This window comes from Papaver somniferum, unplaced genomic scaffold (genome assembly GCF_003573695.1).
Source record: "Papaver somniferum cultivar HN1 unplaced genomic scaffold, ASM357369v1 unplaced-scaffold_135, whole genome shotgun sequence".
Taxonomy (NCBI): Eukaryota; Viridiplantae; Streptophyta; class Magnoliopsida; order Ranunculales; family Papaveraceae; genus Papaver; species Papaver somniferum.
This window is the reverse complement of record NW_020622713.1, coordinates 302,864-374,952: the sequence shown is the minus strand read 5'-3', so window position 1 is coordinate 374,952 and position 72,089 is coordinate 302,864. Positions and strand designations below refer to the sequence as shown.

General features: G+C 37.7%; 1 protein-coding gene and 2 long non-coding RNA genes across 5 annotated transcripts; 2 read left to right on the top strand and 1 right to left on the bottom strand.

Moving 5' to 3' along the window:
* Positions 1-46,930: 46,930 nt before the first annotated feature.
* LOC113333966 lies at positions 46,931-48,530 on the top strand. The gene is made up of 2 exons (XR_003352472.1): positions 46,931-47,420; positions 48,099-48,530. It is a non-coding gene; the product is annotated as an uncharacterized LOC113333966 (long non-coding RNA).
* A 1,334-nt stretch (positions 48,531-49,864) lies between these two features.
* Positions 49,865-53,767, bottom strand: LOC113333908. 3 transcript variants are annotated; one of them, XR_003352422.1, is made up of 5 exons: positions 52,912-53,767; positions 52,448-52,819; positions 51,574-51,706; positions 50,327-50,659; positions 49,865-50,207 (listed from the first exon to the last, which is right to left on the bottom strand). It is a non-coding gene; the product is annotated as an uncharacterized LOC113333908 (long non-coding RNA). The 3 variants fall into 3 exon arrangements; XR_003352421.1 differs by having other exon boundaries at positions 51,574-52,819; XR_003352423.1 differs by having other exon boundaries at positions 51,574-52,819; positions 53,438-53,767.
* Positions 53,768-58,871: 5,104 nt separating this feature from the next.
* LOC113334253 (probable pectinesterase/pectinesterase inhibitor 39) lies at positions 58,872-61,115 on the top strand. Its single transcript, XM_026580593.1, has 2 exons — positions 58,872-59,190; positions 60,571-61,115. The coding sequence occupies exons 1-2, from the start codon at positions 58,872-58,874 to the stop codon at positions 61,113-61,115; spliced, it is 864 nt and encodes a 287-aa protein (XP_026436378.1).
* Positions 61,116-72,089: the final 10,974 nt, after the last annotated feature.

Sequence of the window (72,089 nt, the reverse complement as noted above, 5' to 3'; positions counted from 1 at the left end):
ATCATCCGAGTGAGTAATTCAGTGTTTTATAAATTTAACCTCCCTGGTTAGGAACAGTACCAATTGGAAATTAAAGTTAGGTTATGTTCCAAATGCTTTCGTATTGATTTATATTGATTATTCTTTTTATATAGTGGAGGCTGCAGATGATATCTTGGAATTATTTGACAGGTGGATATGTAAAATGGGGTGCAACTGAACTTGCTCAGATGTTGTTAGATGAATGCATAAGAGGGGTTCTTTTATTTATTTTTTATAATTGATGGGTACTCAAAATGTGGTAAAGGTTTATGTTTCTCTTGAAGATAGCTGAATGGGCAGAGCAAGACGTTTTTGCCAAATGCATGAAATATGATGTTTCAGGAACAAGGTTCTCCAAGATGTTAAGCATTGTGAAAAAGCGGGGGTCTAACAACCACACACAATATTTCTCTTAGCAATCTGTATGGACTAACTCCAATATACTTTCAAGAGAATCAACTAGACAGTCCGATTCAATCTTAAGAAAAGTATATCAAAGAGTTATATCTCTATTTCTCAATTCAATCTGCAATCAAACAAATAGGAATTTGCGATCCCGATTGAATATAAGAAATAACTTGGACAATATCAAAAACCAATATCCAAGTATATATCAATCAATTTAATCAACAACCGAAGGTTGGATTCACAATTGATTGAACTTACACACAACCTGTGATATTTCAATCATATAGAAAATATAATGCGGAAAAGAAATAACACAAACACCAGAAAGTTTATTTATTAACGAGGAAACTGCAAATGCAGAAAAACCTCGGGAACTAGTCCATATTTGAACACCACATTGAATTAAGCCGCTACAGACACTAGCCTACTCCAAGTTAACTTCGGACTGGAATGTAGTTGAGCCCTAACCAATCTCACACTGATCAAAGTACATTCGCGTTCCTTACGCCTCTAAAGCCACGCCGGACAATACACACTTGATTCCCTTATATGATCTCACCCACAACTAAGAGTTGTTACTACCCAAAGTCGAAGACTTGATAAACAAATTTGTCTCCCAAAGAAAAGTCTATTCTGATAGATAAATCTATCTCCCACAGAAATACCTACGAAGTTTTTGTTCCGTCTTTTGATAAATTAAGGTGAACAGAAACCAATTGATAATCCGGTCTTATATTCCCGAAGAACAGCCTAGAGATATCAAACACCTCACAATAACTTAACTATATGGTAGTAGAACAAGTTATTGTGGAATTACAAAGAATGAGACAAAGAGCTTTGTGATTACTTTTTATATCTCACATATCGGAGATAAATCTCGAGCAAATATTAGAGAAGATAGTACCCAATACGATAGAACAAGTAAGATCAGAACAAGCAACTACAGAGAAAATAGTTGGGTCTGGCTTTAGAATCCCAATGAAGTCTTTAAGTCGTTAACCTATAATGGTTTTAGGAAAAACCTAGGTTAAAGGAGAATCGACTCTACTCGCAACTAATATCACACAAGAGCTGTGGGGATTAGGTTTCCCAGTTGCTAGAGTTCTCCCTTACATAGTCTTCAAATCAAGGTTTGATAACTTTGTAAAAAGCAATCAATATTCACCATTGGATGAAACCAGATTTAAGATTCAAGCTAATATCTTTCCACCGTTAGATGGCCTTAGCTTGTTACAAACAAATGAAATATACTTTCATTTAGATATGGGTAACCGTACCTAAACGTGTATATTAAGTTGGCTCAGTACCATTTAACCGAAATTAGACACATGAATACTTTTGTGTTAACCATGTTCATCTTAACACTTCTAGATCAAATGATAATCAAACGAATCTAATTGTGTTACTCATAGAGTGTTTCAATTGTCTATTTTCTCATAGAAGTATACAAGACACAATTGAAGCAAAATCGAATTGATTCAAAAGAATCAGTTCATGAACATTTTAGCCACGGTTTACAAAGATTGCATTCCTTAATTTATAAATGTATTTGTTCATAAGTATGAGAACATACTTAGCCGATTTTATAACTTAACCACATAAGTTTACAAACGGGTACGCAAACTTAAGTTCCGGACTTGATCCTTTCCGACAGTTCGCAAACGGGGATGCATACTGTCGTTCCGGACCGAACTCAGGTGAATAAGTTTGCAAACGGGTACGCAAACTTAGTTCCCGGACTTTGATAGTTAAGACCGTTCGCATACCGGTATGCATACTTGGTTCCCGGACCTGAATAACTTTACAACAATTTTCATACGGGTATGCATACTGTGCTATATCCAGATAATGATTAATTGTTCTAAACTCCATTTCAATCATTGAAATATTCTTAGAAGACGAAAATAGATGTCTCACACAAACTATTAGCTTATAAGTAATTTTCAAATGATCGAATGATCAATACGAAACATTCTGAATCTACATCAAATGACTGTCTCTCACAAATCATGTAAGATGTTACCAGGCGATTTTCACATGATCATCTTTTGACTTTCGTGAAGAATAATGATGAACGTAGTTAAAGCAAAAAGCTTTCCAACACATATTTCGAGAAAGATATATGCGAGTTAAACTCAGCTCGAAATATCAAATGTGTATAATGTAAAGTCTATATAGCTATACGACTTTGTCTCAATAGGATATATATTAGAATAGACTTCTGAGTGATAGATGAGTTCAAGTCTCCACATACCTTTTGTTCATGAAGTTCCACAAGCTCCCCTTAGTAGTTCTTCGTCTTCAATCGATGAATGCCGTGAAGTCTAAAGCTCAACTACACATTCTATCCTAATCCGAGACATAGCTATGAGTAGACTAGAAATCAAGACTTATAGTTTTGACAACTAAACTTGACAAACAAGCTTGAGATAACAACGCTTGCGAGTTCGACCGAGTAGTACTCTAACAATCTTCCCCTTTGTCAATTTTAGTGACAAAACTATTAATACATATGGATTACAAAATAAATAAACTTTGTAGCTTCTCATCCAAATGCTTGATTTCCTTGGTTCTTCAACATTCCTTGAATTCTTCGTCACTCCAAGTACTCCAGTGATTCTGAACGTGTTAACTCAACATCATAGTTGTTGAAGATCTGTAGCCATAACAATAAGAAAACAAATGTTTTCAATTATTGATATACAGTGTCATAGTATTATTACACAACATCAAAGTTCCATTGTATCACAACTTTGACAATAATAATACGGTGATATGTATTACTCCCCCTTAGTCAATGCTTCATCTCACAATGAAAACCACCCTTACATAATGATACGTATACCATATGTGTGTAGTATGAATTACCAAATAATTCTCCCCCTTTTTGTCAATATAAATTGGCAAAGGTACGAAAACTAGCGGGATCATAACGAAATTCTCAAAGAGATTATTCATGACTAAAATATAACATATCAACTTTGTTGCGATGATTTCACATTGTCGAAGCTTAGTGTATTCATTGATACAGGAGTATCGCAGCAGCAGTAGATCCATATTATGGCTACGGAGTGTCTTGAAGATACTAGAATATTTGTTATTGGTCGACAAGCTTTGTTTGATCAACAAGTTTGAGGTTTCCTAACTTAGATAGGATTCCTAGTTTAGATGAGTCCTACAAACTCATAGTTTTATTTTGTTTTAAGAAGATAAAAAACTCATATAAAAGGAGGAGATTTCTAGAATAAAGGGCAGAGAGAAAACGAGAGAAAGAGCAACCATGTTAATGGAATTGTAATAGAGTTTTCTTTCAAAGTAATAGAAGAAGAAGAAGAAGTTAGTAGAATCGATTGTATTCTCTGTGTTCCTTCAAACTTCCCTCAAATCAATACTGACTCTAGGTACCACTGATCGATTACGTATCAAGTGGTATCAGAGCCACGTTCTGACTCTTATGGTTAGTTGTAGTGCATGGTATCAACATGAAAACAATATACGCTACTAGGAGAAGATACTGTCGTTCTATCAGACACAAGGAAACCTAGAGGAAGTACTAAAACTAAGATGGGAAGCGAAGATGACAAGAGTTCTAAACTAACAAATGAATACAAGTTTGTAAAACTTGAACTTCAGATGCAAAACTTAGCGGATACCTTCGCTGAGTTCGTGAAAACAAGTACCATTAACCCACAGCTTCTCAAAAACAAGCATGAGAAAAAGGGTACAAAGGGAGAAAGAGAAGAATTAAAAGAATATGGAGAAGAAAGCTCATCATCATCAGAAGAAGAAGACGAAATATTAAACAGAAATCCATATGGAGGTCTGAAAATTGAATTCAAGCTTGATATCTCTGATTACGATGGAGTCATGGAAGCTGAAAAACTTGATGGTTGGTTAGACAAGTTGGAAACATACTTCACAGTACACCAACTTGTTGAGTCACAAAAGATCAGTTTTGCAAGTCTGAAGTTGTCAAACCATGCTTCAACATGGTGGAAAGCTTACAAAAAGAGGTATGATACAGAACACATGACTTGGCAACAATTTAAAGATCTCATGAAAAAACACTTTTATCCTGTGGGTTATTTGGATGAAAGATGGTATAAGTGGCAGCACCTCCAACAACGATACCAACAAAGTGTCCAAGATTACATTACAGAATTCTACAATCAAGCTTTGGCTTTAGATGTGGATATTACCAGTGATGAGACTTTTCGGAAATACAATGGTGGACTTGCAGATTATATACGAAGGGAGTTGAAACTTTTCATTGTACAAGACATTGAAGATGCTATAAACAAAGTTGTGGCCATCGAACAGAAGTCTAAAGGTATTGCAGGATCAGACAACAAGAGAGTTGTTACGAGAGGAGAAGATAGGACTCAAAGAAGGGTTGAGACGAGTAAGAACAAATCTCTACCATCTGAACGAGAAGAAAAGGTGTGTGAGAATTGCAAGGAGAAAGGTCACATAAAAGACACTTGCTGGACTCTTTACCCCCATCTTAAACCTAAGAAACTGCGTGAGTCTGAAGGTCAAAGAAGTTTTAAGAAAAACACCATGATAGCAGAGGCTGTTAATACCGAAACAATCTTCGAAATAGATCAACCAGATCCAAAACTCATGTTGATGACCAAGCTGACAGACACGGAACATGAGAATCTCCATGAAGAATTATTCCATGTCAAGATTCAAGTAAAGCAAAGCATCGTCGAGGCCATCATTGATTCTGGTAGTCAAAAGAACTTAATTTCAGAAAAATTGGTGAAGCAAATGGGGTTATCAACAAATCCACATCCAAAACCCTACCCGTTGGGATGAGATTGTTTGTGATGTTTCGCCATTGGCTGTAGCACATGTTATTTTTGGAAATCCATATTTGTGGGAACGAGACGTTATTCTTTATCATAGAGAGCGTGTTTATCTATTCAAGAAAGATGGAAGAGAATTTCGAATTCTGGCTAGCAAAACCCATTTACCCATGAAACTGGTTACCACAAACCAAGTCAAGAGAATGATCAATGATTGTGATAAGTTCACCTTACTATTAATCAGACCCGTGACTACAAGGGAAAGGAGAGTAGTATTGCATATGACCCTTTCCAACAAGCAAGAAAGTGAAATAAGTTCACTAAAGAAGAAGTTTGTGGGTTTATTCCAAGAGGAAGTTACCATACCACCTAAAATAAGTGTTGAGCATGAGATTACACTCATTGGAGACGCTTCCTTACCAAAATTAGGTTTATACAGAACTTCTATAATTGAGTCTGAGGAAATTAAGAACAAGTACAAGAATTACTTGGACAAAGAGTAATAGTTCCTAGTTGCTCTCCCTGTGGCTCTCCAGTTCTACTTGTACCAAAAAAAGATGGAGGATGGAGAATGTGTGTGGATTACCGGGCTCTAAATAAGATCACAATCAAGAATAGATACCTGTTACCAAGGATTGATGATCTTCTTGATCGACTAGGGGATGCAATATTTTTCACTAAACTTGATCTCAAATCTGGATATCATCAAGTGCGGATTAAAGAAGAAGACACATGGAAAATTGCATTTAAGACTCGACAAAGACTGTTTGAGTGGCTCGTTATTCCTTTTGGGTTATGCAATGCACATGCTACTTTCATGCGGCTCATGAATGAGGTATTACGAACTTTCATTGACGATTTTGTCATCGTATACCTAGATGATATCTTGATTTTTAGCAAGACATGGGAGGAGCATCTAGTACATGTATCCAAGGTACTGTCCGTATTAAGAGAAAATTCCTTAAACTTAAATGAGAATAAATGTGAGTTTGGTAGGCAAGAATTAGTTTTTCTTGGATTTGTGATTGGAAAAAGGAAGATTAAAGTCGATCTGGGAAAGGTTGTTGTTATCTCTGCATGGACGGCACCTAGAAATATTACTGAAGTTCAGAGTTTTCTGGGAGCTTGTCAGTATTTACGTAAGTTCATACGACATTTTTCTCAAATTGCAACTCCCTTACATGGATTAACTAAGGTCAATACAATGTTTAAATGGGAGCCTAAACATGAAACTACTTTTCAATTACTGAAGAAGAAGATTTCAGAGGCACCCGTTTTGACATTGCCTAATTTACAAAGGCCTTTTGAAGTGGAGACTGATGCGTCTAATTATGCTTTAGGGGCCGTATTATTACAAGATGGAAAACCAGTCGCATACCACTCAGAGATGTTCACATGACCAGTTCAAAATTATCCTACGTATGACAAGGATTTGTATGCCATGTATCAGGATATGAAGCATTGGAGACCATACCTGCTGGGAAAACAAGTTGTAGTTCATACTGATCATAAATCATTGCAGTATCTCCAGACTCAATCTAAGTTACAGCAGGCTCGACACATGAAATGGGCATCTTACTTGGAACAGTTTGGTACTCACATCAAATACAAACAGGGAGTTACAAATAAGTTGGCTGACATGTTATCCAGGCCACCTCCTAGTATGGCTTTGTTAGTGGAAATGCAGTCACAACCATTATTACCAAGTGATTATGCTCAAAAATATGAGGGAGATGAAGATTTTGAAGATGAATACAATAAGATAAATCAAGGGAACTCAAGTGAGTGTCGTTTAGTGGATGGATTAATGTACAAAGGCACTGCTTTATCTATACCACACGGTGAAGACAAAATTCACTGGATAAGAGAAGCACATACTTCTCGTACAGCTGGTCATTTTGGTATGGAGAAGACATTATTCAATTTGAAGCGGTATATGTGTTGGACAAAGATGCATCTCGATGTCTCCAAGTATATTTGAGGGTGCGTTTTGTGCAATACCTCAAAACCATCTAATATGAAGAGAGGCTTTTATCTGCCATTACCAGTTCCTACCAGACCATGGGAAATCATTTCAACGGATTTTCTACGAGGTTTACCAATGACTAAAGCAGGGAATGATTACATATTTGTTGTAGTTGATAGGTTCAGCAAGATTATCAACTTGATTCCTTGTAAGAAGACAGTGACAGGGGAGGGCGCGGTTAAGTTATTTTTTCACCATGTTCGGAAGCATTTTGGTTTATCGACATCCATCATCTCTGATAGAGATAGTCGTTTCCTATGTCAATTTTGGACAAACTATGGAATCTTATGGATAAAAGACTCAAACATAGCACTGCTTTTCATCCTCAAACCGATGGACAAATAGAAGTGGTAAATAGGACTTTAGTTCATCTTTTACGGGGATATCACTCTAAACATCCAAAGACTTGGGATGACAGTTTACCTTTTATACAATTCTCTTTTAATCGAGCTTTTCACGGAACTACCCTGAAGTCTCCTTTTGAAGTTTGTTTAGGTTATTTACCTTATAGTCCATTTGATATGGGATTTTCCATCTCACAAGGTATCGTATCAACAGAGGAAGAATACACTAGAGCTCAAAAGTTTATTGAGAAAATAACCAAGATACATACTTTAGTAGAAACCCAACTACAAAAGTCACAGGCTAAGTACAAGGATAAACATGATAAACATCGTGTTCCTTGTAATTTTCCTAAAGGGGATTTAGTATGGTTACGTATAGGGAAAGAGCGACTTAAGGGAGAAGGGAAGAAGCTCAAACCTATACATTATGGACCATTCAGAATACTGAAGCCATTTGGAGATAATGCTTTTCAGCTGGATTTACCACCCTACATGCAGATGTACTCTGTCATTAATGCAGAATATCTGAAGTTATTTGAACCTCCATTGCTTAATGAAGAAGATGATCAAGAATTGAAACTACCACCTGTAGAAGAATTGTTGATAGAACGAGAAGAAGTTCTCAAAAAAGATTGCATTGTCGAGACAAAAGTGACGCCTACCAGAAGAGGAGACTGTGTAATGTTTCGTCTGGGACGTGCAGGTCAAATACCAAGTAACGCAAAATGGTTTAACAAGGAACAGGGGGGATTGAGTTTCCTCACCTTTAGTTCTGAGCTTACACAGGAGTTTCAGCTTTCCAAAAATGGGGAGCCATGATACAGGAGTATCATAGCAGCAGTAGAGCCATATTACGGCTAGGGAGTGTCTAGAAGATAGTAGAAGATTTGTTATTGGTCGACAAGCTTTGTTTGATCAGCAAGTTTGAGGTTTCAGAACTTAGATAGGATTCCTAGTTTAGGTGAGTTCTAAAAACTCATAGTTTTATTTTGTTCTAAGAAGATAAAAAAACTCCTATAAAAGGAGGAGATTTATAGAATAGAGGGCAGAGAGAAAATGAGAGAAAGAGCAGCCATATTAATGGAATTGTAATAGAGTTTTCTTTCAAAGTAATAGAAGAAGAAGAAGTTAGTAGAATTTATTGTATTCTTTGTGTTTTTTCAAACTTCCCTCAAATCAGTACTGACGCTAGGTACCACTGATCGATTACGTATCATTCATCAAGGAGTTTATAAAGATACAAGATAACTCCTACAATATTCCACAGCCGCACTCCCCACAAAGATTTGGCAATTAAGCACAAGTTCAATTAAGACTTTCCCCCATAAAATGTCATTCCCGAAAGAACAACAAGAGCGACCTTACTTTCACAAGAAAAAAAGGATCTCTTTAGACATTAACAAATCACGTGAAACATGAATTTATATCCAGTAAACTCGATTTAATTAACCACAAAGGAACCTTAATGATTAATTTAATCGGAAATGTTCAACATAAGATAACTTACGGAGCCATACAGTACTTTCACATAGAAGTGGATCAGGGAAAGATCAATACTGCGGAATATTCAAAAGTTCATTCTATCTTTTTATCAGTATTTGCATAAAGACATAATAGACTTAAGTTTTGACATATATGGAACAATCTTAGTTCAAGGACGTAAACACACATATCCCATAACATTATTTGTAATATATAAAACCAATAAAGATTAAGGCTATTTTGTGTTTCCTCCCCTCCCAAAATCCCTAATTAGCGTTTCCTCCCCAAATAGATTGAAATTAATGTTTCCTCCCTCGTTAGCTTTTCCATCCATTACTCGGTTAGCCGAGTCATCACATGTGTACGCGTGGCATAGATTGTACACGTGTTTCATGAACTGCCTAAATTGCCCTCTCGTGGTAACACAGGTTAAATTCCTGTGTCATCTTCTTCCCTTTTAAAACATACAAAAAATTATGTAAACCTACTGTAATCGATCAATTATCACCTCCCAATGAATCCAAACCGTTCTATTCACAGATGAATCTAGTTGAACCAATCTTCAAATATTATCATGAGCCATACAAGAAAACAGAGCGCAGAGGAATAAGTTTTCTAGTTTTTTAAGGAAATTTGGGTCTGCAATGGAGTTGAATAGAAGACATGGGTTGTTTCTGCACAAACAACGATAAGAAAATGATTTGCTGATACGAATTCTTGTGATTGTTTTCAAAGTATCAGGACATGATTGAGAAGATGAAGAACACGACAGAATTGCAGATGGGATCTGTGGCTAAGTATTAATCGGTTGGTGAAAGTTTAAAGAGAAAAATCAATCGTTGATTATACATGGGTTAGGATCTGTTTTAGTTTTAATTGAGCCTGTGGTGCAATATTTTGGTGAGTTATGACTGAAACTTTTTACCATAAATTTCAGTAAAAGGAGCGATTTTGTACGTAGCAAATCTTGTTGTTATGTATCTATCTATGGCTACGGTGGGAATTTAGAAATGGTTAGGAAACGTGGATTTTTTTTTGAATTAGAGTTTACAATTTTACATAGAAGATCTGCAGGGAACGAGCCATAAAGGGGACTAAACAACACCAACAAACCCGTTTCTTAGAGTACCTGTTTGACACCTGCAATGTGTTCGACGAAATTCCAACAGGTAGAGAGTTGGGTAGTGTTGTTTTGATGATAATTTGGTGCTTTACTGATAGATCATAGTTTGGGAACAATGAAAATTCATTAATCATCACCATCCACTGTTTCAACTGCTGCAACATCCACTTTTTCAACAACTACAACTCTATTTTAATGGGAAAAACACCATATTCTTCACTGATTTCGCTGTACTCTTAACTTTGTTCATCTTCCATTCCAACGCAAACCCAACATTCCTAATCACTTTAGGACTCTCAAACCTCCAAAAACATGCAACAATTGTCGAAATTTACTACCAACATCAACAACAACAGTTCAAATTCAGCTTTATTCAAATTGGGAAATCAAAAGTGAAACCGGCGATGAGATCAGAACTACTATTATGGTGTAACGTGCAAAACATTGTGTCATGAACTATTTATACAATGGATTTGATCAGGATTGGAGAGAATTTCTTATTAGGAATTTTTATGTACTTTGAACGAAGGGAAGAAGATGAAGGAGCGAGAAAGAATATGATACAAATTAAAGAAAAGAGAGGATATTTTGGGTATTTTGAGTAACACGTGGTTGGTTTTGTCACGTGTACATTTCTGCTGACTCAGCTAATCGAGTAATGGATGGAAAAGCTAACGAGGGGAGGAAACACTAATTTCAATCTATTTGGGGAGGAAACGCTAATTAGCGATCTTGGGAGGGGAGGAAACAAAAAATAGCCCTAAAGATTAATACTGCAAGATGAAAATCGTTGGCAATAGCTATGTGTAATCACAATATATGCTATTCCAAACCCTAGTTATCATTCTTAAAACACAAAAATGAATTCTCATAACAAAACAAGAAATGATTTGAGAAATCAATAATCATCCTCATCATCGGACTCCATCCAAGCGGTTTGAACTTTTTCCATTTATTCCTTGATTTTGGGAAACTTTGTAGCAATCACACATAATTGTTCTTGCACACATTTTACATTGGAATTGATCTAACGAACACCCTTATGAATTTGATGAAGAATACTCAAGGTGGTAGGATCACAAGAACTGTCAAGGGAATCACATCTTTGTCTTTTGCAAGCATTCTCCTTCATACGTTTGAAAGTACAAGGACGAACAAGTTTGGGAGTTCCAATATAATTGCCAATGGGAGCAATGGAATGTGCACGATATATTTTCTCTATTAAACATGGAAATCCTAACTTCTTATTGGATGACGTTATCGAAACCGTTTGAAGAATGATGAATCCACAAATATCAATACCTTGAGCACCCAATTCAAGGAAATAGACTAACTCCACAAAATCACGACTCCACCGAGAGTTCTCAACCGTGGAGGGACAAATATTAGAAATGCCAAGTTTTCCGAAAATCATCAAAGCAATACTAAGATCATGGGTAGGAAGTTTCCCTTCAAACCAATCAACATTCTTACCACAAAGACCATTAGAGATGATTTCATATGATGGTCTTTCTCCTCTTGGTCTAGGAAGGCGAAAATTACCCAATGGAATTTGAGTAATCCTTGAAATCAACTCTCTATCAACAAGAATCCTTTTTCTATTTATCATAGTCTTGAATTCTAAGTTATCAAGATTAACATCATGGATGTCATCATAAAAGATTCTTGTGAGAGTGTCAAAACCTTCACCAAGACCATTCATTAAAGATGATACCAAGGTTATATTTCTCAAAGCAAATCAAATCTTCTTTATTACCAATTTCCAATTTCTTTTCTAGAATGAAACCACTTGAAGAAATATTTTCAAAGATCTTACTACTAGATCATTGATAAATCTAATTCTAACAGAATCTTGGTCACTTGGTATGTTCATACATGTGACTACTCGTTTTCCCGTAGTCTACGTAATGTATACAGCTCTGAGGATCTGATACTAAGCAGTATTGATACCTCTGTTGAACTGATAATGCTAAGTAATAAATGATATCCAAGATCGCAATAATAACGAAGAACACAAATATAATGTAAAAGCTTCTAAGTTATCATGAGACACAAGAGATTACGTGGTTCGACATTTGTCTACGTCCATGGGGTAATGAGTGATTGTTTTGTATTAAATTTGAGATGGTTACAAAGATCTTAAATACTTCCCAAAGTAATAGAGAGAACTCAAGTGGAAGTAAATACTTAAGTTCTAAACATTAAAGAGGTATAAGCTTAAGACTAGATCTTCTCTCCTATATATTGAATCCCCCAGTTTGTTGGTGAGGCTTGGTATTTATAGCCCCTCTTGCTCCAGGTATATATTTGCTGCCTCTGGGTCCATTGTCTGCTGATATACCTTTCGTACCAATGGTACCTTCGTCCACCGCGTACCTTCTCCAGTTGTATTTCGCCACCTCAGCTGGCCCACGTTCCTTCGGGAACTACCCAACCTTAGTACAGGTTGTACTTTCGTTCACCGCCAGCTTTCGCCAATTGGGTTCTGCCACGCCTTCTCTCTCCACGTGCCTTGATTCATGCGTGTAGATAAGAGATTTGAGCATTTAATGCTATTAGATGCATCATCTACCTCTGTCCCCTCGCCAGCTGCCTCTTTGTAGACTAGGCTTTTACCATTCTTATCTTGACCATTTAGGCCTTCTTTCTTGGGATGAGATAAAGTAGATATGCGGAGGTATCCTTTGCTACTTAGGCTTCTCAGTTCAGCGAAGGCTACACAGTTGAATATATGTGCGGCCACTAAGATCGTGAGACGTGCTCCACAAAATATTGGTATTCACAGTTTGCGCTTTTTTTTTTTCATATTCTACCGTTTGGTAGAAGTGGAAGAAAACTTTCTTTACGCCGCCATTTTTGCACGTACCGATTCGGTGGTCCCCACACGTCCTTTCATGCAATAACTTCCCCTTGAATTTCGGGAAATCCAAATTTTTGGATTCTCCAGCCGCCTATAAGGAGGGAACAAAGAGAAGGAGTTTTTATTAATTCCCTTTCTCCTTTTTCTTCGAATTGTCGCCCTCCATTTCTTTCATTGAGATTCTTCCGCTGCCAACTGCTCTTTCTCTCCTTCGATCTTTCGAGTGCTTTGGCTTCACAGTTGATCGTGCAAGTAAGTGATGCTCGTCTCTTTAGTGTTGATTATTTTCGTATCGTGGCCTGTGTCTTCTTCTTTGAGTAGGGTATTACTGATATTGCGATTATTATCTGCATGTGAGAGTTTTTGATCTCTTTTAATTGCTTGCGCTGTAATGGAACTTGGGTTTCACTCCATTTTGATTTTTGAAGATAATTCTGCCATGATCGTTCCTTGCCTGCAATTTTGCTTTTCGTGATGTATGATATTCATTTTTTGCCCTATGGTGTGTTCAAACCGTTCATTTGGTTGGTTAGTGAAACCCATGCCCAAAGTATGTCAGTTTTTGCCCCTTTCTGCTTTTGGAATGAACTGTGATTTTCATCCGCCATTGTTGATGTAGATGTTCTTCCTGATGGTGTTAGGTATCATGAGTCTTCCAAAGAAACCTACGCGTAAGGGTCCGAAGATATCTTCGTCGACTGATCCCCCTCCGAGAATGGATCATCCTGATGGTACGCCATCTCCTCCTCCTGAGGACTCTGAGGTGCCTGCTGGTACTGAGGTGGCTACGGTTGCTGAGGGGGTTGCGGACCATGATGTTGAAGAAGTTTCTGTTGAAGTCCTTCCGCTTCCTCCTCCTCACTATGAGCTTCAGAGGCTCCAACTGCGTGACAAGGACAACTTTGCTCATCTATCTATTGCTGAGATTACCAAGTCTTTTCGCCTCCATAAAATCGAGATTTCCTTCGTCAATGGCCCTGATGTTCTCACTGAGTCTCTCATCTGGGATTTTCCTTATGATGAGAATAACCTCCTCATTAGCGTTGGCCAATTGGCCGCAGGTATGCTCCTCCCTTTGTTTAATAGAAAGGATCCCTTATACTATGATGTTTTGTCTTCGAGGGATCACCCGGCAAACAAGACTCAGGTTAGAGGAGTTATGCAATATAGTGGTAATTACTGGCGTGCCCTTTGAGAAAGCTGGTACCGTAGCAAGGGAAAAACAACCCTGGAGTCTTATGACCCCTTTGCTGAGGGGAGATCTAAGCGGGAGGATTATACCCATGCCAACTTTAATGCTACGTATGTTGATGCTATTCAGAAGAGTAATCTTCTTCCTTGGAGTGTTGGTACTCATCGTATCCATGTTACTTCTAGGAAGATTAGGGAAGGTAATAGCCTTCGCTTGCTGGAGGAGATTGATAAGACTGGTTTTACTACCATCCCCTATTATGCTAGGATGCCTTTGCCAAAGTCTGATCGCATTCGTCTTGATCACGATGATCGTTGGGCTCGTACTCCTCTTCGTGTGGTTGGTCCTTGGGATTATGGTTTTACCACCGCGGATCCCTCAGTTTCTCGTTCAGCTCGCTCTTTGCCCGAGAAGTATGATGGGTATCGGCCTTGGATTTTTAATCCTGCCCCTTCCCATGAGGTATATTTGTTTTTGATATCTTCGTTCGCTTTGATATCTTTGTCTGCTTTGATACATTTGTTCTGATGGTTTTCTTTTGCAGTCTGCCCCTGCTTCTTCTGCTGGGACTGCTCCAGGTTCTGCTGGTAATTCTGTGACCACAAGGACTAGGAAGAGAAAAGCTTTGGTTGAAACGCCTGCGGAGGTAAGGATCATTATCATACCTTTGTGCTTGTAAGTTCCTTAGTACCTTGCCCCTGATTCTTAGATGATGCATGTGTTTTTTTATAGTCTTCCCAGAGGAAGGGTAAGATGAAGACCATCATTGATCTTGATGCTTTGGATGATGATCCTAAGGCTGTCGGTGAGGTACCAGGTGACGAAGACATGGAGAATATCGAGGATACTGGCCTCAGCCCTCATTTGGATGATATCGAGGAGAATTTTGCCAAAGATAACCCTAGTCCCGTCCGAGCTGCCTCAGTTGAGGGTGAGAACCTTCTTGTTGGTGCTGGTGCTCATTTGGTAGAGCTTGTTAGTGTTCAAGCCCTTGCACCTACGCCGTCCTTGAATATGCCTTCGTTTTCTGCTCCTAGCAAGGCTTTGCCCGTTACTTCCGTCGCTGCTGGAGCTGCTGTTGTGGTTTCTAAAAGTCTGCCTTCGTCTCCTGCTATCTTCCTTCAATCAAGTGGTTCGTTTTCTAAGGTTGTTACCCCCACGGTGAGGGTTGGTAGCTCAGATTCGCAGCAGAAGAAGGTTGTGATTTTACTAGCCAGCTTCTCCTTCAATGCTGCTCCTGCTTCACTAGGGAGTGCTCAGCCTGTCTCTACTGCCCCCGTTAGCAAAGCTGTTGGACCCCCACCTTCGTCACCAGATTGGACCGTACTGGGTAATCTTCCTTCTGGGGGTGACATGGATTTGGGAGGCTCTCAAGCTCCTCTTTCTGTTCCTAGCTCATCCACCATGCCATCTCTTCGTCGTGGTGAGGGTTCAGCAGTTGTGCCCCTTGCTCGTTCAAACAAACGAGGGAGCTGTCGCTGAATCTAGCCAAGGTAGGTTGCCGGAGAACTTGAGCTTAGGTAGTTCTGATGATGCTATTCTTGAGGCCATCCTGTGGGATTCCATGGGTCCCTTTTCTGTTGGAGTTTATCATCATCATCTTGGTAGTTCTTTCGATATAGCTTCGCAGCTGGACGTGTTATCTGCCCAGTATCGTGCTGCCAAAGACTTTTTCTTTGACCCTGATTGTCTCCGCTCCAGTCAGATCTTTGGTGAGATCCATAGGGGTAGCATCCAAGAGATGGAGGCTTTCATGGATACCTACGCCAAATTCCTACCTCGTCTTTCAGCGTTCACAGCAAATGATTCTTACCTTATCGTTTTTCTTCTTAATTTGATCCTTTGTCCGTCCTTATACTCCTTTGTTTGCATCTTTGCAAGAAGATCGATGTTGGTTATACCGTATTCAAGGTTTATAGGGCTAAGTGTACTCATTTGAGTGCCCTGTTGGAACGTGCTCGTCAAGAGTATGCTTTTGCTGTTGCTCAGCAGCCTTCTTCGGGTGATGCTACTTCTGCTGCTAAGATATCTTCGTTGGAGGATGATCTGAGGAAAACTCAGAGCTATATGGAAGCTTGTTTATTGGCTCTTGAGAGAGCTAATAATGCTGCTAAGGTTGCCGAGGATGGTCGCAAAGCTGCTGATACTGCCTTAGCTGCTGAGTCCTCTAAAGCCATAGGTTCGTTTCTTCTTCTCCTTAGCTTTTTTCTTTACTTTGTGGTTGCATAGTCCTAAGACAACCTTCGTCTGCCAGCCGGAATCTCTAGTGAACTTAGATGTCTCCAAGATCAAGTGGCCAAGTTAACCTCCGACGTTTGATATTATCAAAAGAAGTCTGATAGGATGATGAACGTAACTGTTCATAATGAGGCCCAACTTTCCCTTGAGTCCGCCCATAATGCAGACTTAGTGAAGCAGATGGCTTCGCTTCGTAAGGAGTGTGACGAAGCTCTTAGTTGGAAGGAGAGTCTTATTTTAAATCAAAAGGAAGATATTACCTTAGTCGAGAAACGTCTCCCAACCCAAGAAATTATTCGTAAGAAATATCACGCCGATTTTGAAGATACTTGTGCTTCCTTAGCTAAGGTTACTGCGGAGCGTAATGTATTAACTTCTGAGGTATGTTCTCTTAAGAACAAACTTGTTGATGCCAGCTTCATTCCTTCTTCCATGTCTCATGCATCCTTAGTAAAAAGGTTTGAAGAGTTAGAGAATGTGTACCAAGCTTTATCCTCTGAGAATGCTTCGCTCCGGATAGATGTTGATGATCTTCGTACGGAAAGGGATACCCTCGTGGAAGACCTTGATGCGGCTGAGGTGGATCCTGCTGAGGCTCAACATAGTTTAGAAGTGCCCCTTAGCCATGCCGGAGGTAGCTTAGGATAATTATTTTTTTCCGTAGCATTGTTTGCATCTTTAGCTGTTTTTTCTCGTTGTTGATACCCTTCGTATCCGCAGGTCTCCAAGAGCAATTGGTGGGTGCAAACGCCAAGATTAGACGCCTTGAGGGTCAGATATCTCAGTTGGAAATATCTCGCCAGGTTGATGCTGCTGCTAAGTTTAAAACTGAGGCACTTCAGCAAGCTAATGATCAGATTAGCGCTCAGATCAGGGAGCTCCATCAGAAATCGACTCCAGACCTAGAGGCGCAAGCTTCTCAAATGAAGGTGCAACTCGAGCGTTCTGCCATTGATTACATTAATGATGCTTTTGCGGAAGCTGAGCTCCAAGCTGAGGGTGTTGTCTTCCCTCGTCTTCCTTACCCATGATTATGTTATGCTGACTTTGTTTTCAACTGAACTCCTTTGTTGTATTATGGCCCCAGCTGACGGGCCTTTGTTGTCTCCTTTCCTTGAAACAATGCTTCGTTACTTTCTGAACCTTTGTCATCTGCAACTTTTGAGATGTGTTAGTTTTATTTTGGTAGTACTATTATGGTACCTTTGTTATTATATATAGACGTATTGTGTCTAATTATTTGCACATTCGAGTCATCACAAGGTGCTAAGGTGTTTTTAACCTTTGGTGGAACATTCATCATCCTACCCAAGTATCCTTTGGCCAGAAGGTACCGTAGTGGCGAGGGTTCCTATGTGGGTAATAATTTTCCTGTAACCCTACGCGTTCAGCGCGATGACTGCTTTACTTCGACAAGGTATATCTCTTTGTGGGATATATTGCTTATTATTTTCCTTTTAGTGGGATTCATTTGCCCTTAGGATCCGAGATTGACATATGCGCAGTTATGCCGTGCCTTGCCTCATCGTCAATTCTGACGGAGGGTGTCTATTCTAACCTAATTTGTATTTAATCAACATGCACTTTTTCTTAGCAAAAAGTTTCTTTCATTGATCAATTAGGTTTATAATACCTTTGATCAGGGATAGAACATGGTGGGCCATTGCCCCTTCCCTTCTTCTCCTGAGTAATAACCATTCTCTTACGGGTAATACTTCTTTAGGTACATTGCATTCCAAGGGTGTTGAAATACTTCTCCTTTGATATTCCTTAGGTAGTATGAACCCTTTCCAGCAATATCGTGTATAATGTAGGGTCCGTCCCATGTCGGAGCTAGCTTTCCCCACTCTTTCTTCCTTTGATATGGTGGTATTTGACGTAGTACGTATTCTTCAACCACAAATTTTCTAGGAATTACCCGTTTGTTGTATTCACGAGCCAGCCTTCGTTGGTAGTTCACCATTCTTCGTAAAGCTACTTCCCGCCTTTCTTCAAGGTCATCAAGCTTTTCCAGCATAAGATCTGTATTCAGATTCTTTTCCCATGCCTCTGTCTTTGTCGTTGGCAGTATTATCTCCGTTCGGATGACTGCTTCGGCTCCGTAGGTTAGCAAGAATAAAGTTTCTCCCGTGGATGCCCTTCTTGTATTGCGGTAGGCCCACAGGATATTGTGCAGCTCCTCGCACCATCTTTTCTTGTATGCCCCCAGCTTCTTTTTTAAGTTCATTGCTATCGTCTTATTAGTGGCCTCCGCCTGTCCATTGCTCTTAGGATATATTGGAGTAGACTTGTTTTTCTGAATGTTGAAGGCGTTAAAGAGCATGTCTATGTTCTTTCCTTCCAACTGTTTTCCATTGTCAGAGACTATGGCGGCTGGTATCCCGAACCTGCAGATGATTTGCTCGAACAAAAATTTAAAGACATCTGTGTCCCTAATTCTTGTCAAAGCCCTTGCTTCCACCCATTTGGTGAAATAATCCGTAGCTACGATAAGGTATCTTCTTTTTGATGTACCCTCTATCAAGGGTCCAACAATGTCAACTCCCCATTTGGCGAATGACCATGGGCTTGTGACCGAGTTAACCTCCGTTGCTGGTGCTTTAATCTTCCCGGCATAGCGTTGGCATCTTTCGCAACGCCTTGCTACGTTCTTTGCATCTTCGTCCATGCTTAGCCAATAATATCCTTGCATTTTGTCTGTGATTGCCAAAGACCTTCTTCCGCCATGATTGCCAGCTTCTCCGCTGTATATATCATGCAGTATTCTTCTACCTTCGGTTTGTGAGAGGCACCACATCAAAGGTCCAAGAAATGACCTTCTATAAAGTATTCCGTCTCGTAGGCTGTACATTGCTACCTTTGACTCGAGTTTTCGAGCTTCTTTGACATATGCGGGTAAGGTACCTTTGTCAAGATACTGGTGAATTGGAATTCTCCAATCGTCCCCAGCTTCGTCCTCGTTGCTTCCGTCTGACATGGGTTGATCTTTGTCAGACTCGTCGGCTTCGTTATCCGATTCTTCCATTCCTTCATCTTATTTTTGTTTTTCTGCTTCCCTCATGGCCCTGGTCTGAGCGGCTAAGGTTTCCTCGGTGGCGGAGGTTAGTCCTTCTATCGAAGGTTCATAAATTCTCCCAATTTGGACCGAGGTAGTGTTTCTGTCCCTCAGCATTGATGATATAAATGCTAAGGCATCTGCGTGTGTGTTGTCTTTTCGGCAGACATGTCTGAATGTGACCTTGTTTATCTTTGACGCATGCTCCTGTGCTATATTTAGGTACGGGGATAGTATTGGATACAAAGTTTGGTATTTAAGCTCTATTTGTCTAATGACCAATTGCGAGTCACTAGTTAAACGAACATCTGATAAGCCCAGCTCATGTGCTAGGCGTAGGCCGTGTATGACTGCCTCATATTCGGTGATGTTGTTAGTGTATTGTTCGACTTTTAACCTGAATGCATAGATGAGTCGGTCTCCGGTAGGGGTTGTTATTACGATCCCTATACCTGCACCTTCTCCGTTGGAGGAGCCATCTACGAATATCTCCCACCTTCGTGAGTTTTGTGGTTCCAAGAGGTCATCTGGTTCCGGATTTTCTTCCTCCATTCCTGGGATGTCGTCTATCTCTGCTTCGTCATTCAGAGGTAGGTCCGCCAAGAAGTCTGCTAAGATTTGTGATTTCTCCGCTTTCCTGGTTTCGAAGATTATGTGAAACTGTTTGATCATGGCATTCCATTTTGCCACTCTTCCAATGTTCTCCGTGCTATCGAGGATTTGACTTATTTGAGCCTTTGTGAAAACTCGGATGGTGTGTGCATCGAAATATATCCTTAGATTTTGTGTTTCCACTACTAAGGCATATATGAGTTGTTCCACCTTGGTGTAGTTATGCTCCGCTGAACTGAGTGTATTGCTGATGTAGTATATGGGCTTTTCTCCTTTTCCTTGGTCTCGTACCAATAGTGCGCTCACAGCGTAGCTTGTTGCTGCTAGGTATAGGGTGAGTATTTCACCTGGCTCCGATTTTTGCAGGATGGGTACTGATACTAAGTATTCTTTGATCTTGTGAAAAGCTTGTTCGCACTCTTCGGTCCATGTAAACCTGCTTCCTTTCCTTAGTGTGTCAAAAAATGCTTTGCATTTATCTGACGACCTTGATATGAATCTTCCCATGGAAGCTAAAATTCCATTTAGCTTTTGTACTCCTTTTAGAGTTTGTGGAGATGGCATCTCTATTATTGCTCCCACCCTTTCAGGGTCTACTTCGATTCCTCGTTTGGTGACCAAGTAACCCAAGAATTTTCCTAAGGTAACTCCGAACGTGCATTTGTCCGGGTTCACCTTCATGTGGAAGTTCCTCATGGCTTCAAATATTTCCATTAGGTCTGAGAGATGGTTTTTTGCTTCTTTGCTCTTGACGAGCATGTCGTCCACGTAGACCTCCAGTATTTTGCCTATCCATGGATTGAAGATTTTGTATACTAATTGTTGGTATGTTGCCCCCGCGTTCTTTAGTCCAAAAGGCATCCTTGTATAGCAATACATGCCTCGTGGTGTAAAGAACGCAGTATGCTCCCGATCTTCTTCCGCAAGGGCTATTTGGTTATAGCCTATCCATCCATGAAAGATAGCCTTTGGTGGCCATCAGTTGCATTGACCAGCTGGTCAATATTTGGCAGTGGGTAGCTATCCTTGGGGCATGCTTTGTTGATATTGCTAAAGTCGATGCAAATGCGCACGCCTCCGTTCTTCTTAGGAACAATGACCATGTTGATATTCACGTGGGATATTTGACTTCTCGTATGAATCCATCTGCAAGTAACTTTTGCAACTCTTTTTCTACCCCTTCGTGGTAGATGTCCGCCACCTTACGTATGCGTTGCTTAAATGGTGGTATTTCCGGTCTGAGCCGAAGGTGGTGTGAGACCAAATTCGGATCAATTCCTGGAATGTCTTCCATTGACCTTGTAAAGACGTCTACGTACTCTTTTAGTAACCTTTGTAGTTGCACCTCCTCTTCCTCTTCAAGTAGAGTTCCGATATTGAGCATCTTTGGTTCTGCCTCCGTCCCGATGTTGATTTTCTTTGTTGGTTCCACTGGTGAGCAGATTTGTTTCTGAGGTCGTTGAGGGGTGCTTTTCTATAATTCTCATTTGGCGGAGACATCTGCGCCTGGAGTGGCGGAGGTGCTTGTCTCCGGGGCTGAGACGGCTTTGGGTACTAAGGAGGATGCGTCCTACACTTCCTTGATATTTTCCTTGCGTCTCTTTCTTTCATGCTGTTGAGCAGCAGTTCTTTCTTCGTTGAGTCTGATTTCCGCTAGATTGCATAGCCTTGTGTCTTTCTGGTCGCCTTTGATTTCCATTTCACCCATAGGTGTAGGAAAGCGTAGGTATTTGTGATACGTCGAAGCTGTTCCTCGCAATCTATGGACCCATAGCCTGCCCATGATTACATTGTAGGGCGAAGGTGCTTCTACCACACAGAAGCGTGTATTGGTTACTAAGGGTCCTGCATGTACCTTCAAGACAATTTCTCCCTTTGGTCTAGAAACTGCTCCGTTAAAACCATATATTGTGTAAGTGGAAGAATCCATTTGCTCTGCTGTAAAACCCATGCGTAGGTAGGGTTCGTAAAATAACACATTTAACGAACTGCCCCCATCCACAAGGACCTTCGTAACATTCCATCCGTGTATTGGAAGAGTGATCACTAGTGGATCGTTATGCATTTCAACCTCCTGGTTGACTTCCTTTGTTGAAAAGGTTAATGGCGTGGCCATCCATTCCTCCAAAGTGCTAGTGGGTGGTCCACTTAGCTTGAACACTTCATGGGATTCAATCTTCTTTCTGTTTCGATCTAACTCGAGTATGTATTCGAGCATTTCTTCTTAGCTTCCACTGGAGAAGGTGATCATGTTGATGTATTTTCCATCCTGAGGCAGTTCTACCCTTTTCTTTGGGATCTCCTCAGTCTCCGCTGGCTGTTGCTGTACGTACTCCATGAATTTGCCTTCGTCGATGAATCTTTGGATCACGTTGCGCATGTGGTAGCATGTATCAGTAGTATGTCCGTAGTATTGGTGGTATGCACAGTACTCCTTAGCTTCCTTCGTCTTTTCTGGCTGCTTTCCCTTAGTATTAGGGTAAGGAAAGCCCGGCTTTGCTCCCTCCTTGCTTAGGATGTGAGAGAAAGTTGTATTCAACTTCGTGTAGATTTTATCCATAAATTATTCTCCTCCTTTGCCTCTTTTTCCATCTCCGTGTTTGGATCACTTGTCTCGAGAGCTAGTCAGGCCCCCGACTTCGTTTTGTCGCTTAGGTACCTCCGGAATTGGTTCCAGAGAGTTAGTTCACTGTGGAGATGTTGTTGTCTTTGCTTGTGCCCTGGGGTTGTCCTTCTGGATTTCTTCGAGTCTGATGTAACGGTCTTGGACAACCCTGAGATCGCCTTCGGAATCGAGAGCTCTGTTGTGAAGCTCCACGAAGATACTTATAGCAGTTTATGCTAATTTCTGGATTGACTTTCCCAATTGCTTGGCGTGTCTTTTGCCACCTGTCTGTGTACTGCATCAGTGTTTCCCAGGATCCGTTAGCTAAAGAAAATAACCTATCTAACCCTGCCTTTGTTGATTTGTTGTACATGTTCTCCAAAAACACTGTAGATAATTGCTCGAAGGAGTCAATTGAGTTCGCTGGTAAGTTGTCATACCAGGCTAGTGTTGATCCCGTTAAGCTTGCTGGGAAGTACCTACAAAGTACCACCTCGTTTATTTCCCAATGGGAAAGGACACGAGTGTAATACCGTAGGTGGGCTGCAGGATCTGAGGTACCGTTGTATGCTTGGAACGTAGGTACCGTGCATTTCGGAGGGATAGATTCTCTCAAAATGCAAAAAGATAGTGGGGACGTGGTTGCCTATTGTAGAACTTCTTCTAGTCTTGCACCTGCGTGGCCAGTTTTTAGGCCTTGGATCTCATTCCGCATTTTCTCCATTTGCTCCATGACCATGTTCACATTGTGAGCATCTTTGGAAAATTCTTCGTCGTAGTAGGTCTGAGAGGGTTTGTATGTTGAATCCGTTTCGTCTGGATCATGGTGCGCTCTCCTTGCTCCCTTAGGTTGATTTGTCTTTGGTGGGTTCAGATCCACCCTTCGTCTTCCTGAGATAGCTCCGTTTTCACGCCTCTGTTGCGGAGGGTGAGTTTGGGAACCTTCGATTTGTATGTCTAGCATACCTTTGAGGTTCTGGTTCTCCTGGGCCATCTCGTGCATTGCATCTTCGTTTTCCTTGTTACGGAGTAACAAAGCTGCTATTTGAGCCGCCATTTGGTCTTTGTTGTGGCTCCACCTCCCTGAGGAGTGCTGTCGGCTGGATCTTCAGAGTTTTCCACTCCTTCGTCTACAATTGGCGCGTCTGGATCTATTTGAATTGGGGTTAGGTTTCCCAACCCTCGTCCCGTAGGAGCTAAGGTTCTGGGTAACCCTGTGTTGGCCGCAGGTGGCTTTGAAGTTTTAGCGTGCTCCGGTAATGGCATGCCGTAGATTGGTTGGGCTCCCGATGTCTGCCCCATCCTTCAGCAGGAATAGGTGATTTGTTAGCAATTGTTCTTCTTTCTCTTTCGCTTTGTCTGTCCTCCGCTTCATTCCTTTGGTTTGCTTGAGACGGCTTTTGGGATCTCCCTCTTGTGATATCTGGTCGTGAGCTTGTTGGTACATCAGTTGGTTTCTGCATGCTTTCGGCTTTTGTTATCCCGCGGTCACAGAAAAGAAGAAAAAGTCTGCTACTTGGGTATCTTCGTTAAAAGTAGCAATTAATGCTCTGACACGGAAGACGGCTAAGAAGCTTTTTCAGAAAAAAGGACTGAGATAACGTTTTTGACAGACGGGTATTAAATGCTTATGACACCCTTAAAACAACCTTAAAACATTGAAAACCAATGAAAAAGGGTGTCAGATCTTGCGAAAAACAAGGCTATTAAATGCGTTAGAAGATCTTTTTTATTTAAAATTCGACTGAGATTCCTCTGTCAGTCAAACGTTCTCAGATCTAAAATATGCTCTGTTTAAGAAGGGCTGTTTTACTATAAAACAAACATTTTGGCGTTCTGTAAGTATGTTTTTTGAATTTTCTTTGTGGATCTGTAATGAGTCACGTTTTTAGAGGTTATGAACTCAAAAAACATACACAAATAATGGATGAACGAATCACTAGAGAGTGAGATTCATCGTTGGAACACAGATCCCTTCGTTTCAGAAGATGTATAAGTAAAATGTAAAACTGTGTCTAAACTCAGGTTCGTGAGCAAAACACGGTGGGCGCCAAACTGTGACTACTTGTTTTCCCGTAATCTACGTAATGTATACAACTTTGAGGATATGATACTAAGCAGTATTGATACCTCTGTTGAACTGATAATTCTAAGTAATAAATGATATCTAAGATCGCAATAATAACGAAGAACACAAATATAATTCAAAATATTTTAAGTTATCATGAGACACAAGAGATTACGTGGTTCGACATTTGTCTACGTCCACGAGGTAATGAGTGATTGTTTTTTATTAAGTTTGAGGTGGTTACAAAAATCTTAAATGCTTCCCAAAGTAATAGAGAGAACTCAAGTGGAAGTAAATACTTAATTTCTAAACATTAAAAAGGTATAAGCTTAAGACTAGATATTCTCTCCTAGATATTGAATCCCCCAGTTTGTTGGTGAGGCTTGGTATTTATAGCCCCTCTTGCTCCAGGTGTATCTTTGCTGCCTCTGGGTCCATTGTCTGCTGATATACCTTTCGTACCAATGGTACCTTCGTCCACCGCGTACCTTCTCCAGTTGTATTTCGCCACCTCAGCTGGCCCACGTTCATTCGGGAACTACCCAACCTTAGTACAGGTTGTACCTTCGTTCACCGCCACCTTCCGCCAATCGGGTTCTGTTACACCTTCTCTCTCCACGTGCCTTGATTCATGCGTGTAGATAAGAGATTTTAGCATTTAATGATGACTAGATGCGTCATCTACCTCTGTCCCCTCGCCAGCTGCCTCTTCGTAGACTAGGATTTTACCATTCTTATCTTGACCATTTAGGCCTTCTTTCTTGGGATGAGATAAAATAGATCTGCGGAGGTATCCTTTGCTACTTAGGCTTCTCAGTTCAGCGAAGGCTACACAGTTGAATATATGTGCGGCCACTAAAATCGTGACACATGTTCCACAGAATATTGGTATTCACAATACCTATAAAAGAAAAATTATGATTGTTTGCCATCTTCTTTGAAATCTTATCACCATTATTGATTTTCCCCATTAACCCTAAAAATTGACAGTAATAAGAAAGAGAAAACCATACGTGATATGCTCCTTGAAAATGATGACAAGCCTTTGTTCTTTTTTGACCTCCAAAGGAAGATTAATGGATGTGGTACGTGAACCCTAGAATCTCCCTTGTTCACAAACACGGACAAAGAGAAGAAGATGAAGGGTACGCGCACGAGAACCCTTAAAAGATCCCGGCAGAAGGCTTGGACCCATACTGGTTCGGTAACCCATAAAGGGAAGATTCCATTTCTAAACCTGAACCAAGAAGTTCGCACACCGAAAAGAGTTGAACCGGTGTGCTGAAGAACGTAATCCAAGACTACAAAACATCATTTAACCTCAGGTGGACATGAAGGAATCTATTGAGAGATTTTTTCCTCAAAGAGAAAAAACCAATTTCAAAAATAAAACTAACCCATAATACACAAAACTAACCAAACCGTTACTTGCCTCACTTCAAGTTATATACAAATGGGGTGGAGCCAGTCTTGTTACCAAGAGGCTAGATGAGCAGAGGAATCCTCATGCACCTTCTCCGGTCGATATTTGTGAAATGTACCAGAAGTATAATCATAGTAATGATGATACTCAGGGTTATTTGAAAATTTTGACTCATTTTTCTTATGATTAAAGGAAGGATTTTTCCAACGACTGGAACTCGCAACACCACCAGTAAAAATATTTTTATCGATTTTGACCTAGTTGTTGCCAAAACTCGAATGTATGTCATGAATGACAGAATAAAAAATTTTGTCATGTACCTGCATAAGAGAGGAGGGTGGCCCATATCATAATCAGGTGATAGTTATCCTTTTATATTAATTGTTAATTAGTAGTTTAATTAGTGTTAATTAGAAGTGTAATGGAAGATTGAGATGTAACCATTTGTGTGGATTAGTGATCGTTAGATCGAGTTGGGTAAACCTAGCTTTATAAGGCTAATATCTCTGTACTGAAACTCTTAAGAAAATTATAATCAATTGAATTGTTTATTTGTTTTTAGGTTGTGTTCTTCGGAACCAATAGGCTTGATTCGTGAGAATTGAGATATTATCAGCGTTGATGATCCAAACCCTGTTATTGTATATCTAGGTACATAACAATTGGTATCAAATTAGTTCGATCCATGGCGGAGCTTAATGCTGCGGTGAAGATGGAGAAGAAAATCAGGGACGAGTTAAACAATCTCAGGTGGCTGTATGAAGTTCATTCTCGAGAAGATAATTCACCAACCCGGGAGTATAATCTTCTGCAGATGTTGAACCTTATCAGCAGCTCAGAGAAGAAGTTGGAGTTAGTCCTTGGTGTTATAAAAGCTAAGGATATTGAGGAAGAAATTCTGATTGAAGGAGTAGAAATTGATTCATTCATCCAAGTCTCTTCAATTCCATCATCAGAAGAAGAGAATGATTCTCTCGACTACAAATTGATTCCGTTGTTTTTCTTCGAAGAAAATGAGGATTCAATAATTATAGACCCACTAGCAGAAAAACCCTTATCTAATTTGGGTAATTCGAGTGATATTAGAGTTTATCAAATCGAAACTACTACTGGTAAAATGGTGGAGTATGGCGAGCACCTAAAGCATACTGAACTGGCCTGTAAGCGATGTTTATCTCTTCCTTCTGATTATTCTCGAATCCAATTTGATCGTGGAAAAGATTTCAAAGTCATTAAAAGGTTTTGTTATTTGGCCGGTATTTATGAATTTGGTTTCAATACAACTACTTCATGTTCCTTTGCACTATATGTTTGTTCAATTTTAATGTCCAATGATAGGGAAAATTGTGTTCATGAGCTGGTTAAGAAACTTGGGTACCAATCAGCTTGGTCGTTCAGCGAATCAATTATGGGTATGCTGTGTAAAGGTAGTGTTATTAGTATTGCAGGGAAGGTGTTTGATAAGATCTCTGAGAGTCAATCTGTCAATTTGAGTAGTGTTGGAGTCGATTTCCTTTTGCAGCTCAAAATGGGTAGAGTTTCTGATCGTGGGAAAGGAATCAAACTTCTGCATGGGTATTATAAGTTTGATGTATGCTTGAAATTGTTGGACGGAGACTATAAAGAACTTGTTCAAGAGTTCATTCACAAACATGGGTACTGGTTAGATTCACATTGATGGTCTAGTGGTATTTCTTTTACTGCTTGGAAGATGTTTAAAATGCCTGAGGCGAGTTATCTGAAACTTGCAAGCTTGGAGGTACTACTAGCTGCTCGTAGAGTATTCGATCGTGGTAAAAAGATTGATCTTATTAGTTGGTATTCTTATTTTACTGAATATGATTCTGAATTTAGGAATGTTTTGTATGGGTGTTTGAAATGGTGGGGTGAATACAATAGAGAATTTATTCAAGAGCTAGTTCTTAAACATTGGAAGGGGAGCACTGAGTTAGCAAAAGAACTGCTTGGTAAACTAAACCTAGTGTTGAATTTGAGCAGTGGTAAAAATGATATTCTCTTTTGGCTCCAACTCAGTTTACATAATGCTACAAAGGTCCTTCGTGATGCACTGTTAAAGGGTAGTTTTGATTCACGTGAATCTGGAGATGCAATATCAATTGTTTTACTGAAACTTCAACATCTATTCAAGCTTCTTTTGCTGATTCTCACACTTGTGAAAATGTTTGTTTATCTTTTGAGACGTGACTGTTCAAGTACTTCACAAGAGTCTTATAAAGCTGTTCAAGTTCAGGTTGGACAAAAAGGTACTAAGGTCGTTTAGTACCTCCCTGGATTGTTTTTCCCTCTTTTATATATTTCATAAAATGCTGTCGACGATTGTTGGGGACTCGTAGTGGGACAGAATACTTCGAAATTACTGCATATGTTAGACAAATGAAGGTCATGTGCTCTAAATATCTTCAAGTGATGGGGAATCCTGAATCTGGTGCTGCATAAGAATTGTATTATCAGATGCATTATAGTAATAACTGGAGTTTCAATGGTTCTCTCATCCTGCAACATATATGTGATTTATGTGATGTTGTATCGCAGCTTCTCATGAAGAAACTTTTAGGTGTACACATGATTCCTCCACTCGTTGTTCTGGCTAAAGCTCAGATGGGACAGTTACTTATGGATTATGGTATGTATGAGCATAATATTACGCATGAAAATCGTCAGCTAATTTCTGGACTAGGAGTTGAGGTATTTAAAAGCTTCAGAGGGGATGAGTTTAGATTTGAGGATAAATATTTACTCAAGGTGATTCAAATTCTTCATGTGTTTGCGTGGCTTGATTATTTGAGGTGGAAATTCAAATTGTTTACAACTGTTTTACAAAATGTAGAAAGTGTCGACTGGATTTATGACATTCAGTTTGTCGAGAAACTGGTGGAACATGAGTGGAGGACAAACAAGCTCCAGCAAAATTTCAGGTTGAAGTTACATGTTGTACCAGCTCAACATTGTAACCCAGCACTTGCAAAAGGAAATGCTCAAGCCTTAACTGAAGTAGTTATAAATGTCATACTTGCATCACTCATCCATAAACTGGTCGTTGAGCTCGCTGCAAATTTGAAGGACAGTCGAGGACATGTCAAAATTTCAGGTGCCTTGACATCAGTTGGTGTGATCAGGATCCAGACTGGCATTTTTGAGCATCTCACATGCCTTCGTGGTTGCAGTCAGCTGTTGGGTTTCTTAATTCGACACAAATGACGTTCCAAGAGAGAGAGTTACGAAGCTGTCAACTCCATATTATCTACAAGACAAGAGGTACGAAGCTTGAACCCCAGGTCATCACTGAAATTTTTATCCCTCTCAGAAGTGATGGAATGGTTGAAGTGGAAGAGGGAATATGCCGCAACAAGTTTATATTACTTGGTCTCTTGATACTACATATGACAATGACAAAGGACTTTGGTGGTATACCAGACCTGCATGTTTTTCATCAGTTCAGTTTATTCGCAAGAAGCAAGAGAAATAACAAGTACTTTGTGGTGGCAAGTGGGTATCCAATACCATCTACTCAACAAATATGGACACCACTGAAAGTTTCTACCAGTCTTGGCACGCCATTTCTAGAGCAAGCAACGGCTGTATATTCCACATTCTCATCAAAGGGACTATGGTTACAATTGTACCTGCGAGTTTCATTATTGAGGAAGAACCATCTGCGGGCATTCATGCGAGGTTTTTCCCGATATTGGGTCAACACCTTTGTCATCCAGCTACCCAGGGTACAGTTTTATGGATTTCAAGTTGCTATCTACATTATTCCATCGCTTCCAAGTACAAATATGACGATGCCTGAGTTGATTTATTTGGTGCTTATCAAGCTCACTACTTCTGACCCAGATTTGCACAGTTCTCATCCTTGAGGACAAGGATGTTCTCAAGGGGAAGGGAATGTCATGTACCTGCATAAGAGAGGAGGGTGGCCCATATCATAATCATGTGATAGTTAGCCTTTTATATTAATTGTTAATTAATAGTTTAGTTAGTGTTAATTAAAAGTGTAATGGAAGGTTGAGATGTAACCATTTGTGTGGCTTAGTGATCGTTAGATCGAGTTGGGTAAACCTATCTTTATAAGGCTAGTATCTCTGTACTGAAACTCTTAAGCAAATTATAATCAATTGAATCGTTTATTCGATTTTAGGTTGTGTTCTTCGGAACCAATAGGTTTGATTCATGAGAATTGAGATATTATCAGCGTTGATGATCCAAACCCTGTTATTGTACATCTAGGTACATAACAATTTTTACCAGTACAAACCTTTTCCTTAATCAAGACTAGTCGTTCCAGAGATTTAAAAACGTTTTCAAAAGCCATAAATAGATCTTTGTCGATTGATCCATCATGATAGTATTCCTCAAAAAAAATAATAAGTCTAATGAGGTTCCATATCCTTGAGATTTTATTCACACGTTTTCTGCAACGGATCTTTTTAAAGGAATCTTTAATTTTTCCTTTAGATTGTATTCCATCATCTAGGATTTCTAACGTCTTAGATGATGTGAGATTATCTTGAAAGACCAGAGATCTTGAGAAGAATAAACTCTGAACAATCTTTGAGGATTTTTGGTATGCGCTCCAGATGCACAGAACAAGTTTCCCAAAGTGATTTCCCATAAGGACAGTCTCTAGGATCAAACAAACATAAATTTATTAGGTTTATTGTGTTTGCCTTCTTTGATACCAGTTGAAAAAACGGGGGTCTAACAACCACACCCAATATTTTGTTAGGCAATCTGTATGGACTAACTCCAATATAATTCCGAGAGAATCAACTAGACTGTCAGACTCAATCAAGGAAATATATCCAAATGTTATATCTTTGTTTCTCAATGTAATCAGAAAATCAAACAGATAGAATCCGCGAGCCTGATTATTATGAGAAACAACTTGAACGGTACCAAAGACCAATGTTCAAGTGTCAATCAATTTCAATCAACAACCAAAGATTGTATTTACCAATTGATTGAACCACGCACAACCTACGATATTTCAATTATATAAACAAATATAATGCGCAAAAGAAATAACATAGACACCAGAAGTTTTGTTAACGAGGAAACCGCAAATACAGAAAAACTCGGGGACCTAGTCCAGATTTGAACACCATACTGTATTAAGCCGCTACAGACTCTAGCCTACTACAAGTTAACTTTGGACTGGAATGTAGTTGAGCCCTAACCAATTCATACTGATTAAGGTACAGTGGCGTTCCTTACGCCTCTGAATCCCAGCAGGACTCTACACACTTGATTCCCTTAGCTGATCTCACCTACAACTAAGAGTTGCTACGACCCAAAGTCGAAGACTTGATAAACAAATCTGTCTCCCACATAAAAATCTATTCTCATAGATAAATCTGTCTCCCACAAAAATACCTATAAAGTTTTTGTTCCATATTTTGATAAATCAAGGTGAACAGAAACCAATTGATAATCCGGTCTTGTATTCCCGAAGAACAGCCTAGAAATATCAATCACCTCACAATAACTTAACTATATGGTAGTATAACAAGTTATTGCGGAATCACAAAGAAGGAGACAAAGGGCTTTGTGATTACTTTTTATATCTTATCTATCAGAGATAAATCTCGAGCAAATCTTAGAGAAGATAGTACTCAATACGATAGAACAAATAAGATCAGAACAAGCAACTACATAAGAAATAGTTGGGTATGGCTTCAGAATACCATTGAAGTCTTTAAGTCGTTAACTTATAATGGTTTTAAGAAAAACCTAGGTTAAAGGAGAATCGACTCTAGTCGCAACTAGTATCACACATGACGTGTGGAGATTAGGTTTCCCAGTTGCTAGAGTTCTCCCTTATATAGTCTTCAAATCAGGGTTTGATAAATTTGTAACAAAGCAATCAATAATCACCGTTGGATAAAACCTGATTTAAGATTCCAGCTAATATGTTTCCACCGTTAGATGGTCTTAGCTTGTTACACACAAGTGAAATATACTTTCATTTAGATATAGGTAACCGTACCTAAACGTGTATATTGAGTTGGCTCAATAACAGTTAACCGAAGTTATCCACATGAATACTTTTGTGTTAACCATGTTCATCTTAACACTTCTAGATCAAATGATAATCAAATGAATCTAATTGTGTTACTCTTAGAGTTGTTCTATTGTTTATATTCTCATAGAAGTATACAAGACACAATTGAAGCATGATTCAAAAGAATCAGTTCATGAATATTTTAGCCACGGTTTGCAAAGATTCCATTCCTTAATTTATAAATGTATTTGTTCATGAGTATGAAAACATACTTAGCCGATTTTAGAACTTAACCACATAAGTTTGCAAACGGGTACGCAAACTTAAGTTCCGGGCTTGATTCTTTCCGACAGTTCACAAATGGGTATGCATACTGTCGTTCCAGACCGAACTCAGGTGAATAAGTTTGAAAACGGGTACGCAAACTTAGTTCCCGGACTTTGACAGTTAAGACCGTTCGCATATCGGTATGCATACTTGGTTCCCGGACCTGAATCACTTTTACAACAGTTTGCATACGGGTATGCATACTGTGCTATATCCAGATAATGATTAATTGTTCTAAACTCCCATTTCAATCATTAAAAAATTATTAGAAGACGACAATATATGTCACAAACTATTATCTTATAAACAATTTCAAGTGATTGAATGATCAGTACGAAACATTCCGAGTCTACATCAAATGATTGTCTCACACAAATCATGTAAGATGTTACCATGCGATTTTCACATGATCATCTTTTGACTTTCGTCAAGAATAATGATGAACGTAGTTAAAGCAAAAAGCTTTCCAACACATATTTCGAGAAAGATATAAGCGAGTTGAACTTAGCTTGAAATATCAAATGTGTATAATGTAAAGTCTATATAGTTATATGACTTTGTCTCAATAGGAAATAGAATATAATAGAATAAACTTTTGAGTGATAGATGAGTTCAAGTCTCCACATACCTTTTGTTGTTGAAGTTCCACAACCCCCCCTTAGTAGTTCTTCGTCTTCAATCGATGAACGCCGTGAAGTCTAAAGCTCAACTACACATTCTATCATAATTCGAGACATAGCTATAAGTAGACTAGAAATCAAGACTTATAGTTTTGACAACTAAACTTGACAAACAAGCTTGAGATACCAACGCTTGCGAGTTCGACCGAGTAGTGCTCTAACACAATAATTGTTAGCTAAGTAGTGAAGCATGTCAGAGTACTTCCAATCATGAATATCGATCATTGTGACGATATTGTTTTACTTTGAAAGGTTTGGTTCTATTGAAAATAGTAGGTATTGAGATAAAATACCAGTTTGCATCTTTCTGAAGTTTCAAAATTGGTTTAAGATGAGGATTCTACAATAAATATTTGTAGGTATTAAGAATGTCGTTGATGCGGATCTCCACCACATGTCATTGGGTTTGAGTTTCACCTTAAGATAAAGATAAGATATGTCTTCAATGAGGTTGAGCTCCATCCAGCTGGTCGAAATCCGTCTGGTCAGCTTGCTGAGCTTCTTCAGGTTAGGAAACTTGGACTGGCTGAGCCTTTTCTGCTTAGGCTGGCTGACAGTTTGAGTCTCTCCTTGACCCTAAGTCGTATCTTCTTCTTAGGCTCCAGTCTCGTCTTAGACCTTGTCAGTTCTAGCCGTGATCATCTAGGGCTTTAGTTCCTCCAAGAAAAGTTATAAGATGTGCCTCCGTTGTACAAACTAAGTTACAACCATGTAGCAGATCTGCAACATTTTCCTTGAGTCACGTACTTGTTGAATAAGGGCACCCCCAAGGAAATTACTATTGGAAGACCGAAACTGGATAATGGGAGGTTATCTTCCCAAATTCAATTTTTTTTTGGGCGGGAAATTGCAACATATCTTTTATTTGATTTTCGGACGAGTTATGGGGAGATTCTATCGTAGATTTTTATTGGATTGGACTTCAATGAGTTAAACAGGCTTGGCATATGCCTTTGATTCGACCAAAATTGTCTAGACTATTTGTTTGAAATAAAACATGGGTTAGAGATATATACAAAGATTCTGTGATGATTTTTGGGAAAGATTTTGTCCTAGTTATTCGTGATTATGGATTTGGATGAAGTTGTAGCGATAATATATGGATGGTAACTGAATTATGGTTAATTAATGGAAAGTACGTGGAGAAATGGAAAGAGAATATACTATGCTAGATTTGATCACATCCTTTGGCAAATTCTTGAGAGATTCATAATATTGATTTTCATAACATATGTTTTAATTACCAATAATTAAAGCATATCCTCTAGAAAATATTATTAGTTAATGTGCTACATTAATAATATAAGTTTTTCTGAGAGAAATATCAGAAATATGGTTTGGTAATTAATTAGAAATAGGAAACCAAAATTAGGTATTTTTATGAATATCTTGAGAATATTTTCGGTTTTGGAATTTCCTTGTTGTCCAAACAACCTTGGTCTATAAATACTTGAGTTTGCATTTCTTGCAAACTATCCTAAGAGCCAGGAAAACTTCATTCTTGTTGTTTCAGCTGGAGCCGTCTATCCAGAGAGGAAAGTACCCTAATTAGGCGAAATCTCTTACGACCGCTCGTTTAAAGACTTCCGTGGGATCAAAAAGCTCTACGAGTACCATTGGTGGGAGACTAGATAATTGCATTGTTATTTTAGTTTTTGATTATTGATTTGATCAACTAACGGTTGTTGAAACTTTGATTGCACCTAGTTTTTTTATTCTTGAGAGCATTATCTTCTGATATAAGGCTCACTCAAACTAGATCAAAGTATCGAATGGATCTTTATAACCATTTTCGGATCTAAAAACATCTTGTGATAATCCATTGTTAACAGTCTTCGTTATGTGTGTGATTGATCACAAGAGAATTCAAGTTGTGTTGTGCAGGTTATTAAGAAGACAATCGGAGATTTGAAATAAGATTTCTTATTATTTTTCATATCTTGTGAATTTAATGTACAAACCTTGATCGACTGGGATCCAACTAGAATCGTGTTTATCTTTGATAGACTTGATTGTCTTATTGCATGAGATCGACATCACTTTATAGTTACTCTTTGATTTATATATTGATTGATCACGAATCTAAAAATTGGTTATTTCAGTAATCAAACTTTTGGATTGATCTAACCAGACAAAGAAGTTTATTATATTAAACGGAAGAGCCTTTGTCAACGACTCATTAATATCTTATTACCAAAGATTGAATAGAGTGGTTACCAAACAGATTTATCCTTTACTGTTTGGAATATGATTAAAATTATTGTTGATTCATGTGACTCTAGAAGTCGAAGGCGCAGGGATACTGAGGAAACTAAGTAGCTAGGGGTAGTCTACTTGGTCTCAACTATATGAAGTTGGTACTAGATTTTGTATAGCGGCTTAATTCTAAGAGTATTCAAAACAGGACTAGGTCCCGGGGTTTTTCTGCATTTGCGGTTTCCTCATTAACAAAATCTTTTTGTGGCATTTACTTTTTTTATGCATTATAATTTTTATGAGTCCAAATTTATGCACCCCCTCAAAACCGGGGTGCACGTTCCAGCCACAGCTATTGGTAATTTTTGAATCACAAAGCCAGTTTGGTATTTTAATTTCCATAAATATTCTTCATATAAAAAAATCATTTTTTTTCTCTTTCTTTATTTAATCTCTTTATCTTCTCAAAAAACTATAATCAGGTGTTTATCCTATTCACGTTTGATGTCGAGTTCATCTTGATGATATCTTAAAGTTATTATTAACCACAAGAACAAAAGAAGATTCATAAAGAGATATAGAAACTAAGGAGAGATAACTATCTTTTTTTTTCCTTAAAGAAAAAACAGATACTGAGAAAATAAAGCTCACAGAGATCCCCTCCAAAGAGGACCATAATTCGCAGTAATGCGAAATTCATCATCAAAAAGAAAAATGAAAATGGGTCTCAAGAAAAAATTCTTAATGTCTCAGAAGTGGGTTTTTTAATCTGTTTATTGAAGTTTTTCTCAAACAAAACTCTTAACCTTAGTTCAACTTTTTACTGAATTTTTCCTCAAACTAAGTTCTTTCTTACATCGAGATGGGTATTGGGAATTGGGTATTAATCTAAATCCTAACCAAGGTAAATATTTTCAACCGTCTGAAGAAGAAGAAGATTGAATCAGTGATATTTTCATTCATGCATAATGATTTTTTTTTTAAAGATCTGTGATAGATGGGTCAATCATTTTTCTCTATGTTTTAGATGATCATTGTTGATTGATCAAATCAAATCCATCAAACGTTGATACTGATTTTGGGTACAACAGTTGCACGTGAAATTGTGATTTTTTTTCTTTTTTCTTTAAAGCAGAAATTGTGATATTAAAGAGAGAGAAAATATATTGAATATTGGAGAATCTGGTTTTGACCGAATAAAACTCCAACGAGAGGAGCCGGAATGTGCATCCCATTTTTAAGGGGGTGCACAAATTTGGACGCAATTTTTGTTATAATTAAGTAAATTACAAAAGTACGTTAATCCTAATTAGTTGACATTGATCTTAATAGTCAATCGGTTATTACCGTAACTATTGTCACATAAATATCTTGTTGTTGTATTGTCTCGAGCTCGTCTATAGACAATCACACAAGGTATAGGACTTAAGTTGTATTGTCTCCACTCTGTCCATAGACAATTACTTAAGATACCAGAATTATAGGTTGATATTCAAAAGATTGTGGTGTATTTGGGTACCCTCGTCTTTTCATGATGTCTCATGCTTTCGATTTGCTTTCGAAAATCTACCTTGGCAAAGAACTAGATTCAATATTTTATTATTATTTGCTCTATGATTGTCTAGAATAAATATATGAATCACATGAATGATTTTTATGGTGGAATCCTAAGTCTCAGTCTCTCATAATACTGTTATCAATCTATAAATATTCTCTAATTTAATTAAGTGTTAGAGCATTGCTCGGTCGAACTCAAAAGTGTTGCTATCTCAAGCTTGTTGTCAAATTTAGTTGTAAAACTATATCTTGATTTCTAGTCTATAATTAGTTAAGTCTCGGACTAGGATAAAAATATAGTTGAGAAACAGTGGATCACGACAGTCATCATTGCATTCTACCGTTTGAAGGCGCAGATCAACCGAAGCTTTTGAAGAACTTCATCAACAAAAGGTAAGTGAAGACTGAACCACCTATTTCTCAAGTTATATTTAATTTTCTATCATTCATAGATGTCGCATAACTAATTAGACTATTATGCATATACAAGAATTTCGAGTCAAGTTTATCTTGGTAATTAGTTCTCGAAATATAATGACTAAGCTTAATGAACATTTGTTCATACTTGATGAATTTCGGTTAAGGGCAATTTATTGTTCGGAATCAAAATCATGATTCAAATTTTATCATTTGAAAATATCCTGGAACAGTGATATGTGTCATTGATGTTATTCGGGAATGTTTCGAATCGATTTAGAGATAAATATAGAACTACTATAGATTCAGATACAAGACAATGTTATCATTCTTACAAACTGGAAAAATTGTTATAAGTATGAACCCGTATTACATGTACTCGTACACGTAGCGGAGTAGCTATATATCGACTTGCAGATTTGTGGTACGCATATTCTTATGCACAACATGTAAAAATCTGCTCAACTCGTGAATCGGATCGGTACACATACTCGTATGCAAACCATTTAGGAACTGTGGTCACGGAACCGAGTTAGTATCCAAACCGGTACACGCACCAAAATAGTTCTGTGTTCCCGAACTCGGTTGTGTATTCAAACCGGTACGCAAACCAAAATAGTTATGTGGACTCCGGAACCGGTGATAGTCTTAAGGTATCCATATCGGTATGCATACCCAAATAGTTCTGTTAACTCCAGAAATTGGTTTGGATCGTAGCTTACAAACCGGTACACCTACTGTGACTGAACCGTCTCACGAACGGTATTGACATTTGTACCTTGTACACCTACCAACCATGTCGATTATTTTCAGGTGCGATTAAATTATTTCTACGAGATAATTAAAATTTTCTCTAAAAAGCACTAGACTTATTTTTTCACATGATTGTGACTCAATGTTAATGTCTTAAGTGTTCATGAAAATGAGTATTAAGATTTTAAGTTCAAATCGGCTGGTTTCGGCTAACCACCTTGAATATAATTGATGTAATTTTGAAGTGGTAAGAATAAGGTTCGTTGCTCAGACTTGTTGAGATTGGTTTCAAGACTTAAAAATAGAAAACACGAAAAAAAAAGATAGTATATTCACAAGGTTGTCGCAAATATCGAGAGATTACTGAGACTCGGGATTTCACTGTTTTCCATATTCAAGTGGTTTAAAAATTAATCCTAAGCAATTATAGCTCAAAACAAAACAAATATTAACTCTATTATTTTCCAAAGTGGATTCCATAAAATATTACGTGTAGATTTTAAGCATGGTGCATCAAGAATCCTACTAAGCATGCTCCATCAAACAAAGTCACAAGTAATTTATCGAAATCTTAATTTAGTTAAAATCGGTGCAAAAAGTAAATAAAGAATTAACTAAATCACCACATGGATGAAATACAACTTCCCCCGCCGTCCCAGTGTTGGGTTTTAGCTCTTCATGGTGAAAACACGCTCAAAATAATAATTCATGGCTCAAAAAGTGTTTTTATTGAAGAAATAATACACACAGGAATTTGTAACGCTGTAATGGCGTCACAGAAGTCACTGTTACTAAAAGTGTTGCAAAACTGAAGATAATAGTTACTAATGGACTGATACAGGATTTTGAAATTTAAGACACTGAGAAATACGACTGTCCTGCACAGCTTTATGTTCTTCAACTTTATCTTCTTCCTGCTGCTGATGCAACTCCTCCTGCATCTTGAGTGTTGGCTCTGCAGCGTACCCCAACTCTCGATAATCTTTCTCAGACCTCCCAGTAGTCTATATATACACCTCAGGATCCAAAAATTCCAAAAATATCTTCTGTTTATCTTTTTTTTTTCTTCTCGACCAAGTCCCGAGGATATCTCCACTCTCTCCTTTGTTCTTTCTTGTTTTCTTTCGCGTCTCTGTTGTTAACACTCCTTCCAAATATAGAAAGGAAACGAATCCTAGTGAATATCTTCCCTGTATTTGCACGTATCTTCCAAATTACATCCGAGAAAATCATGTATATATTTCTTCCCCTAACTTATCGAGATGAAGAGAAATCTTTTTTCCTTTTCTGTTCCGACATTCTTACCAATCCTGTAGTCGCATAAGGGTTGTATCAAACCTTTCCCGTAAAAACTCTCTCCCTAAACATTCCCGTTTCAAACCAAACCTGAGACCCTGTTTCATCTCCAATCCAATGTTCTAGCCCAATCCAATTCAGTCCAACACATATATACTTCCTGTTTTGATCAATCAAGTTCATACCAAGAGAATTTCGCAATTGAATCTCTCTAAATCGTCCATGAAATTCCAACCCTAATCTGCGAGTAAATTGATAACTTTTCCCGCCTTTTTCAGAAATTCAAACGAAGAGGATGACCTCCCCTTATCCAGTTCCGGTGTGCCAATAGTAGCTTCCATGAGGTTGTCCCTTATCAAATGAGGTGCCCCTTATCCAACTGAAGGGTGCCTTTAGAGATTCCTCTGGGTGCCTTTAGTAATTTCCTCTCAGGGGGTCCAAGTACCACTTTTCGAGCTAATTTCTCTGCGCAAGTGTATTTCTCCAAAAACACCTACAAAGACATAAAAAGCCATACAATTGAGATCATATTAGACACATAAATGTGTCTATCAATAGTCTTTATAAACTGTTCGGTTACGGTTTCACCTAACCAGAGTGTATATCTTGTTTATGAAATCAGATTCAAAGATTCATCTGACGGTGGATATTGGTTGCTTGGTTCCAAAGCTATCTTAGCTTAAACCTAAAGCAACCTATGCTTTGAATGTCTATAAAAGGGGAACTTCAAGCAACTGGGATCTTTGAATCCCGACACTACTTTTTGGTGTGTCCGAGTTGTAACTAGAGTCGGCCTATTCCTAACCTTTTTAGGGTTTAGCGACTTCAAAGACTTCATAGGGATTCATAAATCCATGACCAGTTATCTTTACTTGATAACTCGAGTATCCTGATCTTAATCGATTATTGAGCTACTCACTCGATCAAGATAGATAGAAATCATCAAAGGTTTCTCTGTCTCAAACTTTGTTGATTCCACAGGTTTTATACTTGTGAGGTGAATAATAATTTAGGCTGCACTTCGGGTTGCATAAGTCTGGATTTTGAGGTTATCTAGACTTTGTTTATTGCTATCGATTTTCATCACCTTTGATCAAACTATTTGACTGTAAAAGGAAATCATATATAGGCTTAATATGTGGGAGGCAGATTTGGTTCAAAGTCTTCAATTGAGTTGAAGCAACTCTTAGTTGGTGTGACATCAGCTAAAGGAGTCAATTGCGCGGAGTCCTGTTGGGATTCAAGAGGTGTAAGGAACGCGATTGTACCTTAATCGGTGGGATACCTTTTAGGGATCAACTACATTCTAGTCCGAAGTTAATTGGTAATAGACTAGTGTTTGTAATACAGTTTGGTGTTCAATCTGGACTTGGTCCTGGGGTTTTTCTACATTTGCGGTTTCCTCGTTAACAAAACTTCTGGTGTCTGTGTTATTTTTTTCTGCATTATTTTGTTTATCTTTATAATTGAAATATCACAGGTTGTACGTTAATTAATCATAGTAGATACATGCGACCTATTTTGTTGGATATGACTCGATTGATTCTTGGGCATTGGTCTTTGGTACCGTCCAAGTAATATCTTTGTGATTAGGTTCACGGATTTTTTTTTGTAAATGTTCTAATCGCAAGAGAGAGAGAGAGACATAACTCTAGATATTATTCCTTGATTGAGTTTAACTCTTGGAGTCATATTGAGTTTGTCCATACATATTTCCTAAGAAAAAGTTGGTGGTGTATTTTGGTACCCCCGCGTTTTCATTAAGAATTAGATCTAAAATAAATCTTTATACGTCCAAGTTGAACAAATCTTTACTACCACTTTCTACAACTTGTTAAAATCACATCAAAGCTCCTCTGAGCTTCTCCTGCTTCTCATTAACTTACTTTAATCCAGATCGTTCTAGAGAGGTTTGCTAAAACTATACCTAGTTGCCTTTCGGGAGATTAGAAGCTGGTCTAGAAACAATTTAAGTGGAGTCATCATGCTTTTTGTTTTCAAGAATCAGTAGGTTTGCTTGGTCGAGTCATCCTTGTTTGTGCTTGTGTAGAATTCCCTTGCAGTTAGGATGTCGAACTGGTATTACAATTACCGATACAATGAATACCCGAATGAGTTTCAAGATAGACATCATTCATATTACGACCATACTGCGGATAGTGTTTGGGAACACCAATCTTTTGAAGGTTATAGCTCATACCATGGTGAGTCCAATTACTATTCACGCGCACACAAGTCATACGGGCAAGAAAATAAGGACCTCGTATTTGGACGATTTAATTAAACGGTTGAAAACTAGTCCTTATTATGATCCTTATGTTCCTATTCTTTCTCTAGAAGAGTCTCTCAAGCAGTTAACTAAGAATACCAATAGGTTTTTGTTCGAAATGAATGAATGAACTGCACCAATGAGTGAACATTCTTTAAAAGATACCCTCAAGCAGATGGTTGAGACTAACGAAAGAATTGCTCGAAATAATCTGAACTTCAAACACAGTGTTTCGAATGATACCCTTGAAAATAAGGATAGTTATTCACATAATCAAGATGACGATGTTAGAATTGGTAACACTACTTAACGAGGTTCGATCATTTTCATGTTATTATAATGATGATTATGATGAGGATAGTGTTGAAGAAGAGTATGAATATGTAGGCATATTGATCAGGAATTTTTACTCTAATTGAGATGCATGAAAATAATGTTATTTCTAGTCCAGATCCTAATAATTTTATTGATTATTCGTCTATTCAAAAAGACAAGGATTTGACTAGGGATACTATTTTAGACGATGTAGTATTTCCTTATTTAAGTCAAACTTCTTTTTTGCTTGTATTTTCTCCAGGTTTCATTTTCTGAACCTGTTTCCTTATTGAATATTCACTTTTAAATAATTAAATACTCTTTTCATTTAATACATTTCCCTTATGGAATCTCTTCACCTAAGGTAAATACTTTCTTGTTTTGACTCAAATTCCTTTTATATTCCTTTCCTTTTGAGATAGAAGAGATGTCACGACTTCATTATGGAGATCCAAACCGTGTATAGGTTTGATTTTTTTTTTTTTTTTTGCCTAAGCCTTGACCGGCCACCCGTTTCATTTATCCTCGTCCCTTTAATCTTTCCTAATTTCATCAAAACTCTTCATTTTAAGCCTTTCTGTTTAGAGTGAAAAACCTTTATAGCCAAATTTGGAACCCCAAACCGTGCACACCCCTTGGCTTGGGTGTGACCTTGCTAGGCGCGTCTTTCACTTTGTAAATCTATTTCCTTGTAGCAACAGAACTCTTCCTTTTATCAAATATTCCCTTATTTGACATGGTTTCCTATACAAACACCTTTTGTTTCAAGTGAAAGGCTCTCATGACTTGATTAGGAATTCCCAAAACTGTGTGCATGAACTTACTATTGCTATGACAAATCCTTGTTCGGTCCCTCCTTGCTCGACACACCTTCGTCTTACGAACAACCTTCTGTTTGGCGAGCCAGTGGTTGAGAAAGTTGATGGAAGCTCTTTACTTGAGACCCGAAGGATTAACAAGGCCTTCAATGTCGACCACCCTTTCGTAAGTACCATGTTCCATATTGCTTCACCTCTTTGCATTCACAACCCCTTAATAATTCTAGATAGGTAAGGATACAAAAGGCTAGACCCTATCTCGTTTAGAAAATTTAAGACAGGAGACTTTCGGTAAGAAATGCCACAGAATCTTCATACGAACTATGTTTAGAGTGCTTGACCCTGATTCCGAAAGGTAAAAGAACAATCTACCTCGTGGTAGACGTTCATCCAGTTTGGCCTCTAATAGGTCAGTCTTAGACGCATGCACATTTGTTATCAGAAATACCGTGTAACTTTCAAGAACCTTTTAGATCGCGCAGATTTTGGCACGGGAGACACATCTCGTTGCTCGTTTGTCCAATTGTTGCGAATTTTTAGTATGTTGTACGTAACAGCTGGATGAAAATTTTCTCCTTATATAAAGGGACCCAATTTCTTATTCATTGTCACCGCCTCACCGGTTGAGACATTTCGGATAGGAGTGAACATCTTCCCGTTGAAACGTGGAATCTCGGTTCTTCTCAAACTCTAGCTCATTCCCTACTTACCGCGGGATTGAATTAGGGACCCACTATAGGCTTTTCCTTTTTGACTATTTGATTGGTGTATACCCTTCCGCTTTTCCTTTTTGACCAACATCCTTTATACCCTTCGCCGCTTTTACACTTCTGGAAACCCAAATTAACAAGGTATGAGTGTCGTGAGCCTTTGAGTATTGATTGAATGTCTCTTCATGACATATTATACCTCAATACAGGTATGCTCTTCTCCTTAAGTCTAGGTGGTCGTCAGTTCTTGTAAATGACAGTTTTTCCCTTTTGTGCTTGGTTTTCTTATATATGCCAAATTCTTTCGTTTTTGACTTCTCAACTTGCTCCGACCTGTGTTTCTCTTATAGAACCTCATGGTGAACATGGTTTATATCCTTGGTCATTACTTAAACATCGAGAAGTCCCCAAGTGTGCATGGTCCTCATGCTTAGATGTTTCTACAGGAGCTGAAGCTTATGCGCTTTGTGAGTACACCTATATATGAACTAACTTCACTTCGTACAAGATCCTAACCCGAAGCATGTGTTCATGGGGAGGTTCAGTATCCCAGCTGAGTTCGCTTCATTATATACTACCATATGCGAGTGATACGATCGTGTGGCCACTTTATAGGTCTTTGCCCATTCTGCCAACACATTACTCAATTGTATGAAGCTTTATGCCATGAAGGAGACGTGGTTGGATCAGGTTAGCAGTGTCTACCTTCCGCACTTTAAAGCTTGGTGATTACTTGTGAGAGCCCTCGCTTTCGAGTGGAATAACCTCTTCAGTTGTTTGATTCTAAATTGGAGTGACATCTCACTTAGCAAGAAGTAGGGCTTCTAAATGCATCTTAAGAACCCTAAGTTAAGGGGTGACGTGGTATGCATCAACTTTCTCGTATGCGTCCAGTAAAGGAAGAACACCAAGATGAGTTCGTATTCGATGGAAAACGTTATCTTATTCTATTACACGTGTAAGAAGGTGAAAACCTTTAGTTGAATTCGCAGTAAAAAATCCTGTTTTGCGGGAATTCATTCCGGAGGCTATAAAAACTTCATCCAACGTCCAATATCAACGGTTAACCCCAACTTTCAAAGCTGAGAGACACACCTTTCATATTGAATAAGAAAATCTAGATTTGGGACGACCCTGGGGAGTCTCCGATAGTTTGTTCTCTAAACATCCGAGATAACGGTAAGGAGTCTTTAACCTGAGAAGTTGACCATGGATGGTCATGTGAGAGATTGAGCGTTTTGGCGACAAAGACCTTTTACCTTGCAGTTGTGAAGGCCTTTTACTTTAGAGCGATATGGGCCATTCGCCTTCGGGCTATGAAGGCTTTTCACCTCGGAGCAATGGAGGCTCTTTTCCTTCGAGTGATGAAGGTTCTTTTAGGATGGTGACTGAGGCTCTCTCCTTGGGCTAGATGTGTCTTGTACACATAGAATGACTGAGCCAGAAGGTGATTTATCGAGCTCGGGGGTAGTAGATGCGCTTTGAGGGTAACACAATAGTGAATATGGTTCATGGCTAAAATAATAATGTACTAGGTGTTTGAGGAACAGAAAGAACAATTATTTTGTGTCAACCCCGTTAGTGAGAGAGTTCTCTGTAAATCCGTTAGGTAGGTCTTCATGCAGAGAAGTAGTGTTTTGACCTAGGGAAGGACGTAAGTGGTCGTGTTGGCGCTTGTCTTTCGAACTTCGACATAGCATTGAGGTACTCCTGGTCGTCTTGAGTTATAGAACTGTGTAAAATGATAGCGTATAACTTGTTGAGAGCTATGGTCTTGAATCTCTCCTTCTTGTTGTAGTGACAGTAGTTGTTAGCTAAGTAGTGAAGCATGTCAGAGTACTTCCAATCACGAATATCATTGTGACGATATTGTTTTCCTTTGAAAGGTTTGGTTATATTGAAAATAGCAGGTATCAAGATAAAATACCACTTTGCATCTTTGTGAAGTTTCTAAATTGGTTGGAGATGAGGATTCTACAGTAGATATCTGTAGGTATGAAGAATGTCGTTGATGTGGATCTCCACCACAGGTCATTGGGTTTGAGTCTCGCCTTAAGATAAAGATGAGACATGTATTCAATGAGGTTGAGCTCCATCCAGCTGGACGAAATCCGTTTGGGGTTTGGGATCAGCTGGCTGAGCTTCTTCAGGTTAGGAAACTTGGACTGGCTGAGTCTTTTCTGCTTAGACTGGCTGACAGGATGAGTCTCTCCTTGACCTTAACTCGGATCTTCTTCTTAGGCTCAAGTCTCGTCTTAGACCTTGTCAGTTCTAGCCGTGATCACCTAGGACTTTAGTTTCTCCAGGAAGAGTGATAAGATGTGCCTCCATTGTACAAACTAAGTTACAACCATAGAGCAGATATGCAACATTTTCCTTGAGTCATGTACTTGTAGGTGCTTTACCAAAAAGTTTATAACTTTTTAGTGATGATATGTCACTATCAGTTAGATATTACTTTAGATTCTTTCTTTTTACTAATGTCGGTGATATCGTAGCAAGTTTGGTCGTCTCATTTGTAATTATATATCATAGTAAGTTTGGTCATCTAATTTGTGATTTTGTAGTTGGTGTGCACAGTATAATGAAATGAGACCAGTATCTTCAAATCTAAAAGCTGGTGATGTCTAATATAATTCCCCAGATATGCACTTTGCTTCATGGTCGGATTTTAGCTTTCGCCTATGCATGACTTATTTATATCGAAACCTTAATTTGCTGGGCATCCTTTTTGTTTCCTAAGATGGTTATAGAATTCGAAATGCTGCAAAAAAGAAGAAGAAGAAGATGGCAACAAACAAATAAAAACAACACCATAAGGTGAAGGACATTAAGCATTTGATTCATAAGCTAATCCTAATAGTCTCAAGCTGATGTGTTGACCACTTGATATTTTAGAATTTCGAGTGCCATTTTTGACACCCATTTGCCTTGTCCATACTTCCATACATTTGGAACCAACAACCATAGTTTTTAAAAACTTACAATTCGTTTCAAAATTTCCCAAAATTCGAATCCCAACTATTCTACTGTAATCTTACGATTCATCTAAATATGTTCTTATTATGTGATTTTTATTAAAAATAAATTTTTTGAGACGTTTTGGCCCACACTAGAGCACACGAATCGTTTTGGCCCGCACTAGAGCACAAGAATCGAATTCAAGATCCATATCACCTAATTAAGAGCCCAACCACCAATCCGAACTAAATTATGTTATGTAATCTATATAAACTCCAATATCTATACATTTATTTACAGGTTACCATGAATCTTCGATTCCCAATTCAACATACCATTCCCTTGTTAAAAATTAACAACCTTGCCGGAAGCAATGTAAGCAGCACGTTTTTTTTTTAGAGGTAACTCGGTTCCAAGCAAATCCAGAGCGAACAAATACACCACAAGTAGCCTACATCATATCCCATTACCCTAAAATCCAAACCGTTGGATTACCTATGTGCTTTTCTTTATACCGTAGAAACAGGCTAAACCAAAACATCATCTTCTTCTACCTTCCTCTTCAGCCGTTTCCCTCTTTTTGGATCTCAAAATTTCCGTCCAGAACTCCAAATTCCTTCTGGATGATGCATTATCCAAGAATATCACTACCTCTCGTTGTTCTTCACACTATTATCACTGCTCTCATCATTCCTTTGAAACTGCCAGAAGAAGAAGAATCCCTAATTTTATTGTTGATGATGATTCACCAGCACAATCATTTTTCCTCTCAGTACTCAAGTTTCACCACTTTCTTTGGTCTTCTCATGGCCAACTCTTTTTCTGGGGGTACCTTCCGATTTTATTAGTTTCTGGTTTTGAGTTTTCAGTATTATTTGCTGCTTTGAGCTTTGTAATGAGTGTAGTTGTGAACTAGATCTATGAATAAAAAAGATGTCAGTATAGAATTGCATGCCTAATTTGAGAAATCCTTAGTTTGTAAATGTCAATTGCAGAGAACCTCATGTGAAACAAACTTGAGTTTTGAATTACACCCTAGAAACTCTCAAATGTCAGGAACATATTGAAAAACAAAAATCTATCGTTTTTAGCACAAACTTTCTATACAGAACCATCAAGTAAACTGTGCATATGATATAGTCTAGCAAAAAGCACTCCAGCAATGGTTACTTATATGAACGCATTACAGGGAAGACTGTTAGCCATGTGTTTGTAAACTGCAGAGTGAAGCTCTGGAAGTATAGAATTACTTACTCTAGTTACAAGTATCAGTTGGGTTGTCACTGAAATGTTGAAGTACATACGTCTGTTAAATCTGGAAAACTTGACTTTTAGCAATGTTGAATTGGCTTCAAGTTATTTATGTCTTTATTGCAATACTCCTCATTTATTTGTGTCTTTATCTACTGGTTAGTTTACAATAATTGCTGAATGGTATGCTATCTGATTGGTCTTTTCTCCGTGGCAAAACAAGTCTAACATTATCAGTAATCATTTGAACTGCAGAACCTTGAGCAATTCAGGCCTTAGCAACAAGGGAGTGTGGGAACATATGACAGAGCATGTTTACAGGTTGATGTGGAACCCTGAGCAATCAACTTTTCAGGCCTTTGCAGGGTTATGAATCTTATGATCCTGAACTCGTGCGATTATAACTCTCGATAACACTAATCAAGGGGCTGTATGTGCAAGAATTGGAATCAAACTTAATGCTGTTGCTTGTGGGCATTGTAAAACTGGTGAATTCGGTAGAGTTGCAGGAGATAGGGAAATAGAACTGCAGTCCAAATGTGTCTACTTATACCTCTTTGTTTAAGTTGTTCCTCTTGTAACAAATTTAAACTGAAAAGATTGTAATTAAGCTTCCTAATTATTGATATCATTAGTGATGGGTATGACACTCTCAGTTCTATATTACTTTAAATTCTTTTCTTTTTATTGAGTTCTATAAATTTTGTTGTCTAATTTGCAATTTGGTATCATAGTAAGACCTGTTGATTTGCAGTTGGTGTACACAAAAGATAATGAAATGAGACCAGGATCCATGACTTCAAAGCTAAAAACTGGTGATGTCTACCCCAGACACTGCCTCATTGTCGTAGTCTTTGTCTATAAAAGACCCTTACATAAAATGAGAGTTTAATTTACCGAGGCATCCTTTTAGTTGTGGCAGCTGGTTATAGAATCTGAATTCTGAAGTGCTGTTACTGCTATCAAATTGTTGCTCACTCTGGATTTGCCTCAGGTACTTGCTGAGTGCAAAAGAAACTCGCATATATGGAAAGAGTAGTAATTTGTGAACGAGATTCAATAATGGAAATTTTGAGTTAGAAACCAGAAATGAGCTATCCAATGAAATGTAGCATTATTGAATCAAGTGTGGCGTTAGTACAATAAGACGGCGGAAACCATGAAACAAATGGTTTGTAGCTCAACATACAAGAGTTTGGCAAGAGGTTTACACATTGCAGGGAACTAATATCTCGGTCATCAGGTCCGTCACATTTCTGACGAATTACCTGCAGTTGCAGAGTGCAACAGTTAATTCTTCAATCTCTTGGGACCTCTTGATCTTCCTGCGATTATTAACCAAATACAAGGTATTCCGCTCTCCGAGCAACTTGAAACTTATATAACCGTTACAATCGTTTGCATCTTCCGGGAATGGGATGGAATAAAACTTGTCATCTTTCAAATTGATGGCCAAGATCTCAAGTTCTGGTGAATAATGCAACCAGTGAAGAGCTCCATTGGCATAGACGCCTGATGAACCTTGAAATGACGACTCACAAGCAGGGATAGATGTTATGTGCTTCCACTTTCCTGATCCAACAGTATATACTTGGACATGTCCATCATCATCATCCTGCTGCTGCTGCTGCTTATATATCGTAATCACCTTGTATTCTTTAGTTGAATGGCAATAACCAAAACCACTTGCTACTTGATGATGATAACTATTGCCATGATCATTCCCAATAAATTCTGGAAGTAAAACATATTCTCCAGTGAAGGGGTTGCAAATTTCGAAAGGATCCAGGCCATTATTACGTTTTCTAAGACAAACCAAACCGTTTTAGGAAAGTCAGTTCATCTCTCATGTCTCATCAGAGTCATAGTTGAGACCGGATCAGAACAGTAATCCAGACTGAATGGTCTGATCAGGATCGGTAGTCACTGATAACATCCAACACAACAATAGTGACTCGTTTGAAATCGGTCATGGACAAGCTTTTGTTCTGTGTACATCAGAAGATGGTTCACTTTTGTACCTAGTGACTAAAATCCTTCTTATTAAAGACAGGTTCCCAAGAATATACTACATAAATGCTGATTCAAGTTTCTTATCCTTAGTTACAGTCTTTAAACAACCCGATATCCAATCCAATCACTCAACTGTGTAGCTGGGATGGATGAAAGCTTGACAAACCTCACTAAATTTGATCTGATGCTGGACAACTACTGGTATGATCTAAGCGAAGAAAAGAGAAAGAAAATGTAATAGCAAAATGACACTAAGCTCAGCTTTGTTCCTTGTCCTCTGGAGCTTGCACATTGCCACGTCCCACCTTGTCCTCAAGCACGCACGCCACGACCAAGAACAGTAGAGAAGGTCTGAAACACAGAGAATCTTTTGAGAATTTTAAACTGATTGAATGGCATCTTTCAAGATAATTTGCATGTTGGTTTAATAGATTTTATTTTATATTGATTGATTGGGTTCAACAAATTACCCTGCCAGCACTAAGCACTGCTCTGCCCCGACCTCTCTAGTCAAGGGAGGAGACACTACTTCAGCCTGTTTTAGCATAGCTCCACGTCTAGCTCTCTCATTCATGTTAATGATTTTAGCAGAGCTATTCCCAGACACCTGGTAAATCCTCCTTTCCACCTTCAGGCTTCAGCGAGACAGACCCACCTGGTAAATCTTCCTTTCCACCTTCAGCATTATGCAGGGTGTTGTATTAAAAGACATGAACGCTGCTCTTTTGGTAAGTTTAAATCACTTCCGTTCTCGATAAAACTTCATCAGACGCCCAAAGCAGCAGATAAATTCCTCCATTCTACTGCAAAATTATAAGCATCTAGATGTAAGCAAATTGAGATAAAGTTCAAGCACAAAAAAGCAAAGGCATCCATACAACAGAGTACAAGGGAATGAATACAAAAATAGCCATCAGGAGTATAAGATTATACCACTCAAGACAGGAAAGCATATATATCGCAACGGAGTACAACATGGACGCGCACAAACATAGCATACAGACACAGAGTGCAGCGACCATGTTTGGGAAAAGAAACTAAACTTTGAAACAAAAATTAGAGTACATCTCTGGCTCAACTAGGAGTAATAAACATATTTAGCGCTAAAAATCGTCTGAGACTGCAGAATATCGTAAACATCGGCATGAAAGACTGACATGACCAGAAACATATTGTTCAAACACAAACTGAAGGAGAATTCACATTGAATGAGACATATACAACTGTTAAAGAGACCCAAGTACGGAGAATGAGTGGTGCTGCTGCAAGTAAGTTGGCTTGCAAAGCAATTCTTTCAGTTCTGTTTCGTAGCAGTCGCTAAGATAACTACCACATTTCTCAGTTGGCGAGTTCCCAAGAAGACTTTCAAATGATTACTACAGTGAAATATAAAGGTCTCGATACCCTATTACAATCATAGATTGCCAAAACAGTGATCAAATATTAAAATTGAGATAATTAAAACTCATTCATGCTTGGCCCTGAGCCCCTGATTATCACTTTTACTACCCACATGTAACTACAGAAAATGAGCGCCAGCACACATTGAAAAATGATTTATCTATTCACCTATAGAAGTTAACTGAGCATAACTAAAATCGAAGGACTTTTTATCATTTTTGTGCCTTTTTAAGTTTCTCACTTTTCAGATTTTCACTGAAAAATCGCAGACCTATACCAACCTGACAAAGGTAATGAAGTGCATAAGATAATTTACCTCTTCAAGTTTTCTTCTCAGGCTTTTTTCCATGTTCCCATTGGTTTTCTCTTATTGGTCCTTTCTGTAGTTAGGTGAAACTAGGCTAACATTATTATTTCTTCTGGTTATACATGATTAAATTCCCATCAACCTGCAACAAAATCAACTTTTCATTTTTATCATGGAGTACGGACAGTGAATACAATAAGAGCATAATGTACTTCATTGAACAGAAGGACAAAAAAAAATTTACATCACAATTGATTTGCCTCACTTTCACTCTTGACCTACTACTCTATAATGAGTTGAATTCAATGAGCCAAATATAAAATACTAATAAGCCGCAGCGCTGGAATAAATCTCAACATGAATCTCCCTTCGCTCTGCAATCACACAAAAGCAATATCGAATATGCAAGTCAAAGAGAACTAAATTGAGCACAAATCACGTATCAACACTTAGAGTTCTTTTTCCTGTGCATAAAGTTCCATCGAGAACAAACATGCAGTCTCTCAAGTTCAGCGCTTCAAAATGACCAGATGAGATAACGTGATTAATTTGACCGTGAAAGTATTGGACCACCACAGGCTACAGAACGACAAGCAAATGATCCTCTTCCTCTACTGCTAGTTCTTCAATGGAATAGTAAATAAAGTATAACACGATGATATTCTAACTTAATTTTTTCAAATCCAGTAACAAATTAGATATGAACAGCAGGATAAATTTCTTTAAGCAACTGCAAGGAGCATTGACCAAAAGATATCTTTTTGGTTTTTATGCAACTACAGGAGGTCCAAAACTACAAACAGACATGGGAGACAGAATCACATCTAACCAGGAAACATTCAGATATACAGATTGTTATCATTCACAGCCTTTTGATACAAACCTGATCAATGGGTATCTTACTGAATTAGACGGAATATCATCCAACATTAACAGCCTTCTAACAAAAAGCATCATTATTGCATATGAACCATGTGAGTAAAAAGTTTAACATTGTTACTGAAATGTCTTGAAGTGCCAGAACTGAGCTAAACGGGAAAGTCGGGAGCGGCTCATGAAGGACTATGTCAACGCTCTATAAAGAGTGAATGTCCATATTCAGTTGGAGGTTTAAATGGTAACTAGATAGAACTATCTGTGATCTCTCCATTTGGTTGTGAACTTGAACTTCTCAACTTCGTGGAGGTCCTGTACAAATTACATTTGGTCTGACTTTCACCTGTGCCCTTCTTTCTACTTGACTTCTCTTGGTCACCTGCCCACACATGAAAACAGTGATGATGTTAGCATACAGAAGACACCAAACACTGAACGTACAACTAGAAAAGTGATCAGACCGTTTATCACCTAAAGTCCACCATGCCCCATTTTATCAAACAGTTAACGAGCAAAACTCACAAATCCAAACTTGAAATACATAAGAATCAAATAAGCATTATAAATATATCGAAACCAAAACCAAGTCTCAGAAACCAAAACCAAGTCTCAGAAACCAACAATGTACCATTCTTTGACTAAATAGAAGAGCAACGAAATTAAAGAAAGGAATTGAGGTGAAAGCTCATACTCAATAATTTGATACAGAAACGAAACATAAACAAGTAGATTGAAATCAAAATAAAAGACAACCATTATATACGAGAAAAAGAGACATGGAGAGATCTGATAAGATCAGTATTTTGGTGCAGGAAATGAATAGTTGACTGAAATCAAAATCAATAATATTAGCTGATATTGGATTTGTTGATTGGGGAAATTGAAAATGAAAGAAAAGATTGGATGAATATAATCTCCAATTACATTGGAAAAAAAAAGAAAAAAAAGGGAAACCTAAGCTCAAACATTATTACAAAAACTGTAAAAGAAAACAGACCCTAACCCCCAAATCCATAGAGAGTTCTTCCTTGTCTCTTGAGACAACATCCATAGCTGTAACAGTCTTTCTCCTAGCATGTTCAGTGTAAGTAAGAGCATCACGAATCCATTGCTGAGACACTCCAAGTTGAGATCTTTGCCGTTGTGGTGGAATCCATTGCTGATGATGATTATGTAGAATCGATCAGTTCAGATGAATTGAAGACTTTTCCGTTCTGAGGATTAGAAATTAAGGTTAGGGTTTGGGTGGATTAGTTTCTATTCTTCATTTTCGCTCTCTGTCGATGAAATCTTTCAGAGGGGTTGCTGAGAAATAAATTTCTGGGTTTTTTTTTTTCCTTCTAAAGCTAAACCGACAATCAGACATATACGACTTAAGGATGACCAAACGCCGACCAGCCGCACGTGGGGGTTTTGACTTATAAAAAACTTTGTTTGTCCTAAGAACGTACCACTGACCCAGTCAGAGTCAGTCAGTGTAGTTTATCATCCTTAAACTACGCATGCATGTTTTTCTTAACGTGCGCTCTTTTTTCTCTCACACCACATCACAAGGGTTTTGAGTAGGGCTGCTAAAACTACAGCAAGCAAGTCCCAAAGAAACTTACAGTTGCCCCAGCAATGCAAAAACTAAAAGTTCCAACATACATATATGGAAGTGATTAAAGAGGAAGGATCCCTCACACTTTTATTATCACACTATCTCACACGTTGGGCGCCATTTTTACGAATAAAAATCAAACAGTAACGGATTTGAAGCTAATATTTTAAGGATATGCTCCTCTTACCAAGTTCTACATACCTACCAAAAATGAGCACATTCCGAAATATAAACCTCACAATCTACCCGTCTTAAATTCGACGGCCAGAAATCCGTTGATTTTCAACGACTCATTTTCAAAGTAGTAGATGGTCGTGTTATATGTCTCGGAATACGCTCATTTTTGGTAGGCATGTAGAACTTGGTAAGAGGAACATATCCCCAAAATATTAACTTCAAATCCGTTACGGTTTGGTTTTTATTCGCAAAAATTATGCCCAATGTGTGAGATAATGTGATAATAAAAGTGTGAGGGGATCCCTCCTCGTGATTAAAATGTTTAAACCCGAAGTCTTGATGCTAGACATAGACGATAATTAGCTTTACTCCCAGATTGGGATGTTACTGGACGAAACCGAACCCATTCATGCACTCACAGAGGCCTGTGCCTCCTTGGCATTGAATTTCTCTTCAAGCTTCAGAAAGTACTGGCAGAGCAATGATGGTAAAACACAGGTAAGAATATTATTTTTTTGACAAAAGGAAAATTCATTAGAAAAGTTACTTAGTCACCAAAGAAGTGACAAAGTAACCAAAAAGATTACAAAGAAGAATGCGTCACAACATCCCCGTTACAGATCGGGGTAGAAAGACTAAAACCCGTGGAGATATCTGTGTTTAAAGTCCAATTGAACAACAGACATTTCACTTGTACAATTAACTGTTTTAGATTTCTAGTGACATTTTTATAAAGCCTAGAGAAACATATCCCCAAAATATTAACTTCAAATCCGTTATGGTTTGGTTTTTATTCGCAAAAATGATGCTCAATGTGTGAGATAGTGTGATAATAAAAGTGTGAGGGAATCCCTCCTCGTGATTAAAATGTTTAAACCCGAAGTCTTGATGCTAGACATAGACGATAATTACCTTTACTCCTAGATTGGGATGTTACTGGACGAAATCGAACCCATTCATGCACTCGCAGAGGCTTGTGCCTCCTTGGCATTGAATTTCTCTTCAAGCTTCAGAAAGTACTGGCAGAGCAATGATGGTAAAACACAGGTAAGAATATTTTTTTTTACAAAAGGCAAATTCATTAGAAAAGTTACTTAGTCACCAAAGAAGTGACAAAGTAACCAAAAAGATTACAAAGAAGAATGCGTCACAGCATCCCAGTTACAGATCAGGGTAGAAAGACTAAAACCTGTGAAGATATCTGTGTTTAAAGTCCAATTGAACAACAAACATTTCACTTGTACAATTAACTATTTTAGATTTCTAGTAACATTTTTATAAAGCTTATTATTCCTTTCTCTCCAAACACTCCACCAGATTGCAAAAGGGAGATAACCCCAAATGCGCTTGAGCCTGTTTTTACTATTCTTGTTACTCCATTCCCAAAGAGTTCTTTTAACATCACTTGAGAAAACCCACTTGATTCCAAAGCTGTTCAAGAAGTAAGACCAAAGCTCCTAAGTCATTTTACAGTGTAAGAACAAATGAGAGTTTGTCTCCTCATGATGTCTACATAATAAACATACATTATCCTGAATAATACCAGCATTAAACAGATAATCCAATGTTGGAGCTCCATTGTAACATAATGTCCACACCAAGAAAGACACCTTCATTTGAATTTTAGGATTCCAAAATTGCTTATCAGGGAAAATAAGAAATCCTTCAGTCTCTAAAGCAGAATAAGCACTAGCTACAGAAAATCCTTTGCCATTACCATATCTCCAATGTCTGTCATTATCTGCCTGAGAGAGAACATTACTTGGATCGCCAATAATTTGCAATAACTGAACCACTTCTAAAAGTTCACCTTCATTTAGAGCTCTGGAGAACTGAAAATCCCAAACACCCTGAGCAGAAACCATTTCACTTACTAGAGCATCTTTGTTTCTTGAAAGTTTGAGTAATCTTGGAAAGATCAAGCATAAAGATTGACTGCCTATCCAAATATCATCCCAGAAAGAAGTAGCAGCACCATCACCAATAACAACAGCAGAACCAGACACCACAAACTCTTTTGCTTTCAAAATTCCATCCCATAAACTATGACAAACTGACCTGTTTGTCTGTTTTGGAAATAAAGCTGCTGTAGAACCACCAAATTTTTGGTTGACAATTCTTCTCCACAAAGCTTATTTCTCATAGCCATATTTCTATACCCATTTGGCATGAAGAGCTTTGTTTACCAACAGAAGCTTTTTCAAACCAATTCCACCTCTACTTTTAGGTATATTAGCTGAAGACCAAGCCACCCAACTCCTTTTCTTATTGTTAGCACCACAACCCCACAAGTAAGAATATTACAATATATAATGATCAAACAACACAGGTACATAGATATTACTCATTAACAGAAAACTCCAAGTGAAATCCGAGACAACACTTGCCTCCTTCCTTTGCAGCTCTTTCATCAGTCCTGAATTTAAAGGAAGAGGAGGCAACAGGGGACCAAGCTTTATTCCTGGAAGGTCTCGAAGAACTATGCCTGCCATGAAAGACATCAGATTTGTTTTAGGTGTAAAAATGCACTGAGGATCCACAAGGAATCAATTTTATTTAGGCAGAAAGCTAAAGTGGTCTGCCTGCCATGATAGACATGAGATTTCTTTTAGGTGTAAATGCACTGAGGATCCACAAGGAATCAATTTTATTTAGGCAGAAAACTGAACTGGTCCGCCTGCCTGAGCGATTAACCTATTTGGTGATATGGGAATGAACTTATGATTATACTGGGCCATTTCCACGCTGGAGTCTAAATCACTACCTAACTATTATTCACATTAGCATTAACTCGAAGAAGTTTGTTATAGATGATTTGTGATAGATGGGCATGTTATATATTTGTCTCCAACACTGACAAGATCCATATCCAATAGCAGATGGAAAAGTTTCTTACTCTGTACAAAGGGATTGGCATTCCCATTTTGGTGCTTGCTGTTGAGATTATTAGTCCCACATTGTTGGGTTATCTAAGATCTTGCGGTTTATAATCTTTTAGGGCCTCTCCACTCATTCCCAATTGGTTTTAAGTTGGATGCCCCTATTCTAATATGGTATCATAGCAGGCTATTTGCGACGAGTCTTTGACCGCGCTTTTACTCCGCGTCATCCGATTTATTGTCCACGTGTTAGACCCAACGAGGCTACACGTGAAGGGGCGTGTTGAGATTATTAATCCCACATTGTTGGGTTATCTAAGATCCTGCGGTTTATAATCTCTTAGGCCTCTTCACTCATTGCCAATTGGTTTTGAGTTGGATGCCCGTATTCTAACACTTGAAGAGAGGCTGTGAGTGTTTTAGACCTGTAATTCACAAATGATGAAATTAGTCCCCGCCTTGACACTTAGAAACACACACACACAACAAGAATTCAGAATAGACAGTTACAATCTTGTCAAGCAGCAAGTATAAAAGCTTACACACTCGCAGAGGCCTGTAGCTCGAAATCAAAATTATTCAGTTTGCATTTTGTTTCTACATCCTGCTTACACAAGAACAACATATAGAAAGAGACCAAGATTGTGACAGGGGAGACGTATTTACCCTTCATGGAGGTCGGAGAGGAGTCGAGCAGTCCTTAGATGTGTTTTCGGAATTGAAGCAACTCTGGAGTCTCAATTCTTGTAAAGAATGGGGGAAGACAGTTTACTGATTTCACCAGCACGACCTGAGGAGATATAAACTTGATTGGAGTTGATATCTTTTTATCCCGGTCCCGGACATTTCTATCATCATAGAGAAGTGCTTACATTTACCTGCACATATGACATGGAGGATAATGACAGCTCCTTAATGAGAGATATCTTCATTGAAGTAAAAACCTTGATCCAACCGTTAAACTTGTACAACCCTCGAACCCTTTTTACCAATGCCCAAACTCTTCAGTTGCAAAGCTGCGTGTTTATCAATTGAACATGGAGATAATCATAAGATGAAGGATCGAACAACATTTACTGAAACACAGACCATTGTCAGGAATCACACTCAAAGTTAAGATCTTGAACGAATCCATTGCTGATGATGACTCTGTAGTATCCATCAATTGAGATGAATTCTTCTTGAGAATTAGAAATTAAGGTTGGAGTTTGGTGAATTCATTTATGCTCCCACATTGATTTTCTTTAGAATCAGATATAACCAAAAACTTAGCATAAAAATCCTTAATCTACGCATCTGCTTTTTCTTAACGTGCGCCCCCGCATTGATTTTCTTTCACCAACCCTTATGCTCTCTTTGTTTCTTTCTATTTTTCGACTTTTATATGTATCTCTCTACCTTGCTGCCCGCGGTTGAATAAATGATCGCAACAATAACAAAAGAAGAAGTTGCAAAGACTTTTAAGATTATCCTTGGCCTTGTCTGCCCGCCCAAGCGCACTAAGACCTGTTTTTGTTGCCCGTATTTACTAACACAAAAAAGAAAAAACAACCAGAACTCCATCGTTTTAAAAATCAATACACCTGCAGCATTGTTCAGCAAATGGCGGAAATCAAGAACACCTCCAGTTACCTCCAGAATGAAAATTAACTCTTACAATTTATGTGCTCGACTTATCAAGAGCAGAGATTGTTTAGTTCCAGTGTAAGATCTGACAAAAAACCTGCAGCATATACCCAAGATTCAGTACTCATCAGCTTTCTTCTCTGGCAACAATGGCTGTTCTTCTCCTCTTTTTCTTTTCTCTCTTCACGATTCTTTCTGCTCAACCTTCTATCGTTGATCGCAATGTGACCGTTTCATATGACGGATCTGGAAATTTTACTACTATTGGTGAAGCGATAGAATCTGCACCCTCCTTGAGCACATCCATTTATGTCATTTACATCACGAAAGGGGAGAACAGGGAAAACGTCGTAATTCCACAGCACAAAAAGAATCTGGTTTTCGTTGGCGATGGGATGCTGAATACTAAGATTATTGGAGATAGGAGCAACGCTACTGGCTTTGGCACCCAGGACACAGCTACCGTAGGTGAGAACTCTCAACCACATTTGAGTTATTTATACCCACCTAGGGACAAGGGATAAGGGGTGTCTACATATGGTAAAAGCAATAAGCTACCTTACTAGTTCAATTTACGTTTTTACCCTTTAAAATTTGAACTATCTATTTTTATATAATCTTTTTTTTTTAATTTCTTTTTTATTATCCAAAACTAAATTTTAAAATATAAAAAAAGAAAAATTCAAAGAAAAAAGAATGAGTCTAGGGTTAGGAAAATGTATTTCGGGAACGATTTTCATAATCGATATATAACTAAATTGACAAGACTATCGGTTACAAAAGTATAAAAATTCGAAAATTTTAAAGTTTGGGAAAATTGAATTCTGAGGCGATTTTCATAATCGGTAGATAACTAATTTGTCGAAACTACTGATTATGAGAGGAAATTTTCAGAATTCTATATGTTTGGGAAAATTTATTTTTTTCATAATCGCTAGACAATTAATTTGCCAATACTACCGATTATGAAAGTAGAAAAATTAAAATTTTTCAAAGTTTGGGAAAACTGTATTTTGGGGCGGCTTTCATAATCGGTAGATAATATAATTTGTCAAAACTAGCGATTATAAAAGGATAAAATTCAAAATGTGGAAGTTGAAAAATTTGTAGAAAGGATCCCCAGTTTAAAATTATTAGTGCCTGTTACCCCGATGCAATGGTTGGTGTGGTTTTTATTTGTGAGAATGCATTTCCTCGTCTTTTATTCTCACATTATCTCACACTTTGGGACCCTATTTTGTGAATAAAAATCAAATGGTAACGAATTTGAAGCTGAAATTTTTGGGATATGTTCCTCTTGCAAAGCTCTGCATACCTACCGAAAATGAGCGCATTCCGAAATGTATAACACCATCATCTATCGATCTTAATTTCAATAGTTAAAATTTCATTGATTTTCAGCGGCTCATTTTCAAAGTGGTAGATGGTGATGTTATAAGTTTCGGAATACGCTCCATTTTCGGTGACAACATATAGACTGTAAGAGGAATATATCCCCAAAATATTAGCTTTAAGTCCATAATTGTTTGAATTTTATTCAACAAAATAACGTCCAATGTGTGAGATGGTGTGAGAAGAAAAGTCTGAGGGATCCTTCATCTTTGTTAAATACTAACTCTTTTTTGTCTATGCTAAGAGTTTAAACCATATGGTCATTAGAATTATTGGTTTGTTATCTGTTGGATTATTTGGTATAATATGAACTAAACAATGTAGCCGTTTTTAGAAGCATTTACTTGGGTTCATTATGTAAATCTATGAAAACAGTTTAAGCAGTGCGTAGGATGTTAGATTTCACAGTCCTACATTGCATTACAGACATTGATATGTTATTTTATTTTTTTGCAGTTGTGTTGGGAGACGGTTTTATTGTTCAAGACATTGCTATTATTAATGCAGCTGGTCCGGATGGAAATCAAGTCGTTGCTCTCGGAACAGAAGCAGACAGGTGTGTTTTCTACAAGTGCAGGATTGAAGCATATCAGGACTCTCTCTACGCCAAAAAGTACAATCAGTTCTATCGTGAGTGTGATATCCTTGGCACCGTAGATTTCATATTCGGACAATCAAGTACAATTCTTCAAAATTGCAATATTTACTGTAGAAAGCCGAACCTAGGGCAAAGCATCACAATTGTTGCTGATGGAAGAGATACTTTAAATAGGAATACTGGAATCGTCTTGCACAATTGTAGTGTCTTAGCAACTCCGGAACTTGAAGCATTGAAACAAGATTTCTTTTCCTACTTTGGTCGTCCATGGAGGAACTATAGTTGTTTGAACTTGAAATCAAGACTTCTTCTTTTACTGGTTAAATTGTTCAAATATGGTAACTTGTATTGTTTTGGGTTTGAAGTGTTTTGGAATGTTGGAAGTATGGCTGATCTTTTGTAATTTGAAGTCTATTTCATCAAAAACAAACTCTGTTATGTAGCTTAACAAGATCTGTAGCACATTATAATACAATGAAATCAAAGTTTGTTCTCTAAATCTGTTTATATTTAAATTTCAATTTCATTTTCATAGATGCTTACTCATAGAAAAATCCCCAACTTTCAAAAATATTCTCTTCTTTATCGAATGCTACTCAATTATCTCATGTGCAGTATATAATCTTCTGGTAAGCCACTCCTAAAACATACCGTATTTTTCGCATGTCGCATGCTCAAAGATACGGCATGGCCTGAAATGAAGCTTCATCTCAAGTTTTTGTTACATTAAGAGGAACATTGGCCTAGAGCCAATATAGCGCCAAGTAAGGCGCATCTCGAAGGCATATTAAGTGCCAAGATCGCATCATCATGATGCATCCGTCCAGAGATGGATGGTCGAGTTACTGTACAACCATCATGGTTGTAAATGTTGGAATTGGCCTAAGGTCAATATCGCATGACTGTGCTATATCAGATCAAGGCAGGTTGGCATAAGAAATGTTCAGCCAACATGGTCAAACAATTGAAATGACATGTGGGCTAGAGTCAAATGTACATTCATCATGGCCGGTTATTCATAAGTACATGGCAACAACCATGAGTAGTGAAGCAAGCACCACAAAAGTAGGACTTGGTGATTAGATTTTCCTCCCTAACTTTCAGTTTTAAAAATGTCAATAAAACATATATAACGAGTGCTAGTTGGTTGAGGGTGTATATACGTACCATGCAACAAGTAAGCTTCATAACTTAGCCGAAAGAGCATAAATGATGCTTATGCCTCATTTATAGCTGCGTAGCCTTGCCAATTGAGCATATTAATCATGAGCATTACCATGCCATGCCGTGAACCAAATTATGCGCAAACCTTGTGCATTTTGAGGGAAAGTCATATACGGACTAGGCCATTATTGTTATTGTTTGGCCACATCCCTGCAAACAAGTTGGATTGAGTTATTTGTGAAAAAGTGGGGGTATAAAAATCACACCCAATAATTCGTTCGGCAATCCGTATGGACTAAACTCCAATACAATTCCAAAATAACCAACTTATAAAGAGATCTCAATCAAGAAAAATATCAAAGAGCGTATCTCTTTTTCTCAATTCAATAAACAAATTGAACAGATGAAAATCTATGAGCCTGATTGATATGAGAAATACTTGGAAGGTACCAAAGACCAATGCCCAAGTGTCAATCTAGTTATATCCAACAAACAAGGTCTGATTTATCAACTAAGATTGAACTACGCACAGCCTGTGATATTTCAATTATATAAACAAATATAATGCGGAAAACAAAACAGACACCAAAAAATTTGTTAATAAGGAAACCGCAAATGCAGAAAAACCCGGGACCTAGTCCAGCTTTGAACACCATACTGTATTAAGCCGCTACAAACACTAGTCTACTACAAGATGATAGACACATTTCTGTATCTAATTTGTCCTCAATGTTCTGTGTTGTTAGTACTCGATTTCGTACTTATTATGATGTTTTATGTTTTTGTAGATGTTTTTGGAAAAATAAGCTCTTGCGGCGAAATTGGCTCGAAAAGTGGTGTTTTACACCCCCGAAATGTGTTAAAGGCACTCCAGAAATGCGCTGAAGGAATCCCAGAAAATTACTATTTATGCCCAAAAATACTATTTGCACCCCAGGGAAAGTGCTAAAGGGACACCCGTACAGGATTAAGGGGAGGACATCTTCTTCCCAAAATTCAAAAATGAAAAAAGGCGGAAAAAATGGCAACCACAATGGCAGAGTTTTCGATCGGATTTTGGAGGAGTTTTGTGTGATTCAATCGTTGAAACTTCATGGGTAGTTGTGATATGTCCTAACAAAGCTAGTATCGGTGTTTGTTTCGATCAAATTTGTATGGATAACTTGGTTTAATCCAAACAGAGAGTTGGAGGAAAAACATGAGCTTACACGAGTTGTAGTGAATCTAAACGTGTATTGCACGTGTTTGGAAGCCTTAATCAACACTTTGGAACGTGAAGAAGATTTATAAGGAATTTAATCCAGCTGCAGATGTGTAAAAATCAAAATCATTGATAAATAAAATAAAGAAAATATCCCGAGTAAAAGATTATTTGGGATTAATGGAGGAGATTCAACGCGTGTTTTTTCTTTAAATAGATTCCATGGGATTCCTAGAGAGGGGGTCGAGATTTTGGGGGGGCTTTAGAAGGGCTGAGGAGTGAGAAATCAAGACGAACAGCAAGCTTCCTGCTGCTGCTGGTGCTGAAGAACGCGAAGAACAGACACACAGAGACAGTCGTTTTTCAACAGTGTCAGCGACACAGAGGCGAGGGTTGCAGCACAATGTTTACAACACTTTTTGTCTGTCATTTTTTGTAACAGCTAGTTTGTAACACTTATAACTGTTACAAACCCGGTTTTATTGTATTTCTCATATTCTCATCATTTGTAAACCATTTTTGAGCATCAATGAAATTCTTTGAGAGGTTTTCCAACATGATGAGCGGCTAATTCTCTCACAACCAAGGCAATGAGGAAGCTATTTACGCATGAATAATTGGTAATTATTTATTCTCTCTAATTTATAATTTATAATTCACTCAATCACTGCTTTTGCAGAGTTTTTAATTGTTTGCAAAAAAATTCTTCATTAGTTGTGATTCAATTAGATAGGTTATGCTTTGTTTAGATAATCTATACTTAGGGGATACAATTAATTTTTGAGAATTTTCCAAATTATTTGTGAATTAAGAAATAAGAGTCTTAAAAGATAATTAGAGTTTTGAAATATGTATCATTCAATTCTGCGTCATAATGGAATCTAGTGTCTTGGTTACCTCTCACCCACTTTGTTAATATTTTTGTATATAATTTTATTAAATCTTTAAATTTAATCTCCAAAAGTCCGAGAGTTTGAACCTCATTACTACAACATCATTCAAAAATACTATCATTTTTGGCGCCGCCGACGCGGATTTGTTTATAGATTTGTTTTTAGGTTTTATTTTATTTGTTCTTTTTTACGCGTTTTGGTACTTTTTTTGCTTTCAGATTTGGAGCTAAGCTAAATAAAAAGAGAAGTGCTGAAAAGAAAGGCGAAGCCCAAAAAGGAAAGAAAAGAGAAATCCAAAAGGAGTGAAGAAGAAGATTTTGTAAATAATTTTTATTTTATTTTTTTAGAAACTGTAATTAAGTTTTTTATTTTTGTAAAGTTTTATTTTTGGACATTTTTATTTCTGGACATTGGACATTTTTTTTTATTTATTTTTTAAAAAACCCTACGGAAGTGTACTTTTAAATAAACTGTTTGCAGAGAAGGACGGTGATTACGATATCGCCTCGGCCCCTCGGATTCGTACACTGACATTGGAGTCGGTGGCCAGAGTCGACTTCAATGGTTCATCCCCCGTCTGGAACGGGAGGTAATAATTCTAAACACCTGCGAATCCCCTGTCAGCGGGTTTACTGGATGATTTTGTATGCTTATATGTTGAGGACCTGAAATCGGATTTAATTTTCTAGTAAAGGGAAAGGCCTGGCCAAATCAAGATAAGGACTCGGATTTCATCACCGTTTCCTTCTTTCCCGCCTTAGGAACACGTAACCTACGCGAACCTAAGCCTTAAAATTTGGACTAGAACGAGACCGATAGGGTAGCGAGCTTAATAGGAAAGTCATTCGAGAAATATTGGTTACTCTTTTAAGCATACTTCGAAGTTCATGATGGTTTATGTGAGTTGAATGCGTGATTGCGCCTCCTTGTAATGCGGTGAGGCCTTGGGTATCAAAGCTCCACGCATCTTCCCTCGCCTCTATTCAACTTCTTTGACTCGGATTGATTCCAGAGGAGTTTGCTCAAATTGTAACGAATTCCCTTTCGAAGGATTAGAAGCTGGTCTAGAAACAATCTAAGTGAAGCCATCATGCTTTTTGTTTGCTAGATAAAATAGGCTTGTTGTGGTCGAGTCAGCCTTCTTTGTGTTTGTTTATAATTCCCTTGCAGTTAGGATGTCGAACTGGTATTATAATAGCCAATACAATGAGTATCTGACTGAGCAGCTTAGACATTATCCTTTTTATGACCATAGTGTGAATAGTGATTGGGAACGCGAAACCTTTGAAGGTTATGGTCCATACCATTTTGAGCCCAATTAATATCCACATACCCACAGGTCATACGAGCAAAACAATCCTTCTATTTCTTTAGAAGAGTCTCTCAAGAGTTTCAATGAGTCAGCACGGAAGTTATTTATGAAAGATACTTATAATATTCTTCTCCCAGAAGAGTCCGTAGAACGGTCAACTAAGATATCTCTAGAAGAGACCCTTAAGCAATTTTCTGAGAATACAAATAGGATTGTGGAAAAACTTGCTCAGGATCGTCTTAATTTCCAGTGTAGTTTTCCCAATACCACCCTCGAAAATAAGGATAGTTTTTATTCACATAATCAAGATGACGAGGTTAGAATTGGTAACACTACTTGTTTTGATAAGGTTCGATCATTTTCATGTTATTATAGTGATGATTATGATGAGGATAGTATTGATGAAGAACATGAAATATGTAGGCATAGTGATCAGGAATTTGTTACTCCGATTGAGTTTATAATGATAGTATTGTTTCTGGTACAAATCCAAAAAAAAGTTTAATAATTATTCACCTATTCAAAAGGATGAGGATTGGACTAGAGATTCCACCGTTTTAGACGATGTAGTTCATGATCCTTTAGCCTGCAGTATGTTGGATAATCCATTATTTGATGTGCCTATCAGTGAATCGGAGGAGGTAACTATGATTAAAACCTTAGTTGATGAGACTTTATATGAAACTTTCTCTAATAATCCTTTATATGATTGTGATGATGGTTTAGAGGAAAGAGTTTACCCTGAGAATACTGTTTTAGAATCTAGCGATTTAGAAACACTAGTCTTAGAAGATCATAAACTCGTAGAAATGAGTGAGGATGAACCCAACTTAGAAGAATCTATTGACCATTTCCAGGAATCTGATGACCTAGAAATTAGGGAAGTTGTGACTAGTCTTTCTAGAGACACAAAAAACTCTAAGTTTGTGGGTGATTATCATTCTCCGTGTGCTTTAACTCTTAGAAAGTACCCTCCTGTAGGAATTGACATTTGTGCCTCAACCATATTACAAGATTATCTTCATACACGTTTTCCCGAACCTAATGATGTCCAGAAAGAAGCTCAGTTGTTAGAAACCCATCCTCTGGTTGATGTGGTTAACCCAAGTTATGATACCAAGATTGACTTTGTTTTCCCACCAAAAACTTTTCTTCCAAAATTTTAAGATGTGTCGGTTGTTAAGTTTTGAGTCTAAACCTAATCACTTTAGGATATTAGGGTCGACACATTTTCTTAAGGAAGACCACCTCTTTCATTGTGGTCAGCTGTGTGAGTCAAATCTAATTGACTTAGAAGATCCCCAATTATTCAGGTTGTTGTTATGTGCTTCTAAGTTCTTAGTTGAGTTTTTCCAGACTCTAATACCTGGACCGGATCTTAGCTTTGAGGAAATCCAACCGATGAAAACCTGTTATCTTGACCCAGTTATAGAACCTGAACCTGAGCCACAACTAGATGTAGTTGTCTTAAACAAGGGTATGTTCGGTATCTTTTTGGTCTGTTGCAGTTTCCTCTTCTTGTGGGTAATACTTTTTGATCCAGATGACCCACAGTTATTCCGGCTACTTCTATATGATTCTATGAGGTTACTAATTCTTCCAATGTTTGGCTGAAGACTTTAAACTTAGCACTTCTTGGGAGGTAACCCAATATTCTTTCGACACGGTAATATGTTTCCTTATCTCTTTTTCTTCAAGTGGTAACAGTTTCTCCTTGTTCATGCTTTTAATTTTATCTTTAGAACATCGAGGAAAATGTTAGGTTTAAGTTTGGGGGTGGGGAAGAACTTTTTAGTTGCACTTTTGAAACTTCTAGCGTCACATGGTATCCGGTTGGCTAAGTTTACATAATGTTTCTCACCGAAAAGATAGAAATTGGAATGCTAGGGATAACAACCTTTTGAGACATTAGAGAAAAAGACATTGAGATCCTTGAAATTCAGGAGAGAACTTGTTCCTTTTAGAGGGTAACCGTGATGGACCTAACCATACATGATGGAAAGGAAAGTAGGTCAGGAAATGCCAGAAAGACAAAGCAACCTCACAATGTAGTCTTAGTTACTGGATTGCGACTCTCTCTCAGTAGAAACTTATCATCATCAACAAGCGGAGCGACATCAAAATTTATGAAGAAAGTTGAAGATGTTTTAGGTTTAGAAGCAACAATAGAAAAGAATAATTCAAAAATCAAAGTTGAAGTTATAAGAGCAAATGATATAAGTTGTTAGAATCCATGATACCAAGACATCACAAGTTGCGAAGATCCAAGTTTTGAAAGTCCTTCTCTCATGGCCATGTAAATTGTTGTCTTGTAATTTTTGTTTCCAAAAAAAAAGAAAATTAAAAAAAATGAAAAAAAAAAACAAATGAAAAAAATCATCGTTACGTTTTGTTCAATAAGGCCAAAGGGAAGTAGAAATTTATAAGTCAAGGAAGAAATCGAAGAGAAGAGTTAATTGTAAAGGTTCTATGAGGTTCAATAGTTTATCATCAACAGTTGAAGACCGAAGAAGACGTTGTTTCTACTGAGCACTATGAGAGAGTCGAAGAAAGATACATTTGGTTGCTTTGTTAGTCCGCTTTCAATCTGGTACAAGATCTTTCTAGCACTGGTTTAACTCATCACACGTAATTAGTCCAGCTGTGTAGCAGATGTCCCTCTCATTTTTTTCTCTCTCCTAATCTTATCCAGCTGTAAATCAGCGGACGCATCTTACAATGTTTATCTAGATGTGTAGCGAATATCTCTTTATCTAGCAGTGTTGCGGATGTGTCTCCCCTTTTCTTCGGTTAGCTTTAGAGATGACACCTTTAATTTCTCTGGCATTCTAGATAGGTTGAGAATATGTATGTCCTCATAACTCTTTGGATACTTGTGACCAATTAGAAGTAATGGTTTTGTGGGTACACCTCTGGTAAACCCTCCCGAGATTAACTCGGTTTTATTTTTTTATTAGTTTTGCTCGAGGACTAGCAAATAATAAGTTTGGGGGTATTTGATAGACACATTTTTGTGTCTAATTTGTCCTCAATGTTCTGTATTGTTAATACTCGATTTCGTACTTATTATGATGTTTTATATTTTTGTGGATGTTTTTGGAAAAATAAGCTCTTGCGGCGAAATTGGCTCGAAAAGTGGTGTTTTACACCCCCGAAATGTGTTAAAGGCACCCCAGAAATGCGCTGAAGGAATGCCAGAAAATTACTATTTACGCCCAAAAATACTATTTGCACCCCAGGGAAAGTGCTAAATGGACACCCGTACAGGATTAAGGGGAGGACATCTTCTTCCCAAAATTCAAAAATGAAAAAAGGCGGAAAAATGGCAGCCACAATGGCAGAGTTTTCGATCGGATTTTGGTGGAGTTTTTGTGTGATTCAAACGCTGAAACTTCATGGGTAGTTGTGATATGTCCTAACAAAGCTAGTATGGGTGTTTGTTTCGATCAAATTTGTCTGGATAACTTTGTTTAATCCAAACAGGGAGTTGGAGGAAAAACATGAGCTTACACGAGTTGTGGTGAATCTAAACGTGTACTGCACGTGTTTGGAAGCCTTAATCAACACTTTGGAACGTGAAGAAGATCTATAAAGAATTTAATCCAGCTGCAGATGCGTAAAAATCAAAATCATTGATAAAAAAAGGAAAGAAAATATCCCGAGTAAAAGAAGATTATTTGGGATTAATGGAGGAGATTCAACGCGTGTTTTTTCTTTAAATAGATTCCCTGGGAGTCCTAGAGAGGGGGTCGAGATTTTGGGGGGGCTTTAGAAGGGATGAGGAGTGAGAAATCAATACGAACAACAAGCTTCCTGCTGCTGTTGGTGCTGAAGAACGCGAAGAAAAGACACACAGAGACAGTCGTTTTTCAACAGTGCCAGCGACACAGAGGCGAGGGTCGCAGCACAGTGTTTACAACACTTTCTGTCTGTCGTTTTCTGTAACAGCTGGTTTGTAACACTTATAACTGTTACAAACCTGGTTTTATTGTATTTCTCATATTCTCATCATTTGTAAACTATTTTTGAGCATCAATGAAATTCTTTGAGAGGTTTTCCAACATGATGAGCGGCTAATTCTCTCACAAGCAAGGCAATGAGGAAGCTATTTACGCATGAATAATTGGTAATTATTTATTCTCTCTAATTTATAATTTATAATTCACTCAATCACTGCTTTTGCAGAGTTTTTAATTGTTTGCAAAATTTTTCTTCATTACTTGTGATTCAATTAGATAGGTTATGCTTTGTTTAGATAATCTATGCTTAGAGGATACAATTAATTTTTGAGAATTTTCCAGATTATTTGTGAATTAAGAAATAAGAGTCTTAAAAGATAATTAGAGTTTTGAAATATGTATCATTCAATTTTGCGTCATAGTGGAATCTAGTGTCTTGGTTACCTCTCGCCCACTTTGTTAATATTTTTGTATATAATTTTATTAAATCTTTAAATTTAATCTCCACAAGTCCGAGAGTTTGAACCTCATTACTACAACATCATTCAAAAATACTATCACAAGATAACTTCGGACTGGAATGTAGTTGAGCCCTAACCAAGTCTCAACCAAGGTAGTCAATATCGGTTGTACAGGCCGATGTTACAGGTTTTTATCGGATATCAGAAAATACCTATACGATATCGAAAATATCGGCGATACAAAGAAGCAATGATATTATCGGTTGTACAGGTCGGTACAAACTGATATATCATTTTTATTTATACACCGATAATATCAGTTTCGTGAATAAATTTATCATCAACATGCATCTAGTCTTTACAGACAAGTACAATGTCAATTGGAGAAGGTAAAAAACCCTAATATATTTATAATATAAAATCAAAGATTATTTGATAGGATATAAGATGGAAACCATATTTCGACTGCAAGGCAGGGAAATATAACTTCCGGGTAAGCTAACAGGTTAATAACCGTTAGATCATCTTAAAAGTATTAATACAACTGGAAAAATTAATTTAGTTACCTCGTCTATCTCCTTCTTTCTTCCACCGTTTCTTCACTATGCTCTGTACTAATAAAAGTTCGATCAAAAAAATATTGACACAACACTAATGAAAATTATCAAAAGAAAAAAGTGTTGTCTGTTGCAATCTAGTATCTATATCTAAGAAATTGTAATTATTTGAGGTGATCGAGCAAAATTGATTAAGGCGGAATCAAACTACAATACATCCGCAAAAGATGAATGAATAAACACAACTCTCTTTGTTAATATGTTTGGGTTTCAATTGATGAAGGTACTAGTGACATAAAAGATGAGAAGACGATGTAACCTTCATTATTATTGTGTTGGGGAATTCAATCACTCTAACATCCAACGGGACCAACACTTAGAATTTAATCCACCATTTCATTTTTGTATTCACAAATATTAGTAAAGGAATATATAAAACCTGCTTAAAATCGTATCCACTCAGATTAAACTAGGCTTCTTCTACTCTCTAGTCTCCATAACCAAAATTTTAAGGGTGTTTGTTACAATTCAAGTGGAGAAGCGTAATTGACCATGTAAATGGAACTAACCTCTATCGTTATTTCTCATTTTCCATCTTTGGAATTTAGCTGCAGCGAATTTGGATCGAGAGAATAAGAAGAAAAAAAATAATTCAAAGGACATTATAGAATATTGCGAGATTAAATATTACGGTAAACTGGTAAGATTTCGTTAACTTCCATGTTTTGTAACAACAGCTGTAACATAGTCTAGATGACAAGATCTTGCGATCGGATGACTAATATCATGCTAGCTTATAATGAAGATATAAGTGACTGATAACATTTGCCAAAGATAAATATAAAGGGTAATAAAAATGATTTAATGGTATAATAGGACAACAATGAAAACGCTGGCTAATAAATCACCTTGTATTTTGAAAATTTGACATATGTGTATGATTCTTGTTATTTTTTATTATGGTTTTATAATTATTTTAAACTCTATATTAAATGATGTATCATTGATAAAACCGATATTATCTTTTGTATATGTGTATCGGACCCGGCCGACACGAGACCGGTACGTGATATTAACTACCTTGGTATCAACTGATATGTATTCCATTATGTTTATGTATGGATGAGGAGAAGAGGATGTAGAATCTGAGGTAACGAATTTGTTAGTTGATTATTTTCCTGTTTAAGAAAAGCCTGTTTATATTTCATATATTTTTCTTTTGCTTAACAAAATTTTGGTACAATTGATATATATTCCATTATGTTTATGTATGGATGTGTGTGTGTGATTCAATTATTTCCGGTTAAGAAAAACGGTGTCAATTTATTTGGCTTATTGTTTGATATCTTCTTTGTTATTGGGTATCAAGTGTTGTTGTTTAACGAAATTTCGGTGCAATTGCAGTGCTATAATGTCTATGTTTGTTTCAATTGATTCCGGTTAAGAAAATAATTATGCAAGTCAATTGTTTTGGTTTGTATGTATTGTTTATGTCTTAACGAAATACGAGATCATTTGTTTAGTCCAATTGGATTCCAGATAAGAGAAACTAAGTTAATTCTGATCTTAGTTAGACTTATCAAATTGGAGGATTCGGTTATTCAAGTCTAATTGAATGCCTTGACAATAAAATCTAATTAACTAACCTAGTGTTTGTATTGTCTAAAGAGAAAGGTCTAAGTTATTGTCTGAATAATTAGAGCCTGATTAGAAAAATAAAGTTAATTCTGATCTTTATTTTGGTCTTATCGAAATAAGAAATTGTATGTTTACAATCGGTTTAACAAGGGAATTAAGTTTCTTAGTCGAATTTTTAAACTATTAGGGAAA

Excerpts from the sequence above, each read along its gene's own strand:
- LOC113334253 (XM_026580593.1), top strand. The coding sequence starts at position 58,872 with ATGGCTGTTCTTCTCCTCTTTTTCTTTTCTCTCTTCACGATTCTTTCT. Across the intron at positions 59,191-60,570 it reads CCAGGACACAGCTACCGTAG|TTGTGTTGGGAGACGGTTTT; the intron begins GTGAGAACTCTC and ends ATTTTTTTGCAG.